The sequence below is a fragment of the Molossus molossus genome, unplaced genomic scaffold, assembly GCF_014108415.1.
Source record: "Molossus molossus isolate mMolMol1 unplaced genomic scaffold, mMolMol1.p scaffold_m16_p_15, whole genome shotgun sequence".
Lineage (NCBI taxonomy): Eukaryota > Metazoa > Chordata > Mammalia > Chiroptera > Molossidae > Molossus > Molossus molossus.
This window is the reverse complement of record NW_023425350.1, coordinates 70,777,285-70,846,171: the sequence shown is the minus strand read 5'-3', so window position 1 is coordinate 70,846,171 and position 68,887 is coordinate 70,777,285. Positions and strand designations below refer to the sequence as shown.

General features: G+C 55.5%; 3 protein-coding genes across 3 annotated transcripts; all 3 read left to right on the top strand.

The window, feature by feature from the left end:
* The first annotated feature begins 27,373 nt into the window (after positions 1-27,373).
* DUSP2 (dual specificity phosphatase 2) lies at positions 27,374-29,838 on the top strand. The gene is made up of 4 exons (XM_036262969.1): positions 27,374-27,761; positions 27,853-27,974; positions 28,223-28,442; positions 28,549-29,838. Exons 1-4 carry the CDS (start codon positions 27,374-27,376, stop codon positions 28,761-28,763), a joined length of 945 nt encoding a protein of 314 aa, XP_036118862.1. The 3' UTR covers positions 28,764-29,838.
* Positions 29,839-32,661: 2,823 nt separating this feature from the next.
* On the top strand, positions 32,662-42,044 carry ASTL (astacin like metalloendopeptidase). The gene is made up of 10 exons (XM_036262445.1): positions 32,662-32,722; positions 33,366-33,491; positions 35,109-35,170; positions 36,831-36,921; positions 37,596-37,713; positions 38,432-38,613; positions 40,875-40,956; positions 41,037-41,191; positions 41,570-41,719; positions 42,040-42,044. Exons 1-10 carry the CDS (start codon positions 32,662-32,664, stop codon positions 42,042-42,044), a joined length of 1,032 nt encoding a protein of 343 aa, XP_036118338.1.
* A 6,360-nt stretch (positions 42,045-48,404) lies between these two features.
* ADRA2B (adrenoceptor alpha 2B) lies at positions 48,405-49,889 on the top strand. Its single transcript, XM_036263109.1, has one exon. The coding sequence runs from the start codon at positions 48,420-48,422 to the stop codon at positions 49,764-49,766; it is 1,347 nt and encodes a 448-aa protein (XP_036119002.1). The 5' UTR covers positions 48,405-48,419; the 3' UTR covers positions 49,767-49,889.
* Positions 49,890-68,887: the final 18,998 nt, after the last annotated feature.

Here is a 68,887-nt window from a genome sequence, read left to right as displayed (position 1 = left end):
CTTAATATAAAATGCGCTGGTGTCTATGAACCCCAGTGTCACTTGATGGAGCATCACTCGGAAAGAACCTGCGGCACCGCTGCTCTAAGGGCCCCGAGGTTAATTTTGTTCCACAAATACACTTACCTTTTTTTCAACAAATAACTTATAAATGACCTAACTTTCTCATCTACTTTTAAAGAGCCTAACCATGCCTTAAAAGGTAGGGTGGATGTTTGAAAATAGTGATAGTTAGATGTTTTTATGGTTAGTGCATCTTTTCATATCTTAATACTCTGCTGTGTACATGAGTTGGGATTATGTCCTCCCAGACCCAGGCTCCTGCGGTCTTGCATCCCAACTCCATGACACGGGGTTGGCATTGTGTCATATTTCTGGATACACTATAGTTTGTCAATGCTTTTTCTAAAATTGGGAGCCCAGGACTGGCCCCGAGCTCCTGGTGGGTGAGGTGGGGGCTGTGGCTTGCATGGCCTGCTGGCTGAGTCTCAGTGCCCCGTGGGGTCTGCTCCACCAGTGGGAAGGAGCAAATGGCAAAAGAGAATGTCCCTCCTTTTGAGGACATGTCCCAAAGTAGCTGACCATGTCTGCTTATACCCAGTGGCCAGAACTTAGTCCAAAGGCCACACACACCCAGCTGCTGAGAAACAGTCCATACTTCGGGCAGCCGGGTGCCCAGTTACAATTCAGAGGTGATTCTGCTGAGGGAGAAGGACAGAGTGGAAATGAGGGCAACCGGCAGGCTTTGCCAAATGATAGCTAAACACACTCACCTACGACTGTAAAGGCATCATTTCAAAGACTCTGGACTTAGTTAGAAATGGCACTGGAAAGGGGCCGGGCAGGTCTGCCCAGCAAGGTCTGGGATGTGTCGGTTCTTGACTCATGCAGGAAAGATTTCAAGACAGGAATCCAGGTGAAAGTGCGAGTAAGTTTATTGAAATTTGGGACAGGCCCTGGCTGGTGTGGCTCAGTGGTTGGACTGTCAGCCTTTGCATCAAAGAGTTTTGGGTTCGATTCCCCACCAAGGGCATGTACCTGGGTTGCAGGTTTGATCCCTGCCCTGGTCAGAGGCAACCAATCAGTGTGACTCTCACATCAATATTCCTCTCTCTCTCCCTCCTCCCGCCTTCTCTTTCACTCTCTCTAAAAAAATAAATGGAAACAATATCCCCCAGTGAGGATTAATCAACCAACCAAACAAACAAAAAGCTTGGGACAAGGTAGAGGAAGCAAAATCACAGGAACAGGACTGAGCCAAGGTGGGGCTGCTTCAGCTCCGAGAGAAGTGGGGCAAGAGGAGGGTCCTTGGCGCTTAGGAGAAAGAAACAGGATTACGTGCCCAGGAAAGGGAGGCAGGCGTGCCCAAGGCAGAGCAGGGCAGTGCTGGGTCCTTGGTCCTGAGGGTTTTATCTATTTTCTCTAGACTGGAATTTTAGGGGAGGTTCCAGGGAGGATCTTAACATTTATTTAGCCTTCTTGGTGTGTCCTTGAGTAAGTGATACATCAAGATGAGCTCAGTCAGCTTCACTTCTATATTGGATTAGTCTGGCTCTAACTGGGTTTTTGTTCTTTTCCCCTGACTAGGTGAACCATCTGCTCCTAGGTGTCTGGTTAGGGAGGAGAGGGCCGTGTGGTCTATCAGCGGTTTCCTCATTCCACTTGCCAGGGAATTTTCCTGGTTTCTTCCTAACCTGCCTCAGAAAAGCAAAAGGTTCCCAGCAAATGTCCTGGAGCTGCTATGACAAAGCACCACAAACTGAATTGACTGCACAGAGGTCTGAGGTGGAAGCGAGGCAGGTGGGGGGGGGGGGTCTGTTCCAGGCACCTTGGTGGCCATCTCTGCACCCCAGCTTGTGGGGGCATCACCCTGCTCTCTGCCTTCATGTCCACACAGCCTTCTCCCTGCGTGCACGCCTGTGTCCACATGTCCCTTTTTTGTTAAGGGCACCAGCCATGTTGGATTAGAGGCCCACTCCATTCTGGTATCGTCGGAAGCTAACTAATTACATCTGCAAGGGCACTGTTTTCAGTAAGGTCTGTGGTCCCGGGGTTAGGACTTCAGCATATGAATTCTGAGGCGACACGATTCATAACAAGGCGGACTGCAGAGAATGTAACTGAAGAATAACTTTTCAAAAGAAATGGTCCCTTACAGAATCCAGAGAGACTTCCCTACCGGCAGGTCCCCCGTCCTGTAGTGTCTGTGTGGTGACAGCAGGGGGCAGCGCTGCACCTCCTGCTAGGAGCCTCTCCGAGGGCTGCCCTGGGCTGCTGGAAGGATCTCACAGCTCATAACAAGCCATGGTTCAGCACGAGTCTTCTTGGGCACCGCCACCCCACCCGCAAAGCCGGGACTGCCCTCGAGGCCTGTGAATAAATGAGAGGAAGTGGGTCAGACGACCACAGCCTGTTTGGGTACCGGGTAGGCCGAGGGGACAAGGAGGCAGAGGACAAGTGAGGGACTCCCAGCCTCCCAGCCCAGGACCAGGAATGTGCCTGTTCGTGGGGGCAGAGGTGGAGATAAGGAGACGGCAGCCCTGATTGGCTGCCCACCCCCCCCACCCCCACCCCCGTCGTCAACCTCCCTGTCCTGGTGGCCAGCCAGTTCTCAGTCTAGGGAGGTGGGTCACCCACAGGTCCAGGCAGGACTGGTAGGCCACGGACCCAGCTGTGTGAGGTTCTAATTCTCCTGTTATGTTTTGTTTGCCTGCTGCAGTCTGCGCCTGGGAAAGAAGGCTGACGTGATATTCAGCAAGGAGTTAATGAAGGCCCACTGTGTGCCTGATGGTTTTATACGCCCCAGGGAGCCCTGCCGGTTGGGCTTAGCGGTTAGAGCATCAGCCTGGAGGTTCGATTCCCAGTGAAGGGCACATGCCCGGCCCTGGTCGGGGAGCATTCAGGAGGCAACCGATCCATGTGTCTCCTCACATCAACGTTTCTCTCTCTCTCTCTTTCCTCCCTCCCTTCCACTCTCTCAAAAAATCAATAGAAAAATATCCTCGGGTGAGGACTAACAACAGCAAACAAACAAACCTGGGGAGAGGACCCTGAAGTAGACCTAATGGAGGGAGTATCCCTTCTCTGCGGGGAGGAGAGGGCAGGCCGTCAGGAGACCAACAGTCTGCAACATGCTGAGACCAGGGTCTGCTGACTCATCGCTGAGAACATTCTTGACACTCCTTTGGATTTTGCCTTCATAATATTTGTTTTTCAAAGTAATTGTGTGGTTCAAAGAGGAAAGCATTTATTTTATGCATAAAGAAATGAAGAAAAATGATCTGTAATCCTTACAAGCCAAATAATCGGCATCTTCTTCTGTGCTTTTATCTGTACATAACATTTTTGTAGTTTTTTTTGCATGTTTTTTAAAATTTAATTAACTTATTTATTTTTGTTACAGATGTTTCTCCCCCCCCCACTGACTCCCCCCTCCCTCCCTGCCCTGTTCCCAGCTTTGTTGTCCATGTCCATTGTTCATGCATGCATGCATATAAGTTCTGTGGTTTATCTCTCCCCCACCACCCCCTTTTCTGGGGATTGTCAGTCTGAACCCCACTTCCACGTCTCTGGGACTACCCCGTTCCTCAGACTGTTATGTTCATTATATTCCACAAATAAGAGAGATCATGTGATATTTGTCTTTCTCTGCTTGGCTTGTTTCACTTAGAATAATACTCTCCAGGTCCCTCCATGTCGTCTCAAAGGATAAGAGATCTTTGTTTCTTACAGCTGCATAGTACTCCATTGTGTATATGTACCACTGCTTTTTTATCCATTCATCTACTGATGCACACTTGAACTGTTTCCAGATCTTAGCTATGAACATGAGGGTACATATATTCTTTCTGATTGGTGCTTCAGGCTTCTCAGGGTATATTCCTAGAAGTGGGATCACTAGGTCAAATGGCAGTTCAATTTTTAATTTTTTGAGGTAACACCATAGTGTTTTCCATAGTGGCTGCACAGTCTGCATTCCCACCAGCAGTGCACTAGAGTCCCCTTTTCTCCACACCCTCGCCCACACTTGTTGTTTGATGATTTGTTGATGGCGGCCATTCTGACAGGTGTGAGATGATACCTCATTGTTGTTTTAATTTGCATCTCTCTGATGATTAGTGATGATGAGCATTTCTTCATATGTCTCTTAGCCATTTGTATGTCCTGTTTGGAGAGGTGTCTATTTAGTTCCTCTGCCCATTTTTTAATTGGATTCTTTGTCTTCCTTTTGTTGAGTTGTATGAGCACTCTATATATGTTGGAAATTAATCATTGGCAGTTATGCTCTCCCATAGAGTGGGTTGCCTTTCCATTTTGGTGGTTGTTTCTTTTGCTGTGCAGAAGCTTTTTAGTTTGATGTAGTCCCATGTGTTTGTTTTCTCTGTTGTTTCTGTTGCCTTAGGTGATGTATCAGTGAAAATTCTGCTGCATATGATGTCTGAAATTTTGTTGCCTACATTTTCTAGGATTTTTATGGATTCATGAGTCACATTTAAGTCTTTTATCTATTTTGAGTTTATTCTTGTGTATGGTGTCAGTTGATGGTCTAGTTTCTTTCTTTTTTTTTTGCATGTAGCTGTCCAATTTTCCCAGCACCATTTACTAAAGAGACTGTCTTTACTCCACTGTATGCTCTTGCCCCCTTTGTCAAATATTAATTGAGCATATTGCCTTGGGTCCATTTCTGGATTCTCTATTCCATTCCATTGATCTATCTGCCTGTTCTTGTGTCAGTACCAGGCTGTTTTGATTACAGTGGCTTTGTAGTGTAACCTGATATCTGGTAATGTGATCCCTCCAACTTTGTTCTTCTTTTTCAAGATTGCTGTGGCTATTCGGGGTCTTTTTGGTTCCATATGAAATTTTGAAGTATTTGTTCTAGTTTTGTGAAGTATGTCATTGATATTTTGATGGGGATTGCGTTGAATCTATAGATTGCTTTAGGTAGTATGGACATTTTAATTATGTTAATTCTTCCAATCCATGAACAAGGTATGTGCTCCCACTTTTTAATATCTTTCTCTGTTTCTTTTTTCAATGACCTGTAGTTTTCTGCGAATAGGTCTTTTATTTCTTTGGTTACGTTTATTCCTAGGTATCTTAATTTTTTTTTTTTTTTTTTTTTTGCCGTGATGGTAAATGGAATTGTTCTTTTAGTTTCTTTTTTCTGTGACTTCATCATTGGTGTATAAGAATGCTGTCAATTTCTTGACGTTAATTTTGTATCCTGCTACTTTGCCAAACTCATTTATTAAGTCTAGTAAATTTTTAATGGAGTCTTTGGAGTTTTCTACGTATAGTATCATGTCATCTGCGAACAATGACAGTTTCACTTCCTCCTTTCCAATTTGGATCCCTTTTATTTTTTTCTTCCTGTCTGATTGCTGTGGCTAAGACTTCCAGTACTATGTTAAATAAGAGTGGTGAAAGTGGGCATCCTTGTCTTGTTTCTGTTCTTAAGGGAAATGCTTTTAGTTTTTGCCCATTGAGTTTGATGTTGGCTGTAGGTCTTTCATATATGGCCTTTATTATGTCAAGATATGAACCCTCTATTCCCAGATAGCTAAGTGTTTTTATCAGAAATGGGTGCTGGATTTTGTCGAATGCTTTTTCAGCATCCATTGATATGATCGTATGATTTTTATCTTTCATTTTGTTTATGTGGTGTATCACATTTATTGATTTGCGAATATTGTACCAGCCTTGCATCCTTGGGATGAATCCCACTTGGTCATGGTGAATAATTTTTTGATATATTGCTGGATCCGATTTGCTAGTATTTCTGAGTCCTTCCCTGCACGACAGAGCTTTCCTTGGGTGGCTGAAAGCCATTGGCGGCTGGTTCATACCAAGAAGAAGGGACGGGGGGCTCCGCGCATGCGTGGTGGCTGTGACCTCCCTCGCTGGCAGGTGGGCTGGCTGCATATCACATGGACCTGCTGGTTCTTATTCCAGCCCCTCTTCACCCCACCTGGGACCCCACTTATCCTGAGCCTCTGTGGGGTTCTGTCGTGTAGACTGGATGGTCTCTCGTCCCCACACCGGTTAGGAATTCACTTTCTTGTTTCTTCCAAGCTATTTACCATTTTGTGCTTTCCAATTTCCAAACATTTTCCTGTTTCCCTCTCCGTGATCATGTGTGCTTTGCCTTACGTTCTGCCTTCTTTACTGCTGCTGAAAAGTAAACCTTTTCAACCTGACATCTTCACCTAGGTCTGTTTTTTTATTTGTTTCTTTACCTATTTTATTCCCCAAACTCTATTGATGTGTAATCAAAGTACAGTTAACCGCAAGTATTTACAATGAACGATCTGTTCAGGTTTGACATGTGTATATACCTGTGACATCATCATCACAATTAAGATGACTATTTCATCATCCGCAAAAGTTTCCTGAGCCCCTTTGTCATTCTCCCCCAACCCCCAGGCAACCACGGATCTGCTTTCTTCTTCTTTTTTGTAATCCTCTTCAGAGGATATTTTTCCATTTTATTTAGAGAAAGTGGAAGGGAGGGGGGTATGAGAGAGAGAAATATTGATGAGAGAGAGACACATTGATGGCCGTCTCCCGCACGACCCCGACCTGGGGCTGGGAATCAAACCTGCAACCCAGGTGTGTGCCCTTGACCGGGAATTGAACCTGTGATCCTTCAGTCTGCAGGCCACGCTGTAACTATTGAGCCAAACCAGCCTGGGCTCTTTTTAAAATTATTACTTTTTTTAAATCCTCACCCAAGGACACTTTTTTTCTTTTAATTCTCTTCTGAGGATATGTTATTTTATTGAATTGAAAGAGGGAGGAATAGGGGGAGGATGGGGGGAGAGAGAGAGAGAATACTTTGATGTGAGAGACAAACACTGACCAGTTGCCTCCCATTTGTACCTCAGCTGGGGATCAAATCTGCAACCCGATTATGTGCCCTGACCGGGAATTGGACTCACCACCTTCTGGTGTACAGGACAACACTCCAACCAACTGAAGCACCCAGCCAGGGCAATGCTTTTTTGTGATTATTTATTTTAGAGAAAGAGAGGAAGGGAGAGAGAAAGAGAAACCTCAGTTTGTTGTTCCACTTATTTATGCATTCATTGATTGATCCTTTTTAAAAATAATTTTATAATAGTTTATTTGAGCCAAACTTATGACACATGTGGGGGAACAAGATCGGAAATGTTCCTTAATGGTTGATTCTTGTGTGTGCCCTGTTGAACCCGAAACCTTGGCATATCTGGACAGCACTAGCCAACTGAGCCACCTGGCCAGGGCTACACTAAATTTTTTCTATGGCCTTTTCTCATTCAGCACAATCTTCTGAGATTTGCTCATGTTGCATTATCAATATTTCATTCCTTTGTCTTGCTAAGTATTATTCCATTGAATGGATGTACCACAATTTGTTTATTCATTCACTGTTGAGGGACATGTGGATTGTTTCCAGATTTGGCTATTACAAATAGAGCTGCCAGAAACATTTATGTACAAGTCTTTATGTAGATATGTTTTTGAGGGTTTTGGGTTATTTGTGTGGTAAATACCTATAAGTGGAATGGACAAGACATGTGTAGGTGTGTGTTAAAATGTTTTTCAGTAACCAACACAACTGATTTCCAAAGTGGTTGTAATATTTTATATTCCCACTAGCAGTGTATGAGAGTTTCAGTGGCTGCATCTTCTTGCCTAAACGTGCTATGACCAGTCTTCTTATTATGACTTTAATTTGTATTTTCCTAATGACTAATGATGTTTAGCATCTTTTTATGTGCTTATTGGCACCATAAATCTGTGAAGTGTCATTTTAAATCTTTGGCTCACTTTTAATGGGTTGTTTGTCTTATTATACTGTAAGAGTTTTTATAACATAAGAGTTTTATTTTTTCTCCTTTAAAAAATGAGTTACAGTTCACAACCATAAAATTCACCCTTTTAAAGAGTACAATTCAACCCGGCCAGTGTGGCTTAGTGGTTGAGCATCGATCCATGCACCATGTGGTCGCCAGTTCGATTCCCTGTCAGGACACATGCCCAGGTTGTGAGCCAGATCCCCAGTGTGGGGCATGCAGGAGGCGGCCAATTAATGTTCTCTCTCATCAATGTTTTTTATCTCTTTTCCTCTCTCTAAAATCAATAAAGAAAAATAAATAAATAAATAAATAAATAAATAAATAAATAGTACAATCCAGTGATTTTATTAGCATTTTCACAAAGCTGTGGAACCGGCACCACAATCTAATTCCAAACATTTTTATCCCCCAAATCTCCAGACCCTTAGCAATCACACCTGCGATCCTCTCCCCCTAGTCCTTGGCAGCCATGAATCTACTTTCTGTCTCTATGGAACAGTCGATATAAATGGAATTAATACAGTATGTGGTCTTTTGTGCCTGCCTTCTTTCACTTGGCATCATGTTTTCAAGGTTCGTCTGTGCTGTAGTATGCATCTGTATGCCATTCCTGTTCACGAACGAATAATATTTCACTATATTGATATACCACATCTGTTTATCCATTCATCAGGTGCTGGACATCTGAGTTTTTCTTATTTCAGCTATTATGAATAATACCATTGTAAAAATGTACGTACATGTGTTTGTATGGACATATGTTTGCAAGTCTTCTGAGTAAATACCTAGGAGTGGAATTGCTGGGTCATAGGTAAGTCTACGTTTAACTTTTTAGGAATTGCCAGACTGTTTTCCTAAGCAGCTGCACCATTTTACACCCCCACCAGCAGCTTATGAGGGTTCAGTTTCCGCAATTTTTCACCAACATTTGTTATTGTTTTTTCACTCTAGCCACTGAGTGGGCGTGAAGTGGTATCTCAGTGTGGTTTTGACTTGCATTTCCCTAATGACGAATGATGTCGAGCATGCGCTCATTGGTCATTTACACATCCACTCAAAACCTTTGTTCATTGTTAATTGGGTTGTCATTTTATTGTGGGGTTGTATGTTTATACATTTTAGATGCAAATCCTTTTTTTGCTATGTGTGCTGGGGATGTTTTCTCCCTGATTGTGGCTTGTCTTTTTTTTTTTTTAATTGGATCTTTCAAAGAGCACCAATTTGTAATTTTTATCAAGTCCAAGTTATCAATTTTTTCTTTTATGCTTTGTGTTCTATCTAAGAAACGTTTGCCTAACTCAAAGATGCAAAGATTTCCCCTATGTTTTCTTTTAGACATTTTATAGTTTTAGGTTTTACACTTAGGTTTGCAATCTGTTCAAGTTATTTCTGTATGTGATGTGAGGTGAGAGTCATGTTGGACACTGAGGATATTTCCAGTTATTTCTTGTTCTACATTATTACACATATGTTGGCACTACATATCATTTTATATTTCATGTGAGGCACAATGGGAGTGTTATTTTCCTTACCCTCTCCCGCCCATCCCACACCCTTATAGAAAAGGTTTTTGTTTTTTGTGCTTTTCTTTTCTTTTTCAATCCTCATCCGAGGACATTCTTCCATTTATCTTCAGAGTGGGAGGGAGGGAGAGAGAGAGAGAAAGAGAGAGAGAGAGAGAGAGAGACATTGATGTGAAAGAGACATCTGTTGGTTGCCTCCTGCATGACCCTGACCAGGGCCAGTGACCAAACTGCAACCGAGGTACATGCCCTTGATTGGAGTCGAGCCCTGGCTGGTTTTGCTCAGTGGTTAGAGCATCAGCCCACGGACCAAAGAGTCTTGGGGTTGATTCCCGTCAACAGCACGTACTTCGGTTGCAGTTCAGTCCCCGGCCCTGGTTGGGGTTGTGGGAAAGGCAACCCATCAATTTGTCTTTCTCACATCGATGTTTCTCTCTCACCCCTGCTCCCCTCTATCTGAAGATAAATAGAAAAATATCCTCGGATGAGGATAAAAAAAAATGATGCAGAGATATTTTGCCAATACAGAACATGCTTTTTTGATTCAATATTGCCATGTTTCTCTCCATTTTTGACAATACCTGGTATTATAGGACTTTGATTTTTTTGTGTTGTTTTTTTCTTTGCCAATTTAGATGGTATAAAGGGATATCTCACAGTTTTATTTTTCTCTAGTTGCTGGGAAGTTTAAATGTTTCTTCATATACTTGTTAACCATTCATATTTCTCTTATATGAATTGTCCATTATGGCTATATCCATTACTAATATTTTTATATAATTCCTTATTTTTCTTCTTGATTTGCAAAATTTCCTTGTATATGCTAAGTTAGAATTGCTTAATAGTTTATTTGTGAAGTTAAACATTATATACATGCACTAACCATGACCAGTTTTAGATGTTGCAAATGTTTTCGTTTATTCCATCACCCGTCTGTCAACTCCAACCACGGTGTTTATTAAACAGAGATCTTTCATTTTCATGTGGTCGAATCCATCACTTTTCAGCTCTACTCTGTGCCTTTCAAGTCTTTCCTCTCTCCAGGTATAAAGGATGTTCTCCTTCCTGCTCACCTCTTAGCTTCATGGTTTTACCTTTTAAGTTTACATATTGACTCAAATATGTATGTGTTGTGAGGTAGGGATCCAACTTTAGTTTTTCTATCCTGGTTTACCAGCTGTCTTCTCGTCATAGCACAGCCGCTAGACAGCCAAGGGGCAAAGAGGGGCCTGAGGATCGGGAGCAGAGACTGACCTGGTGGTGGTTTCCTCCAGTGGCCAGAGCTGAGAGCTGGTCTGAGACAGCATCCGGGTTTTTTCCAGGTGTCAGAGTCAGAGCAGCGAGGAGGGAGGGCGTCCAGGGTGGGGCAGAGGGTGGAAGGAGACAGGACAAGACAAGGGGTTTGGTTCCATGTGTGTGTAGGTGCTTGAGACACAGAAACGTGCTCACGTTACAGTAAATGACAATATGACCAGTGTGTGGCAGTAACGCTGGTGCCTCGGGGACAGGAGGTTTTCCTTTATGCCTTCCACCCTCCTTGTCGCACAGAGTGGTAGACCAGGTGGACTGATGGCAGAGGCTCAGGAACAGCGGTGACCAGAGTAGGCCCAGCGGCAGGCGCCCTTCCACATGGGAAAGGTTGGGTTATCTTGAAGGTGCTGGTCCTAAGGCCGGATAGGTGGCCCCCTCGCTGGGCAGGATCTGGGGGTGTACAAGCTGCATGTGACTAGCTGAAGGCTGAGGAGACTTCAGGGCCAGGATAGTGGTGGTGGCAGGAAGCAGAGGGATTTAATAGACCCAGATGTGAGAGGGGAGTTGGGGGGCAGGGAGCAGGGCCACAGGGAGTGCTTTGTCCCAGTGAAGCCAAGGTGGAGCTCTCCAGCTGGGCCCGGTGGTCAGGAGGCCTGGGTGACACAGGAGTCCCACTTGTCGGCTACTTGACACATCAACAGAGGTTCAGGGCGGGCTCCCAGCCGCACGGGGCAGAGGAAGAGTGAGAGTGGACCATCCCTCAGGGATGTCTAGGCCTCAGCTCAGAGGGACATGTCACTGGCTGGGACGAGCCTCACGGCTGTGCCTGCTGCAGGCGGGCAGGAAGGGCCAGCCTTGGTGCCTCTGGCCACCAGCACCCGTCCTCCGCAGGCTGTGCCAGGCCGTGTCCTTGGTCAGAACTGGCCTCTGCCTGGCCTGCTGGCTTCCAGCCCACCCCGGACTTGCTTCTGGGGGGATGTTGATGGCGGGGCACTGCAGGCCCAGGGAGGCCTGCCCTCCTCCAAGGGGCCGTGGGACCTGCTGGCAGGAAGGAAGGGGGTCCTCCCTGCGGGCAGGGCCCTTCCTGCCCCCTCTCTAAGTGCGCTGCAAGGGCTCACACCTGGGAGGAAGTGACTGACGCCAGGCTGAGCCAAGGGGGACTTAGGGGTGATGCTGTACTGTTCCCTCCCTCGCTTCGGTTCCAGTTTCCATAGTGTGGACACACTTCTAGGACAACTAGGGAAACAACAAATGTCGTGTGCAGTTGGGTGTGGTGGATGAGGCGTCTGTCCCGGGAAACGGACCGGGGCGCTCAAGGGCCTCCGGCCAGTCTGCAGTGCTCTGGTCCCTGGCTTTCACCAGAGAGCCCCCCGTGGGTCCCCACTCGGTAGCCAAGGAAGACGGGGCTCAGATCACGTAAAGGCCTTGACCAAGGTCATGCGGCATTTTGGGGGGAACCAGGCTGGGAGCTGACCGGGCCCTGACCTGACCTTCATCCTCACTCCTGGCCTTCACCTTGGCACTGGCCTAAGCTGAGCCTGCGCCTCAGACCACATGTGACACATCCCTTCAGGAGAGCACGATCGATCGAGTGTAAATTCCTTCCAACCCCCAAGCGTTGAAAACGAGAGGCCTGTGCCCCCGACACCGACCAGGAGAGGCGATGTGAAAACCCAGGGGGCGCGGGCGGGGGCGGGGGCGGGGCCGGGCAGTGGAAACAGGATGTGAGCGGGCAGCGTGAGAAGAGGGCGCTCCCAGCACAGGCGGCCACCTGCGCGCGGGTTCTGAGCCTCGGAAAAAGACCTGGGCTGCGTGGGAGGCGCCACATCCTGCTCCTGCCAGGCCTCCCCCAGCCTGCCTGGCGCCCGCCCGCACAATCTGACCCCTGGGAGGGTGGCGGGGGGTGGGTCAGACGACAGGAATGTGGCCTTTTGGAGAGATGGGGAGCTCCCAGCTCTCCTGGGGAGGCCTGGTACCCAAGACCGAAACCAAAAGTAGGGGAGGAGCAGGGCAAAGAGCTCACTTGTCCATCCAGCCAACGCTGATGGAGGGCACTTGGCCAGGCTGAGCCCAGAGCGGGGAAAATGAACGCGCCAAGGCCCACCCCGACTTCAGGGAGGCCCACATATCGGAGGGTCTCGTGATGAGGCCTGTGGAGGGCAGAGGTGAGCCTGTGCTGGGAGGCTTGAAGGAAGGTGGGCGAGGGGTGAGTAAAGGCACCCCAGGTAGCACCAGCATCACCGGGCACTTACAGGACACCTGCCTGAGGTGTGCGGGTCAGTGTCACTAAGGCCTTTTTTTGCCCACCTGGCCAGAGCCCACCCCTTGGCCTGCTCCAGGACCTGCAATCTCCCCTCTGGCCTGGCCGCTCACCCGCATTAACACCTGGCATTCTCCTTCCTTGCCCCATGTCCCCCCAGCAAACCTGCACGGGACATCTTTGTGCAGTTCTCTCTTTGCAGAATACCCAGAAGCAGGGTTGGGGGGTCAAAGGGCATGTGCTTTCAACATATGGATAGGTCCTGCCTAATTGCCCTCTAGAAAAAACTACCAGTGCCCTCTCCCAGCGAAAGTGCATGAGGTGACTCATTTACCTGTCCCTCCCACGCTGGCTGTTTGCCAACCCGATGGGGGAAAAAGCCATCACCTGCTCCAGTGGGAACGACATGAGTTCCACATGTCTGCGGATGCTTGCTTGCATTTCTTGATCTGCTGCTGTTCTTCTCCCCCGTTCCTGTGTGTGTTTCACTGTTTCTGCCTCATTCTGGAGGCCTCACACACTCTCTTCCCTCCTGCCCTGTTGCATTTTTGCCTTGACTGCCCCATGGGAATGTAAGAACCAGGAGGGCAGAGCTTTTGTCATTTGTTTATTTTATTGTTTCCTTCCCCTAGGACAGTGCCTGGCACATAGTAGGCATCTCCCCCTAACTAATTGTTCTATGAATGAGTGAGTGAGTGAGTGAGTGAATAATAGCCTTTCATTGTTATCTGGTTTTCAAATAGTTTCCCCATGTCTCTCACTTGCCTTTACCTTTGTTTATAGTGAGTTTGATCAGACAGAAAAAATAAATTTTTTTTGGTTAATCCTCACCCAAGGATATTTTTTCCAATTATTTTTAGAGACAGTAGGAGGGGAGGAGGGGTTAGGGATCCAACGTGAAACCCAGGAATTGAGCCCATGACCCTTCAGTGCGTGGGCTGAGCTGTAACCACTGAACCACACCAACCAGGGCTAGACAATTTTAGTTTATATGAGATCAAACCTGTTAGTTCTTTCACACATGCTTTTGTGTTCTGCATTTTGCTTAAGGCCTTTGTTACGTCAAAGTCATGAACATATTCTGGTATATATTTTCCCTAATACTTGTATATTTTGGTCATATTTTAAGTGATTTATTCCACATGGGGTGCATTTTGTGAATGTGTGTGAATGGATTGCCGACTGTCCTATCGTCGTGTATTGAGTCCAGTCTTTGCTCTGTTGCTTTTATTTATTTATTTATTTTCCTCACCCAAGGATATTTTTCCATTGATTTGGGGGGGGGGCGCGGAGAGAAACATTGATGTGAGAAAGACACATCGATTGGTTGCCTTCCATACAACCCTGATGAGAGCCAGGGATCAAACCCAAAACTTAGGTACGTGCCTTGATTGGAATTGAACCTGCGACCCTGTGGTCCTCGGGCTGACTCTAACCACTGAGCAAAACTGGCCAGGGCTGCTCTGTTGCTTTTATTTTTTTATTAAAAAATTTTTTTTCTTTATTGATTTTAGAGAGAGAGGGAGAGAGAGATAGAAACATCAATGAGAGAGAACATCGATTGGCCACCTCCTACATGCCCCCCACTGGGGATCAGGCCCACAACCTGGGCATGTGTCCTGACAGCAAATCAAACCAGTGACTTCTTGGTTCATAGATTGATGCTCAACCATTGAGTCACACCAGCCAGGCTGCTCTGTTGCTTTTAAATACCACCTTTATCATTAGCGAGGCTTTGGGACTATCTAATTGGTCCCACGGATGCATTTGCCCATTACTATGCCAGGGCCACACTTATAAAATCATTAGACTTTTGTAGTTCCTTTTTTTTTTAAATCCTCATTCGAGGACATTTTTGCATTCATCTTCAGATAGAGCGGGAGGGAGGGAGGGAGGGAGGGAGGGAGAGAGAAACATTGATGTGAGAGAGACACACCCATACAACCCCAACCCGGGCCAGGGATGAACTGCAACTGAGGTACATGCCCTTAGCGGGAACTGAACCCGGGTCTCTCTGGTCCGAGGGCTGTTGCTTTAACTGCTGAGCCAAACCAGCCAGGGCTCCTTTTGTTAATTTATTTTTTGTTGTAGTTCATTTTTATATCAAGTGGGACAGTTTCCCCTTCTTTGCTCTTAATTTGCAAAAAATGTCTTTGTTTTTTTGTACATTTTCTCTCTTAGATGAATATGAAAACCCAAGTGTCAGGTGCCATGGAAACATCTTGTGATGCTGTGGTACATGTACAGGTCAGTCAGCGGGGACTTGGCCTTTTATGTCCACCCTCCTGTTCCTGGGACAGACATCATTCTCTGCGTGTTTGCTCCATCCTGCCCTTCAGCCGAGTTCTATAGCCATCTTCCTGTGGCTATTTCTTGGTATAGGCCTATTCCCGTTAGGCCTATTTCTTGGTATTTTCCAGCTTTTGTCAATGTTTTGAATGGCATAATTTTATTACAGTCCCTCATTTTTCTCAGTGGGTGGACAAGCAATGATTGTTGTACGATGATCTTGGGTCTGGTTCCCTGGCTGACCTCTCTTTTTAGTTCTAATACTTGTCAGATGCTTCTTACAATATTGCTGGAGGGCAGTCCTATTTTCTGCAAATAACAATGTTGTAGGCTGTTCTTCCACATCCCCTCCTGGTCTTGGTGAGAGGCTAGGCCCCGCACGTGGCCCGCAGCCATCCCAGGGGCACGCTTGTCTTGGTCCTCCTTCAAGCAGAATGACGCTGGAGTTTCACCCTTAACATGACATCTGCTGGAATTAAGAAGGCTTCTGTTTTTCTGTTTCTGGTGTTCTAGGATTCCACTTTTCTACTGTCTTGAATGAGTGTGAAATTGTGTTCGTTTTTAGACACGCTTGCTTGGCGTGGCAGGGACTGTGGATTTTGGCTGGGCACATGGCTGCCCAGGATAATGAAAGCCTTTCTTGCAGTTGGGTGTGGCCAGGTGACTACATTCTGGCCATTGAGGTTTAAGCAGAAGTGGCTGCAACGTCCCAGCAGTGCCCTTAAAGTTTTTAAGGGGTCACATTTTTTTTTGCCCTTTCCTCCTCTGTGCTGTCTGGGATGTTGATGTGAAAGCAGGAGCTGGAGCAGCCAGCTGGGACTATGAGGTGACCTTGGAAATGGAGGCCGTTCACAGCAGAGCCACGGGATGGAAGGACCCAGATTTCTGGATGCTTAAAAGAGGAGAGCCTCCAGGCCAGCCTGAGTACCAACATCCCAGCTTATACCTGAGCTACTGTTCCATCAGCCCAGCCCAACCCGACTCACACACCTGAGTGCCGATGGGGCTGACAGTCAAACTTGCATTTTAGAAAGTTCACTCTGGCTGCTGTGGGGAGAACGCGCAGGCAGGAGCCGGGTTGGAGGTGGGTTCTGTCAATGCCCTTCAGCCGCAGGCCACCAGGAACACGCCTGTAGTTGAACAAGCGACTTGTTTGCAGCCAAGGAGAATCCCCACACCCCCTGCCCAACACAGGAAACTATTGGGCACGTCAGGGAGCAGATGTTACTAAAAACCTGTTACAGAGCCCATGTGTCCCTGTGACTTGCTTCCACAAAGTCGGAGAAGCAGAGTCCACCTCTTGATGGCAGAGCAGCAAAATGTGTTACCATGGCCCTCCCAGGCCAGTCCTGCCTCTGGGGCTGAGGAGGAAGGGTGTCCGCTGAGCCCCGGGAGCGCTGGGGCTGTGCAGAGGGGCCATCCCATGGGTCACAGCATGCCCCAGCCACTGCCCAGGCCTTGGTGTCCCGGCAATGGGGGGGAGGGAGCACCCAGACTCTCCTCCTGCACGCGCTCCCTTTGCCAGCTGGCACCTCTGATTGACCCTTAGGAGGCTGAGGGCCCAGGAGCCCGGGCGAGCTGTCCACACAGATTGGAGCAGGGAGGGCAAGCGGCCTGGCAGAGGGAGGGCCACAGAACACCCCACAGCCAGGCACCCCAGACCGCAGTGGCCCTAGCGTGTCAAAGACGCTCCACGAGCTGCTGAGTGAGCGTCACAGAGGTCCCTGGCCCGGGCTGGGCCCATCTCACATGTGCTTGGGGTCTGGCAGCCCTGGTTCCTCCAGGGACATTCCAGGGTGGGGCCAAAACAGAGTGGGGACCTCCTCAGGGTCCAGGGGCCTAGAAGGGCCAAGAGGTTGAGGGGTGGTGCCAGGAGAAGGGTCTGTCCTGGCTGTGGGAGAATGGCCACATGGGGCGGCCCGGTGCCTGGGGGGCGGGTGGGGAGGGGAAAAGGCCTTTTCTGAGGTCTCTGCATAGGTGGGGGCTGCCCGCATCCTAGGATGCCGGCCCACTTTCCCACACTTGTGAGTCTGTTGTTCCCTAATTATTTACATTATTAACAGGAGAGCAGCCCTTCACAGTTTCCAAACTGCCTTCCTGAACGATGGCTCATTCAATTCTCGCAACAGCTGGTGGGCCGCCCTGCTCTGGCCCCTTGCCCAGGGCGGCTGAGGCTGGTGACTCACGGCCGCCTGCTGCCCACACACAGGGCCTGCCCAGCAGGGCTCGCGGGGAAGGGAAGGCGCAGCCGCTGGTGTGTGAGCAGTTTCTGTTTCCCTTAGTTGCCCGGGCTGTGGGGGGCCTCTTCCCTACACGGGGCTCAGCCTGGGGGAGCGACCCTGGCTCCCTGCAGGGTGGGGCATGGGGTGTGCCCCTCCTGATCCCTCAGTGCGTCCAGGCTGCTGGATGCTGCTTTGCCCATGACCCTAGACTCATGTGGCCACCCCCCTGCTCGGACAGATTCCTCTCCTGCACCCCTGGGGCTCCTCTGTCACCTGCTTCACAGCCCCAAGGCCAGCTTGGCTCTGGCAGGGGCTACCTGCGGATGGGCATGGAGGCCATGCAGGGCTCTGCAAGGCGGTGGAGGGAGGGGTGATGCTCCTGGGCCTGAACAAGCCCCGTCCCTGCCCGCCCGCCCGCTGCCTGGCCGTGGCCTTGCCGGACCCACTTTCCATTTCTGGGCCCATTTCCTCCTATGAAAAGTAGGGCTGATGGAAGTGCCTGGGGCGAGGCCCTGGTGAAACAAAGCCAAGAAGGAGGGCAGGACGCACAGAGCCCTCCGTGCCTGGCACCGGGACAGCGCATCGCAGAGGGGCAGGCGGTCCGCGGCAGCCCCAGTGTGGAGGCTCCGGTGGGACAGGTGCCCTCCCAGCGGCCTGCCTTTCCAGCTGCTGCACAAGACGCCTCTCCTGGACACTGTCCCCTTGCCCTTCTGGGGTTCCTCCTGTGGCTCTGGGCACCCCTCCCTAACCCTCAGCACCCAGGCAGGGGGGAGGCTCCAGCTGTTAGTGTGTGTGTGTGTGTGTGTGTGTGTGTGTGTGTGTGTATTTTTTTAATAGCTTCACAGAGAACTGATAAGCCACTGCAGTTGTTTAAAAAAAATTTTTTTTTTCTATATTGATTTGAGAGAAAGAAAGGGAGAGGGAGAGAGAGAAACACTGATGAAAAAGAACATCAATTGGCTGCCTCCTGCATACCCCCCACTGGGGACTGGGCCCACAACCTGGGCATGTGCCCTGACCGGGAATCGAACCAGTGACCTCTTGGTGCAGGGTCGATGCTCAACCACTGAGCCACACCGGCCGGGCAATAGTTAGATATTAATAAAGGAAGGAAGCAAAGAAAATCAGATACTGTTGAGCCTAATGGGCTGGGGAGCTGAATCGGAGACAGCCTGCTTGCCTCCCTGGGAAGTTACAGCTTCACACCCTCCCCAGGGAACCACTGCCCATTCCCCACGGATCACTGGGGGAAGAGATAGAATAATAAAGGGGGAGGTCAGTCCACTCACAATAGGAGTCAAGATGGTGACCACAGAGGCCTGTCAGTCTAACCTGGCAAAGGGATCAATTGGATCAACTGGTTAGGGGGTGGACCCCTCAGAAGCCCAAAAGCTTGGGAAGTTGATTGGTTATTTTGAAAAAGTGTCTGGCCCTGGCCGGTTTGGCTCAGCAGTTGGAGAGTTGGCCTGTGGACCGGAGAGTCCTGGGTTTGGTTCCGCTAGGGGCACGTACCAAAAAACATGAAAAAGTGTCTGGTCATACCCAAGCCCAAGCCCAATATAATATAATCAGCTTAACAAAGAAGCCTCTCTCTCATTCTCTCTCTCTCTCTCCCTCCCCCTCTCCCTGGAGCATGCACTCACCCTGCTCATTTGCATGTTCCGTCTGCAGTAGCCACGTGGGACCAGCAGCCACCTGAGGCCCCAGCGCCAGCAGACCCCAGTGCAGGCCTAGCTGAGGAGACAAGCTAAGCCAGCTGGACGGTGAGAAAGGCTGTCCTGGACCAGCCTTGGCAAGGTGCAGCATGTCTGGACACTGGCCCTATTCCTGGGCCTGAAGAAGACAAGATTGGACTTTTTCTGTGAGGGGAGGGACAGAGATGGGACACTGGGAACGCAGGGGACTTCTTTGATTTTGCATCTGATGCCTCAGATAAACCTTATGGCCAGACTCCTCCTCATTCTGTGTCTCCTGAAATGTGTTCCTCACAACATCCCAAGAACCCCACCTCCCCAGGCAACAGTCACCTAGGTTTTCTTTGGCCTAAAGATTGTTGTCCCTGGGCTGCACCCTGGGGCCCTTGGCCTCATCCGGCCCCCTGCACTCTGTCACTCAGCCCATTGCAGCCCTCGCCAGCCTGCCCCGTGATGGCAGGAACACCAGGCATCTGGGCTTGCCTGGCCCCTGCAAGCTCTGGGAAGCTGGCGTCGTCACTACCACCCTGCCTGGCCTGCGCCTAATTCAGGCCCTGCCTCTGCCCTTGAGGAGACCGAGGCAGACGTTCCTGCCTCAGGCCCTGCGTGTGTGAGTCAAGCTGGGGACAGGGTCAGCAGCTACACCCCAGGAGGGAGCAGTGCCAGCGGGGATACCGGGGATACGCTTTTCTGGTTGGGGTGCTTAAGAAGGGCCCACTGAGAACGCGCCCTCCCCCGACTGCTCCAGCTGGGCACCCTGTCCCGGGGCAGCTTTCGAACTTGAGGCAGTGGGTGGGCTCCCAGCGGTTGTGTTAGTGGGATGACAGCAGAGCCCAGCTCACAGCGAGGTGCCCTGGAGGAACCCAGCCCAGGGCCTGGCACCCGTGGGACCCTCATCACCTCATTTGCAAACCAAAGACTAATATGGGCCGTCTTGTTTTAGCCTCAAGTCTCCCACCTAAAGACCCCTCCATAGAGCAGTAGTGACGGTGTGTGGGGGTGGGGGGTGTTTCTAGGAGGCCAGGCTCTGAGAATGTCCCTGCGTGGACCCCTGCAGTCTGAGTCAGTTTCCTGTGGGGCAGTGAGGGTGTGGTGGGGGATGTCACACCCGAGCTGTCTGAGTGGGCAGCTGTGCCCGGCTGGACTGTGTTCCCTGTTAGACGCAGGTGCGTGCTGGTGGGTGGGGCGAGTCTCAGGGCTGGTGGTCAGGTGTGCAGGTGTGTGAGCTGCACGAGCAAGAGTGGGGCGTGTGTGAGTCAGGGCTGGGCCTGCAGCTCTGTGGACACTGGAGTGGGGGGACTGCTCATAAAGGGGCTCCTGTGGGCTGTCCCGGAGCCTGGGAAGACATCCCAGTGTCCATGGGTGAGGAGAGGGTGCTTGAGTGTGGTTGTGTGTGGCACCAGGTGTACAAGGATGACACGGGGGTGTATGAGTCCGTGTGCATGTGTGTGTGCACAGCCTTCTCTGGACATCCAGGGCAGCTCCTGGAGCAGCGATGGCTTCAGCTGTCAGGAGCCGTGGTCTTCAAGGGCAGTGCCGTCCAATTTGGGGCCCTCTTCCTCCCGAGTCCTCTCCGGTTTTCTCTCTGGCATCTACCTTCCAGCCATCGGCGCTGTTAATCCAGCCTGGGCCCCAACCGAGGCTGCTGCTTGGTGCCTCCCCTCCCTCCCCTAACACCCTCTCCTCTGCTCTTTTCCCGCATGTGCTGAGTATGTGCCCCTCTTTCAGACTGTGAAACTGAGCACAGCAGCAGCCGGTGTCCCTCAGCTGGTCCCTGGGGCCCCACTGCAGGAGCAGGTGCCCAGGCAGGGCTCTGGGTTAGAGGGAAGGGGAGGGACCCTGTGCTTTGCCCTTCCTGTCAGCTGGCCCCCTTCAGCTCAGCCCAAACTGGAGCCTCCTCCATTGCTCTGTCCACAGTTCCTGTTGGTTTGCCCCATCGGATCCTGGATGCCTCCTCATTTTCATTGTCTTCCGGATCCATCACCATCCTCTAAACCATGGCCCAAGCCCTGACCTCTCCCTGCAGCTCCCACAGCCCGTTCTCCACCCGCAGCCGCTCTGGTCCTCAGATGGCCCGCTCCCTCTATCAGGGCCTTCCAAGGACTCCCAGTGTCCTTTCAATCAAATCAGAGCCTCTCGGTGCCCAGGCCCGACCGGGGCGCTCTGGCATGCCGCCTCTTCAGTGGCGGGCTCCTCCCTGGCCCGGGCTCTTGTGCCCGCCTCTTGACAGCACTGCCTTAGCCCTTCCTGCCGGCCCTCTCAGCCCTCAGGTCGCAGCTCCAAGGCCATTCCTCCAGAGGCCCTGCTGGACCTCATTGCCCTCCCTGGGTGCCCCCCAGCACACCTTCCGTGTTCGGCATCAGCTCAGTTTTTGTTTACTTGTCTATCTGTCCCGTCCCGGGAGGTCAGCCCATGAGGCTGGACCCTTCCGTCTTGTTGGTGCGCCCCGGGCACCAAGCACAGAGCCTGGCGCTCAGTACTTCCCCGGTGGCTGACCCATGGGCCGAGCCTGCCCTGGAACCCAGGGCCTCTAGCTCCACCCAAGTTACATGGGGCAAGTCCACTCGCACGCTGGTGTTTACTCTCCAATCCATCCTCTGCTCGGGGCACTCACGGGTACCTCTTCTGCCCTGGAGCTGGGGCAATCAGGGCCCGTCCTCACATGACCTCTGGACATGGTGGACGCTGACCTTCTGTGTACCCACCTCCCGTGAGGGCTTGCTGGGGACACAGAGATGAGTGGACACATCTCTGGAGGTACAGAGGGCAGCCCCAGTGCCCTGGGGCTTGTGGCCTCCTTGGAGTTTACAGCTGACCCAGGATATGGCACCGATGCCCTGAAATCAGCGAGGTGCTCATGGTGGATGGTGTGGCCAGAGCCCAGCCGAGAGACGGGGTGGGGGGGGGGAGGTGCCTATGGGCAAAGGGGAAGGCAGACAGGAAGAGCCTGGTGGGTGGGGTGGGAACCTGGATTTGGGGGGCAGAATGGAGGGCCTCAAAATTGTGAGTTCAAACTCTGGCTCCATCATCTACCAGTTGTGACAGTTTGGGTCACTTAGTTGGCCTCTTGGTGTCTTGGTTCCTCATTTGTATTTGGGGTACCAATTTCCCACCTCTTGGGGTTCTTTGGGGTTTTAGAAGAGGGGAGACACATGACAAGCATGTCAGTATGAATTGTTATAGTGTCTTCTTGGAGAGAAATGGGACCTGGCAGGAGGGGTGTGCTGGGAAGGAAGCAGACGCAGGACCCGGGGAGGCTGGCAGACCCTGCCCAGAGGCTGGCACCCGAGCACTTAACACCCAGGTTCCAGCCTCAGTCCTCCCACTACTGGTGTGGCCTTGGCTCAGCCCCTGCAAAGGGAGGGTGCTGAGGCTGCCCCTTAGTCCTGATGCTTGGATGCAGTAGCGCCTAGAAGGCACCTAGCACAGTGCTGGTCATCGCTATTGGTTTTTTTTAAATATTCAAGTTTATACTTTATTTATTTATTTGTTTATTTATTATTTATTTATTTATTCCTCACCCAGGGGATATTTTTCCATTTATTTTCAGACAGAGTAGGAGGGAGGGAGAGACAGATAGACAGATAGAGAGAAACCTCAATGTGATAGAGCCACATCGACTGGTTGCCTCCCCCACAACCTGACCAGGGCCAGGGACGAACCGCAACCGAGATACGTGTCCTTGACCGTAATCAACCTCGCGACTCGCTGGTCTGCAGGCCACCACTCTAACCGCTGAGCCAAACCGGCCAGGGCTGTCATCGCTATTATTTAATGAAGGCACAGAGAGGTTAAATCACTTGTCCAGGGACACATACCAAGGAAGCAGCCCTGCTGTGCCTGAGCCAAAGTGACATGGCTCCTGTACCCTGCAGCCCCTGACGCGTTCTATTGCTGTCTTGGCCCTCTGGCTGCTGGTGTCACTGGTCTTTGTGGGAGTAGCCCGGCCAAATCTGGGGTGGTGGTAACAGTGTCAGAGGTGACGAGGAGGGAAGAGCAGTCTCCTCCTCTGGGCCTCGAAGTCCCCGTGCCCCTTCACGCTGCACCTGGCTTGGGCCGCGGGGAAGCCCGGGGAGTTCTTCGGACACAGCCATGCACCCTCTGACCACAGTGGTCACATTTCTGAGAATCTCTCACCTCTTGCCCAACCATTATGTTGGAAACAGAGCTTTTCCTTAGCAATGACCTCTTCCTCCTCGGCCACCTGAACCTAAGCCAGGGGCACCTGGTTGACGGGAGGAACGGACTGGTCCACTGTTGCCATGGGTTGGGAGCCACAGGTGTGCGGGGGATGGGTGCACACCAAGGGAAAAGACGAGGGAGGAGGTCTCCTCTGTCCCAAGCTCAGGCAAATCCAGGGGTGCTGCCAAGCCCAGGTCCCTTTGATGGACATGCAGAGCAGGAAGGGGCACAGACCAGGGGGCCCGCTCTGGCTTGGCCACAAGACTGGGGCAACAAGCTTGCCCAGCCCCCTTCCTCAGGGTCGCTGCTGCCTCTCCCCTCCGCTCCTGATGGGAGCCCACAGCAGGAGGCGGGACCGGAGCCGCAGCATGGCGCCATGCCAAGGCTGGGAAGGGCTGCAGGGACCCTCTCCTTGGCAAGTCCTGACTCCACTGTCTCCTACCTTATCACGCTTAGTAACATCTTTGGGTACCATCTGTACCATTCAACTTAGTTGTTATAAACCTAACATTTATTTTAAAAGGAAACTATATCATTATTCTTGGTGGATAACTAGTCTCACTTGTCATGAACACAACGTAATCACAAAAATAAATATTATTGAAACAATGAGGTCAGCTCTCAAGGGCAGTGGCTTGTGATTTGCTGTCGTATCCCCAGCTCCCACAACAATGCCTGGCACCTCATTGTGAATGAGGGCTGAGTGAATGAAGACATGAATTAACGCAGAGAGGAATGCACGGTCTGGAATGCACGCCTGGGGAAGACACTGAGTCTGTTTGTTAAAATGAGGAAAAGCAAATATTCAAGAGGTGTCAAAGCCATGCCAATCTCCCATGGAGACTTTCTCCTTGTTGTATTCCCCGTGTCCATCGGGGCTGTCCAAGTGTGTTCCTGCCTACGTATACACACACACCATGACATGTGTGTGCAGACGACTCCAGCCCCTCAGCCATGTGCGGGGCTGCTCTGAGCCATCCTTGCTGGGGCTGGGACTCCAGTCATAGCTCTCCTTTGTCTGTCCTCCCCGCTGTGGACAGGGCCATCTTCATAGAGCATGAAGTCACTGTCCTCGCCAGGCTGGAGCCTGTGGAGGTGGCTGAGCCTGTGGGGGTGGCTGAGCCTGTGGGGGTGGCCACTGCATTGCTTTGGTAGAAGCCTGGCACAGGAAACCTGACGTCACCCTGACTCACTCCTCAAGCTGAGCTGGGGGTGGCCTCACTCGGCACTCTTACCTTCATACCTGCCCTGGCCTATGCATCGTAGCCACATGGTCCATTTACTCCTTCGTCCCTGGGGGCATATGCTTGGCATGTGGGTTTGGAAGGAGGAGGAAGGGAAATGCACGGGAGGCAACCTCAGTACAGAGCTTTGTGCTTGGTGATTGCGGACAGGACACTGCAGAGAAGCTGGGAGGAGCTGTGGGGCAGGGAAAGACCAGGGATTCGAAAGGCGGAAAGGGGGGCAGTGATGCTGAGCCAGCCGGTTACAAAGAAAAACAACATCCAATAATCATGTGTTCCAGTTGGGTATTTTAATTAAAAAAAAAAAAAGCTGAGCCCCAAATTTACTCGATGGCATCTGCTCTGTAACAGCCAGGCCAGGAAAACAAACATCCAGAAAACCTCTTGGGTCTGGCACACACCTGCAGCCGTCCCTCACGACCTAGTGATGGGAGCAGGAGCCTCCTTCGGGACCTGCAGCCTGTGAGCATCAGGTCTAGCGAGCCCCCTCCTCACCCTGTCCTCCACCACGTGCTCAGAGCCCTGCCTCCCCTCTCCAGGGCAAGTGGTGGTCCTTGAGGAGGTAGCAAAGGGGACAAGACAACTGTACCATGACTCACCAAGGGTCGCAGGATCGTCAGAGCAGAAGGAGGGTGGGATGTGGGCTGTACTCTGTTCCCCTCTCTTTTCCCCTGGCGTCAGGCTTCACCAGTTATGGGGGTGGGGGTTCACCCAGTTTGGGAATGGGGGTAGGGGAGCCCCTCCTTCATCCTTCATGGCCTCCTTGAGCCTGTGTTCCGGAGCTGAAAAAGGACAGGCCCAAAGCAAGGGGCACTGCATACACGCAGCCACCACAGGCAGAACCCACTGCTTTTGGCCGGATGGTGGGTAGGGCCCTAAGGCCTGCGACACCGGAGCAAAGCCAGCTCCCACAGGGAACTTCTGGAAAGGTCACCCCGCTCTCCCCAGGAGGGGAAGAGGCTCAGCCCAGCAGGGGTTGCAGGGGCTGGAGCCCCACACTGCCAAGCTGATTCAGGATCCCAGCCGGCCAGTCCTCACTCCTCCCCAAGGAGCTGAAAGGCCAGGGCTCCCAGCACAGCAGGTGATACCAGCCCCATGGCCAGCAAGCCTGGGCCTGACTATCCTTTCACGTGCTCTGTAATTTGCCCCTGGAATCAGCCATTAAGTCATCTGCCGGCTGATGCCAAGGATAAGGTCCATATCGGACTCCGGGATCTGTGGTCCAGACTCCCCGGCTCTGCTGTGGCTTTGCCGAATCAGCCTCCAGACTGGCCCGACGGGGATGGACAGAGGGCTGCAGATGCTCAGACAATGGCGAGGCCTCACAGCCTTGGAATCAGTGTGGGCTAGTAGCTGGTCTATTATGAGCTCCCATCTTACTGATGGGGACACTGAGGCACAAGACAGTGACGTAACCCCAGGTATTTTGGGTGTCCTTGGGGTATCTCACCTGTGTCCCCTCCCCTGCAGCACACAGAAGCAGCAAGCTGTGTCAAACATCGTGGAATTGCATACAGATCTCCAGCACCGACACACCAAGCCCAGTGGAGAGCTGGGGAGTACAGGGGTCCTAGCTGTAGTCCTCCGAGGTCTGTACCAGGAGCCTGCAGGGGCGCTGGAGGGGTCTCACAAAGGGCACAGGTTAGTGACTCAGGGCAGGGGGACTGGAGTTGGGGGTGGGGACAGCTCCAGCTCTAGGACACTGTCCCCACCCACCTAAACTTCTCTGCTTTGGAGTTCAGATTCCCCCACACACACCTGGGGCTCACCACATCCGGCCCCAGGGCTTTGGGCTGGGTGGGGGTGGGCAGGAGGGGTGTGATCGCTGAGAGCTTCCGCTTCCTACTGCTCAGGGCCTTGCTGGAGTGCCAACCCTGGGTCCCTGCCAGCCAGGGGTCTGCTGTAGGCCTAAGGAGGCTGAGGGAGGGGAGGGTTGGGGGATGGAGGAGGCAGTTTCTGGTAGTTCTTCTCTCCCTTCCCCTCGGGGCTGCGCCTGAAATTCCCTTGAGGTCCCAGGGAGAGCCCAGGATCGTCAGCAGAGTTCCCCTTCAGAGCTGGCCTGTGACTTGGGGAAGTGCTTTGTCTTGGGGCCCATGGGGTTTCCCTGGGCTCCTGGGGAAGAAGCCTTGCCCGCTCATAACTGGAAACTTATCATGGGCCCTGCCTTTCCCACCCCTCCCAGGCTGGGGTCCTCCTCACCCCCATGCCCAGGTTGTTGGCCTCAGAGGACCCTGTTCTGGCCCAGTTTGGCCACTAACCTGCTGTGCAACCCTGGGTGTTGTTCTCAGCCGTGAAATGGGGGAGGGGGAAGGGAAACCAAGCCCCTCTGGCCCTAGGTCTAGTAGAAGACACAGTTCACCCTCCAGTGTAGAAACTACCAGTGGCATCAGGCACACACCAGCCTCTGTTGTAACAGATTCCCGGGGGAACATCCTGGGAGGGGCAAAGCAAAGGGAAAGGAGCAGGGCAGGGGCACCAGGGCCCGAAGTCTCTGGGAGGGGGATGTGCAGGAGAAGCCACTGCCGGAGGACTGAGCAGTGCGGGGCAGATCAAAAGGTGGGCGCGAACGTCCAGGCTGCCCAAACAGGAGGTGTTTGGGGCTCACTGCCCCGGCACACACCTTCCCTCCGGAGGTGGTCCCCATCCTCCTCCAGCGCACCCCGCCCCCAGTCCCGGCTGAACCCGCGTGAGGCCGCGGGGGCGTCGCCGGCGCCTTCCTGCTCTGCCCTTGTATGGTGACCCGGGGGCTGGGCCAGGCTACTTAAGGGCCGGCTGCCAAGGGCGCCAGGACAGACGGCGGGCCTCGCGGAGAGCAGGGGTAGTGGCAGCAGTGGGGAAGCAGAGAAGCGCTGGAAGAGGCCGGCGCCATGGGGCTGGAGGAGGCGCGCGAGCTGGAGTGCGCGGCGCTGGGCGCGTTGCTGCGGGAGCCGCGGGAGGCCGAGCGCACACTGCTGCTCGACTGCCGCCCCTTCCTGGCCTTCTGCCGGCGCCACGTGCGCACCGCGCGGCCCGTGCCCTGGAACGCGATGCTGCGGCGCCGCGCGCGCGGTGCTCCCGCCGCCGCCCTGGCCTGTCTGCTGCCCGACCGCGCGCTGCGGGCGCGCCTGGCCCGCGGGGAGCTGGCGCGCGCTGTGGTGCTGGACCAGGCCGGCGCCTCGCTGGCCGCGTTGCCACCCGACTGCCCGGCCCGTGTGCTGCTGGCCGCGCTGTTGCACGAGACCCACGGGGGGCCCACCTCCGTGTGCTTCCTTCGAGGTGAGAGGACGGCCCGATCCCTCCTGCCCGGCCCTCCCGTGCCCGGCGCCTCCTGGCCCTCCCGCTGACTGTGCCCCTGACCTCCCCGCAGGAGGCTTCGATGCCTTCCAGGCCTGCTGTCCCGACCTGTGCTCTGAGTCTCCTGCCCCAGCAACGGCCCCCGCTGGGGCAGAAAACAGCCGCTCAGACCCCAGGGCTCCCTTCTATGACCAGGTGAGTTGAGATCTGGGCTTCTTGTCACTGTTCCCCTCTGTGTGCCTGGCGTAGGTGCTCCTGTGCCTCTGTGGGTGTCTGCAGCCAATTTTGGGGCTCGAGGGGGATGTGTGTATCTGTGAGTGTATATCTCTGTTTGCCTCTTGGTGTCCTCAGACCCTGGAACCTGGTCCTGGTCAGGACTGGCCCAGGGCTCCTCCAGGCCTGGGCAGAGTAGACCTCACCCGCCCCTCCCTCTCTCCCTCCAGGGTGGCCCGGTGGAGATCTTGCCCTACCTGTTCCTGGGCAGCTGCAGCCACTCATCGGACCTGCAGGGGCTGCAGGCCTGTGGCATTACCGCTGTGCTCAATGTCTCCGCCAGCTGCCCCAACCACTTTGAGGGCCTCCTTCGCTACAAGAGCATCCCGGTGGAGGACAACCAGATGGTGGAGATCAGTGCCTGGTTCCAGGAGGCCATAGGCTTCATTGGTAGGAGGGGGCTCCACCCCTGGAGATGGAGGGGTCTGGGGAGGAACTGGGACATGGTCTCCTCCCTGCCCAACTTCCCATCTGACTCTCACCATTTCCCTTGCAGACTCTGTGAAGAACAGTGGGGGCCGGGTGCTGGTGCACTGCCAAGCTGGCATCTCCCGCTCTGCCACCATCTGCCTGGCATACCTCATACAGAGCCATCGTGTGCGGCTGGATGAGGCCTTTGACTTTGTTAAGCAACGCCGGGGGGTCATCTCCCCCAATTTCAGTTTCATGGGGCAGCTGCTACAGTTTGAGACTCAGGTGCTGTGTCACTGAGGCAGGGCTGAGGTGCATACAATCTTGGGTTCCAGGGGAGCCGACCTGGGACAGCTGTGCTCCCTTCAGGGCCTCACCGTCCCCCCTTGGAGTTTGGAAAGCCCCCAGGAGGGGGCGCTGGAAATACAGGAATGCTGGACTCTCACCTGGTGCTCTTTTGCTAGGGGTCTGAGGGCTGGCCTTCATTTGGGGACAAGAGTGAGGGTTTTTGTCTACTCCTTGCTCCCCCACCCTCTGGCAGAAACTAATTGGACTCTACACCCATGGATCCAGTGGGCCCACCACTGTGTTGAAGCCCTTGGCGCCTGAGAGCCCAAGGAACAAGCTGTGACAACCAGGAGCCCCACCTGGGGACGGTGCACCCCGGAGCCTGGAGCCCGAGCCCTGTGCTCCTAAGGCAGGGCTCCAGGAACTGCTGCCTCCTTGTGTGTGTATTTGAGCATTTCACGCCACTGTTGGTGCTGGAAAGTTATTTGTGTTTAACTGACATTTAACACTCCCTCCCCTACTTCCTCCCAGCCCTGTGGGCGGTGGCTGGAAAGTTAGCACTTTATATTTATACAGAACCTTGAGGATGTGTCAATAAAATATTGTTTTGTTTAAAAAAACAACTTTTCAAGCATCTGGTCTCAAGTCAATGTCCAGGGAAATGCTCAAAAGCCGTTTCTTAATCAGAGCTCACCTTTCCTTGTGCCTCGGGGCCTGGGAAACAGAAGGAGGAAGGGGCATGTGTACCCTCCCTGGCAGGAGGTGCCCTCTGGGCCTCAGCTCGCCCGTGCTGGTGGCTTTTCCGTGTCATTCTGTCTCAGCTGAAAGAGTTGGTTTCTGAGAGACAGGCTCCAACCTTATTCCTGTCATAGGCATTGGTTCTGTGGGGAAAAGGCTGTGTCCATGATTCAGAATAGGCCCCGTGCTGCCCTGGTCAGACCCCACTTCCTTTCTGGAGCATGTGGACAGGTGTGTGTGTACGCACACCCATGTATGTGGCTGCCCTATGGGTGTGGGTGTCTTGGCCTGCGTGCACCTACATGTCACATGCTTGGGTGTTCATCCCTGTGTGTGTTTGTGTGTGGCTCTCCCGGAGGCTGTGTGTGTGCCAGGCCTCTCCCTCTACACCCCTGGGCTGGGCCCCAGGCCTCAGAAAGCCTGTCCATGCTGGAGCTCATGATAGCCCCTTCTAGAGCTCCTGTCCCCAGAAGGCATGTGGCATGGTGTCTGGTACTGAGAACATGTCACCAGGGATGGCTTTGCTCTTCACACCGACCCAGCGAGTGTGACTTCGTTGAACATTGACTACAAGCCCAGGGTGACTAGGGGAACGAGGTGTCTGGGGAGATGTGAGGCAGGGCCAGTCCAGCCCGAGTGGAGGGCGCCTTCGAGGTGCCGAGTGGGGGTGGAGGATGTGAGGAAAGCTCTCTGAGAGGCCATCTGCTTCAGCTTCCCTCTGACTCCTGGCCACTCAGACACTCAGGGTGTCATCTCACTGACCACTTTGTCCTCCCAAACGCCGTCCAAGGGTCGCCCTGCAGAACACCGCCTATCACTCGGGGCATTTGGAGTGCTTGGCAAGGCACAGTGGGCAGTGGGTGTTCTTTCCTTTCTTTGCGATTTGGGCTGTTTGATTATTTGTATTTATACATTAAATTGGCAGTGTAGTTGGACGGCTAGGGGCCAGTTTTGCGTCACCAGACTGTATTTCAGTCTCCCTGTCTGTCGAAGGGGTTCCTTGTTGGCCCCACCTGTTAGGGTGGCGTTGAGAATGACGCAGGCGGATTGAGTAAGGCTCCTGCACCTGCCGTAGCGGGCTCTCAGGAGGCGTCAGCTCCCGATGGCCCGGCAGGCAAAGGTTTTCAGGTGTGTGTGTGGCAGGTGTGTGTGCCTCTCAGCCCAGCCTGGTGCTTGCAAGGGCAGGAACTATGGTTTGATCAGCCCTGTGCCCAGAGTCTGGCACAGATGGGCACGTGCTCCGTGAGGAGGGCTGGGGGATGGACAGCCTGTCCCCGCTGCCTTGTTCCCTCTGCGCCCTGGTGTGGACAGCAGAGCCGGGATGGCCGTCGGGGCTTCCTCAGGCCCTGAGGGGGCTGCTCTTTGGACCGGCCCACCACATCATGCCCGGCTGGAATGGTGGGGGCATCGGGGGCCCCGAGTCATCAGGCCTTCCCATCACACAGCAGGACTGGTGGCTGAGGCCCTGCCCAGCCCATCCAGTCCTTCTCCCTCACGCCACCCCACCCCACCGCACGCCTCCATTCCACCTTCCTCTCCCCAGCTTTTAAGTTTGTCTTCCAAACTGTATTTCTTCCTTCCTTCCTTCTTCTTCCCTCTCTCTCTTTCCTTCCTTCCTCTTTATTTATTTTTTAAAGTTTTAACTGTGGTAAGAAGTATATGACAGAATTTACTATTTTTGCTATTTTTAAGTGTACAGTTCAGTGATATTAAGCATATCTGCATTGTTGTGCGGTGGATTTCTAGAACTTTTCCATCTTGCAAAACTAAAACTCTGTCCCCACTAAACAGCAACTCCCCACTGTCCTCCGGGCCCCTGGCGACCCCCATTCCACACCTGCCTAGGAAGCTGTACCCCTCCTCCCAGAGGGATCACGGTCTTGTCCTGTTGTGACTGGCTTATTTCACTCAACATAACGTCCTCAGGACAAACTGCATTTCTTAACAAAGAATCTGTTTCTCTGCCCGAGCAGGGTGACTATGGATTATTAGGATGATTTTACCAAGCGCTGTCATTGAAGGGTCAGCTGTCCGAGTTAATATCCTGCCTGGCGGCGGGGGGGCATCTATCTTCACTTCTCCCTGTGATCCAGGTGCTATCTTTTGAGAAATACGGGGTTCCAGGCACAGCAGGGTGCTGAGAGGTGCTTGAGGACAACAGTTGGCATCTTTGGTTTGTGGCTTCCCTTCACTGGAGCCCCCAAATCCTGTGCCTCCAGGACTTCAATCCAGGCAGGCTCGCAGTGACCACGCCCTGACCTCTGGGAAGGCTCAGGGAGTTCAGAGGAGCAGGAAGGGAAACAAGGAGCTCTAGTCTCTGGACCTGTGGGATGGGATCAACGGCGATCTTGCAAGGCTGTGGTGGGATGAGAGGGCAGCGTCCATGCCAGGGCCTAGGCACCCAAGAGTTTCCCTTCCCCACCGCAGGCTTCTCTGGGTGCTGCTTATAAGAGGCGGTCAGCCTGCGAACTTTCTCTGATTCCCGCGCTTGTGATTGCCCCCTTTTCTGTATATATGTGAAAATAAAAGCTTATAAAAATGTAGCGAACTTTCCCTTCTCCCACAGATAGACACGGGGAGCCTCTGGGTCTCAGGCACTCACATCTGAGCACAGACAAGAGCAGGAAGAGGGTTTCTCTGGCTTGGAGGATGAGGTACTTCCCAGCTCTGGGCCTCAGCACCTTTCTTCGATGTCTCTCTGCCCCCTGGTGGTGGGAGAGGCACAGCCCCCAGTGGGATGCCTTTCCCCATGGTGCCTTGTACCTGGCTTCTCCCCACGCTCTTGCCCACTTCAGCCAGGCCAGGAAGGATCTGACCAGGGTCCAGAGGCTGGTGGTGGGGACCACAGGCCGAGTGGGAGGAGCTGCAGGTGGAATTGGTTGGGGAGGGGCTGCAGGTGGAGTTGGTTGGGGAGGGGTTGCAGGTGGAGTTGGTTGGGGAGGGGCTGCAGGTGGAGTTGGTTGGGGAGGGGCTGCAGGTGGAGTTGGTTGGGGAGGGGCTGCAGGTGGAGTTGGTTGGGGAGGGGCTGCAGGTGGAATTGATTGGGGAGAAGCTGCAGGTGGGGGCCTGAGCAGCTGCTATTTAAGGGGGGGGGGGCTCTAAGTCTGTAATTAGGTTGCCTCTTCCTGCCTGGATTCCAGCTCCTGCTTGCTGCGGGGTCAGCAGGCCCGCCATGGACAGCCCCAGCATGGGGAGCCTCTGGCCTTGGGTGCTGGGTGTGCTCTCTTTGCCAGGTAAGGGGCTGCCTCACTCCCGCTCTGCTCCAGTTTGCAGAGTGCTGGGGAGAGGCCAGAGGACGTGTGGCTGGAGCCTGCCTGGCTCTGCAGGGATATTCCTGGAGTCAGCTCCTGGGGCCCCGAGGGGAGGCCTCCTGAAGACCCTGGAGCAGAGGGCGTGCCTGGCAGGTGTGGCATTGCAGACGCCCAGTTCTGCTGGCTGGGCTAGGCTTACCCAGGCTGTGCCCATTTCCAGAGGCCTAGGCTCAGAAGGGAGCCCTAGGGCAGGGTCTGAGGCTGGCCTGCCCCCTGCCACCAGTGCTTCCGCCTGAGCTTTGTCCCTGACCCTCCTTCCTGCTGCCCCCCGCCCCACACACACACCCAGTGCTCAGAGCACAGGGCTGCCTTCGGAGCCAGTGTTGGTCCTGCGCAGGGAGCTCCTTCCTCTTCCTGGAGTTGTCTGAGCCTGGGCACCAGCGGGGCCGAGGGGAGGCCAGGCAGGCTCCCAGGACTCCTTGCTGGAGCCTCCCTTAGTGAGGGGGCTCTGCATACACATAGCCACCACTTAGCGAAGGGAGGGCCCACAGGGAGGGCCCACCCCACGTCCTGACACCCTCTCCTGTGATGGGGGCACTTTGGGCCCTGTGTGTGTCTGGGCCAGGTTTGATCCTAGGAGCGCCCCCAGCCTCCAGCTGCCCAGGAGCCTGTGGGAGCAGCTTCTCAGACAGCTTCACCCCTGAGGGGACCCAGACATCCTGGGACAAGGACATCCCTGCGATTAACCAAGGTGAGGGCGTCGGTCTTGTCAAGGTCTTGTGGAGGACGGAGGGAATGTTCGGGGAGTGGTGAGAACATGAGAACTGCGTGGACCTGCAGGAGAGCGGAGGAGGGGTGCCCGCTCCCTCCCGGGCTCTAGAGGAGACAGGCCTGCCTGTGACTTCTTCCCAGTCTGCCTGCTGTGCCCTCTGCTGGTCACGACTTTCACAGAGGGGGAAAGTGGAGGTTTTTATAAACGGCCTAATAGAAGTATGGTGCTCTCCCGTCTGGGGTCGGCTCGGTCATTAGTGGATGCTCGGAATCATGTTGGCCACCTGGTGAGCACGGCCACGGGTGTGAGGGACGAGCTGGGGCACAGAGCGAAGCAGCAGGCCGGGCCTTCCTGGCTGGGGTCTCTGGTGGAGAATGAGAACCTGCTGTCCTGGGACCAAGCTGAGCGGAGCACAGGCTGGGGTTCAGATGTTGGAAGCTGTCTTTGGGAGGGTGGGGTGACCTAGCCCTGGAGGGATGGGACTGCGCAGATGTGGCGGTCACTGTGTGTCTGGCCCCTCTTCCCTATGACCCCAGCACTGCTGAGCTGGAGCAGGGCAGGACACCACCTGTTAGTGACTTTGACCTGTCTGGAGGAGCCAGACCAAACCGGGCTTTCCCTGGCATCGGTGTTTAGGTGCCATGGAGAAGGCTTCTAGCCGCTGTGCTGGCAGCCAGACAACTATACCCGAGCCTCTGGTAGCAACTGGGAAGCGCTCCGTCCCAGCTGCTGGGAATGCTGACTGCTGAGGCCTTGCAGCTGACGGCCTTCGGCCAGGGAAGCTGCTTCCTCCTCTGCCCAAGGTGGGACAAGTCTGTGGTGCCACGGAGGCCCCAGCTCCCTGGGACCAGGCGGAGGCTGCCCTCCTGCTGAGCACAGTTCTCCCAGAGCTGGCCAGCATTCCTTAGTCCCTCCAAGCCCTTCCCCATGCTCCCGCTCCGGCTCTGTTTCTAGGGACCCCAACCTCAGGCACCTCCAGGGTGCCAGGCCCTCTTTCAGGAGTCCCCATGGAGCTCAGATGTTGGGCAAGAGACTGGAAAAGGAGGAAGAGAGGAGAGACAGGCTGAAATGGGGAGGGAAGGGGGGAGAGGGAGAGAGCTGGAGCTCACCCTACTCCTATGTGGTTTGGCTGGAATTTCTGTCACTTACCATCACCATCACCAGGGTCCTGAAGACCACACAGGGGCAGGGGATTAGATGGGGCATGAGGGGGGACAGAGAGCCCAGGGCGTGTTCTGAGGATTCGTATAACTTGGGCTGGGGGTTGGAGACAGCTGGAGAAAGGCTGCCTCCTGACAGCCTCCAACACAGACGCAGGAGTGGGTACTGGATCGGAGCTGGAGGGGCTGTGGACTGCCCTGGAGCAGCAGAGGGTGTGGTCAGGCTGAGAAGCCCCGCACTGCTATAGACTGGGGCTGAGACGTGGGCCTTGCCTGAGGCCCCACAGCCTCAGTGCCAGGGGAGCTCTGCTCCAGAGTCGGAGGAAGGACAGACCCGGGGCTGCTTGGTCAGGCATCAAGGCCTCTGCGAGGCTGTCACTGGAGCCATGTGCTCTTGGGGGGCCTGGGCCCACACACCTCTCTCCTTCCTTCCCAGGGCTCATCCCTGAGGAGACACCAGAGAGCAGCTTCCTCCTAGAGGGGGACATCCTGCGGCCGGTGAGTGGGTGTGAACAACCTCACAGGGAGTGATAGATCTCTTTGAGCCTCCTCCACTCCCGCTGTCTTGGGGTGTGTCATGGGAGAGGTCTCTGTTGCTCATAGGTTGGTAGATACCCCTCTTATAAAATCAGAGTGACGGTTCTTTTAGGAATAGCCAGCCTGAATGTGAAGGAAGGGTGGTAGCCTGGGAGGGCTTCCTGAAGGAGGGGGTTTGAGCCCTCTAGATCCAGCTTGGTACCCTGCCTAGGAGAGATGCTCAGGAAGTATTGGGATGAAGGTAGAGCTGAGCACAGGTTTGCAGAGTAGCTGATGGGGCTGTAGGGAGGTGCTGGTGGTCTGGGGAAGACAGAACAGGAATAATGCGGACAGCATCATGCCAGGGGCTAGCAGGCGGAGTCAGAAAGGGAGCAGGCTGCCCGGCTGGTATGGCTCAGTGGTTGAGCATCGACCCATGCACTAAGAGGTTGCTGGCTTGATTCCTGGTCAGGACAAATGCCCAGGTTTCAGGCTTGATCCCTAGCACAGGGCATGCAGGAGGCAGCCAATTAATGTTGATGTTTCTCTCTCATCAATGTTTTTATCTCTCTCCCTCTCTCTCTAAAGTCAATAATAAAACATTAAAAAAAGAAAGGGAGCCTGGCTGGTGTGGCTCAGTGGTTGAGCATTGACCCATGCACTGAGGTCACCGGTTTGATTCCCAGTCAGGGCACGTGCCCAGGTTGTGGGCCCAATCCCCAGTGCAGGGCATGCAGGAGGCAGCCAGTCGATGTTCTCTCATTGATGTTTCTCTCTCTTCCCCTCTCCCTTCCTCTCTCTAAAATCAATTAAAAATTTTTTTTTAAATCTCTCTAAAAAAAAGGGAGCAGGCTGGATGGGAATTGGGGTGACCAGCCAGTGGAATAGGGACACTCTGTGTTCAGGAGAGCAATGCCATCTCTTAGGACACGGGGTGGCAGAGGCTCCAGAATAGGACGGTGACCCGATGAGAGCAAGGCTGCTCAGTGGTTTGGAGGCTGCCTGTGGATGGCATAGTGTGGGGCTGGGGCAGCTGGCTGGGCAGGGCGAGGCAGACAGGCCAGGGGAGGCCCCCGAGGCCCCTGTTCCCCATTTCCCAGTGAGTGCAGAATCCCGTAAACCTTTGGCCTGCGGGGCTGGGCATGCTGGGTGCTGTGTGGCCCGTGCCTCACAGGTTTTGGTTGGCGGAAGGAAAAGAGGAGCTGCCAAGGGTAGTGCCTTAGAGTCAGGCCAGGGAGAACCCGGCCCCCTTTTCAACCACACAGTTAGGGTGCTCGGGAGCGGCTGTGCTCCAGGGAGGGGCTGCTGGTGAAACTCCGAGCACCTCTGAACTAGACCACCCTGGGGTGCTGGGACTCCTAGCCAACCTCTTCGGGGACCAGTGTTCTGTTTTAACAGCTTGATAAAATCAGTGGCAAGTTCTGTTTTATAGAATAAAGGCTTGTGTTGAGCACCACAAATCACATGGCTGACTTCCCAGCTTATATCCCATCTCTAACGGCCTCCCCACCCTCACGTGCCTGTGTCCTGCTGCTCACATCTTCTAGGGCTCTTGTGGCCTGAGGTGTGGCGCCCTGGATGGCAGAAAGCTTGGCTGGTCTATGTCCCCCAGGGGTCCCTGAGCTCTGCCTTCTTTCCTCAGAGTCCCTTCCGCCTGTTGTCATCTACAAACAACAAGTGGCCCAAAAACGGGGGTGTGGTGGAGGTCCCCTTTCTGCTCTCCAGCAAGTATGGTAAGTGAGCACCGGGAGCCCAGTGCTGCCCCTTCCTGGCCCTGCCCCATTCCCAGTGCAGCCTCTGTTCCTGAGTTTTCTCCTCCTCCTCTACATCCCCACAGCCCCTCTAGCAGCACCACCCGGAGAGCCCTTCCCCCAGGAAACCCTCTTTTTAAAATAAAGATGTGGCACATATATACCATGGAATACTACTCAGCTATGAAAAATATGAAATCTTGCATTTGCAACAACATGGATGAATCCTGAGAGTATCATGCTAAGTGAAAAAAGTTATACCAAAAAAACATGATTTCACTCTTATGTGTAATATAAAACAAAAAGCAAACTAACAAAATAAACAGAAAAACCTCATAGATGCAGAACCCCTTTTATTCCTAGGGCCTCCTGAGCTGGGGGAGGGGGTGAGTTAAGATCCTGAAAGAGCCGATGGGAAGGTACATCTAGGGACTATCTGCTCCATTCTGAGACTAAGTGGCTCAGGGACAGTGGTCACACAGCCAAGGTCTGTCTGGAGCCCAGCCTTCTTCCTCCTCCACAATCACGTTGCCTTTTCTTGATACTCCATTTGGAAGTAATTTGAAACTCGGCTCCCTGCCCTGCATACAGACTTCCAGGGGGTATGAGGGCTCTGGGGGCTTGACTGGGGGTTCAGCCAGGTGTCCCCTCCCCAGATGAGCCCAGCCGCAAGGTCATTCTACAGGCATTTGCCGAGTTTGAACGCTTCACGTGTGTCAGGTTTGTTGCCTACCATGGCCAGAGAGACTTCATCTCCGTCATCCCCATGTCTGGGTAAGTGTTCGCGCACGTGTGTGTGTGTGTGTGTGGGGGGGGGGGGTGAGTTCCTCAGCTTGCTTCTTCGTTCAGACTTGAATGAACTAAGCCGTTGTCTAAAACCTATGTCTGGGCCCATTGCCCAGGTCCAAATACCCCTCCTCACTCTGAATGACTTGTCTGTTGTAAGCTGGACCTACAGTACTCACTGCAGAAAGTGGGGAGGGAGGGAGCTGGTGCTCAATCCTCCTTCATGAAGCCCTCCTCCCCGGGACACCTCATGGTCTGGCGAGTGAGTGCAGGTTTGCCTCAGGTCCAGGTTCCACAATGTAGGAGCTGCCTGCCTCCAGGCAAGTCCCCTGACGTGGAGCCTCTTCTGTCTTCTCTGTGAAATGAGGGGGATGCTCTTTCCTGGCTCATCAGCGGCCTGAGCTGCTGAGTGTGGTAGCTTAGCTTCGGGCTCCCTGTGTGGGCACGTCCACTCAGTGAGCTGCTTCTGTTACCCTGTCACAATCAGTTCCTACCTCCTCTGCAACCCAGGCTGGTAATGGGGTTCAGTGCACCCATTTCACAGAAGGCCAGGCAGTGAAGGGACTTGGGAACAGTGAGCCTGGAGCTAGAGGCCAGGACGCTGACCCCACGTTGGTCTTCATCCCGGGACTAGGGAGGAGGGAGGGGCTGGGTCTGCTCCAGCTCTGGATGGGCACCTACCCAGCTCCCTCTCATGGCGCTGCAGGTGCTTCTCCAGCGTGGGGCGCAGTGGAGGGATGCAGGTGGTGTCCCTGGCACCCGCCTGTCTCCAGAGGGGCCCGGGCATTGTCCTGCATGAGCTCATGCATGTGCTGGGCTTCTGGCATGAACATTCACGGGCCGACCGGGACCGTTATATCCGTGTCAACTGGAACGAGGTCCTCCCAGGTAAGCCCGGTGGCGCACAAGCCAGGCTGGGTCTGGGAGTCCACGGAGAGAGCTGCAGGTGTAGTCCAGGGTCTGAGGACTTGCCTGGCTATTGGGAACAGGTTGTCCATCTCCCCGACCATTTGCCTGTCTGCCTGTCTTCATGGGGAGGGCAGGGTGCCCCTTCTTTCTGGGACCTGGGAAGCAACCCAGATGCTGCTGCTCTGTGTTCAAGCCTTCACCTACCCACCCGGGGTTGGGGCATCACTATTTCTACTCATGAGCACTGTTGGTTACCTGAGGATGGGTTGCTGGTATCCTAGGAACCTTGTTCATTGGATCAACTAGCAGTCCCTGATGTGCGCAGCCATGTGGGTGGGGGCGGGGCCGAGTTCTGGCTGCAGGGGCCCAGCCAAGCAGCGGCCTAGAGGGAGTGGGCTGCGTATGTCCAGATGCAGGTGGCCGAGGGCAGTGATGTAGGGGTTCAGTGCCTGTGAGGGGGCACTGGCGGGCATGTGGGACCGAGGCAGCATGGGGAGTGGGCCACTGCACCAGATGCCTGTGTGCTGGGCGCCAGGCGTTCGATCCTGGTCCTGGGGGAGACCCTGACCTTGTGGGGGATAGCCCGATTCAGGAGGTGAGAGGAGCGACTACTGCTTCATGGGGAAGGAGAGCAGAGGAGATGGAAGCAGAAGGGAGGAGTCAGAAGGCTCCCTGCAAGCAGAGGGCTTCTGAAGGGAGCGCCCCCGCTGCTGCGGTGGGGTTAGGCTTGTGGGTGCCTCCGAGTCCCAGAGAAGGGTGCCCTTGGGGGCATGGAGATTGGACATCAGAATTAGTCTAGGGAAGTGGCGGTGATGGTGACTCTACCCTGAAAACAGACTATAACCCTCCCAAGTGTTCATGGAAGATTTGTGAACACTTACCACATGACAACGATAAAACTTCCAATTCGAAAAAGTAGAGGAATACAAATGTTTTGATCAGGAGATAAAGTAAAAAATAGAAACTAATAACAAATCAGACCAAAAACATCTTTCACTTGGAAATTGTTACACACACACACCCCCCAATTCTCTCTTATCTCTGGGGTTAAATAAAGAAATTCTAAGGAAAAAAATCGTGTAGATGGATTGGAACCAATGGTTCACAGCTCAAGCAAGGCTCAGGGAAAGTGTGTTGACTAAATACTTCTATCAATAAGGAAGAGAACAAAGGAAGCATTTCAGTCCAAGTTAAGAAAAAATAAAGGCAGGCAGGGGGGAATTAATGAAGGTAAAAGCAGAAATCAATGAGTTAGGAAACCAACAGCACTAATGAACTCGAGCTGTTTCTTAACAATAAAACAGGTGGAAACACGTGCTACCCTAATGGGGAAAATTGCTTAAGAATTTTGAAAAATGAGAATATTTGTATTTAGGTAATATGGACAGAACGAACTCTGCTGGGATATGCAAACTACTGACAATAATTAACTGTGGGGGTGGGGGTGTAGGGGTTCAGAAGGGAGATGGAGTGGGAGATATTGTATATCTTAAGCTTTTTATTTTTGAACCAGATGACTATGTTGCCTATTCAAAATTGTTTAATAACTGAAGGGCTTTTTAAAAGGAAGGAACGCACTCTCTAGGGGCAAGTATTTCAGGCAGGTGATGGGATGCCATTTAATTCTGGTGAGAGGGCTGCTGGTGACCGGGGAGGGCGTGGAAGTGGCTGGGCCTGGGGGGCTGGGGAGCAGAGACAGAGGGTGCAGCTCTTCCTGTGGAGGCTGTGAAGGACAGGAGAGAAGTCAGGGAAGGGAACCCTGCCCCTCCCAGGCCCGGAGCACCCAGGTGACAGGAAGAAGTGGGTGCTCTCACCAAGGGGGAGTGCTGGACTCTGAACCTGGGGGTTGGGTGCTGCTGGCCCAAGGCAAGAACAGTTGGGTTTGCTGTGGGGAATGAGGGTTCACCCCAGCAGACGCTGAGCTGTGCAAGTGGCTAAGGAGTAGGCACCTCCCCTGGTGGGTAGGGACGTCCAAGGCACTCGGAGCAAGTGGCTTCGCAGAAGCTGTAGGTCCCACGAAGACTGGTCTTATACCAGGTGAGCTTGAGATGAGGAGGCCTGGGGGTCTGGACCCCTCCCAGGACAGAGCATGATGGGATGGGGCCCAGCAGCGGGAGGGGCCGAAAGAAGCGCCTTTGGCTCTTGCCTTGAACCCTCAGTGTAGGTAGCTGACACCTTCCCAGAAGTTCCCAGTCCACCCTACCCCGCCTGTTCTTCCCCTATTGATAAATATTTTTCAGGCTTTGAAATCAATTTCATTAAATCTCGGAGCAACAACATGCTGGTGCCCTATGACTACTCATCCGTGATGCACTATGGGAGGTGAGGCCCCCGCCCCCACCCCTGCGCCGCCTGGCCAGCCCGCTGGGATCTAGACTCAGTCCCCTGCCTCTGGCTTCCAGGCTTGCCTTCAGCCGGCGTGGGCTGCCCACCATCACGCCGCTCTGGGCCCCCAATGCCCACATAGGTCAGCGATGGAACCTGAGCACCTCCGACATCACGCGGGTCCTCCGGCTTTATGACTGCAGCCAGAGTGGCCCTGGCTCCCATGGGAGAGGTGAGTGACCGGCAGAGGGATCTGAGGAACCCGGACAGGGTTCCATACTGAAGTAATACAATGAGGGTCATGTGGTGGGGCATGAGGTTGCAGGGCTGAGCTGGGAGAGACAACCAGGGCTAAGACAACTAGTGTCCATTTTAAAAAATGGTCTCAAATCATGTCATGGACAAATAAATTCCAGATGTATGTAAGACTTACATGTAAACAGAACTTGAACCTCCAGAAGGTATTGGGCTCAGCAGGGGCGTGGTGGGCTGGCATATCTGAGGGGTGGCATCCCTGTGGGCACAGCCGAAGGCGGCTCTGGCTCTCGGCTGCGGGTCACACACTTGCCTCCTGATGCTGGGACATGCCTTCCTGCCTTTCCTGCTCCAGGGGCCCAGGCCCATGGCAACGCTGGGAGCCCCACCCCTGCCTCGGGACCACACCTGCAGCGGCTTCTAGAGGCACTGTTGGCAGAGTCCAGGAACCCCAAAGCTGCAGAGAGCCCACTGGAGTGGGAGCCCCCCGCCCTGGGAAAGCTCGGTATGGAGGCCCCTGCAGGGTGGCCTCAGATCTCGGCTTCCTCCACACGCTCAAAGCCAGGTGCTCCTGGTGGTGCCCTGCAGCGGGCCCGGTAGGCCCAGGTGCCCACTGTCCCCCTAGCGCGGTCTCTAGATGCAGAAGACCAGTCAGCACCTATCCAGGCTGCTTTGGGGAACCCAGGTCTGGGTCACTTCAGGGGGACACCCAAAGGTCAAGCCTGTGGCTTCTGTCCCCAGGTGTAGAGAGCATCCTCTGCCTAGAGCAGCTGGGTCAAGAAACACTTGGCCCCTCTCAGTGACACCCCTGTCTTCCTACCCTAGTCTGACCATCCTGTCTGAGGCCCGGGCCTCTGCCTCCCCCCACCGTCCCCCAAAGGTTCCTGGGGACAACGGGGCCCTCTGGGCCTGTCGGGGACACCTGGCCTGACCTGCTTTCATGTCTCCCTCAGCCCTGGAAGATGCTGGGACTGGGAGGTGACATTCTGCAGGGTTCCAGGGACAGGGTCTGGAGGGGTGAGGAAGATTCTAGCTTGCAAGGCTGTGGAAGTTCTGTGCCAAATCCCAGCCCCAAGCATGGACTAATGGTACTGCCCCCACCTATCGGGCCAGGCCTTGAGGGGAGCCCCAGGGCTGGGACCCTAGGAGCAGTCTCCTGTCCCTGATGCCTGGTGCTGGGATGCTGGCCTGTACCGGCAGCTCCCAGACCTGAGCTCCGGGAGGCCTTCAGAGCCTCCCTCCCTCCCTGCAGCTCAGGAAGTCTCCAGAGTCATAGGATGTCACCCATAGCGAGATAAGGAAGAGGTTGGGGCCCTCTAGGACTGCACAGTGGGAAAGTCAGCAAGAATGTGAAGACCTTGAACACAGGACTCAAAGCTCCTTTCCACCCTGCATTGCTATTTCCAGGAGTCCTGTCTCCCCTGGTGGCCAGAGACCACCATGAAAGGTTGAAAGAGGCTGGACAGTCACCCTGTGTGTCCTCCTCCAGACAAGCCCACTGCTCCCTCAGCTCCTGGCCTCCCTGGTGAGGGCAATTCCAGGAGCAAAGGACACCTCCGGGATGCCTGAGAGCAGGCCAGGAGCCCTCTGGTGGCACTCTGCTGTGGCCTGGGGTGGGAGGGGGCAGGAGCCCATGCCCTGTCCCAGTAGGGCCAGGCACCTCAGATGTTTGGGGGAGGCAGAAATAAAGTTGGATACTTGCTCCAGGAGTTGGGCTGTGCTGAATAACACATGCACGCCTCTGACACCCCCACGCCCTGAGAGGGCCCTCGGGGTCATTCCCACTCTCCAGAGGGGGGTGCAGGCGGAGGCTCAGCCTTTGCCTCCTGCCGGACACCTGTGGGCACACCAGGACGCTGCAGACTCTGCCTTCAGCCTCTCTTGGGGAAAGGATTTTTCTGGGACTGAACAGGAGTCTGACCTCCAGCATTAGCTTCAGGGAAGGATCACCGGGGGGAAGTCTGTCCTCTGCTGCTCCCAGACATGGAGCGTGTGTCTGAGTGAATGCAGAGTGTGAGTGGGGACTCTGGCCACGTGCCTCGCAGAGTGACAGCTCCCCTGGGAGCATCCTAAGCAAAGTCTTCGGGCCACCCTAAGATAGACACATCACCTGTAGTACCGCATTTGTCAGAAATGAGTGTGACTGCCTCACAGCCTCTCGGTCTTGGAGTGGCCAAGCCAAGGCTCTGGGCTGGGTTTTTCCAATGGCCACCTAAGTCGGAGGAGGTCCTCCCAACTCTGAGGCCTCCCAACATGCACCTCCATTAGTATGTGGCTTTGGTCTTGGAATCTGTACTCCAGCGAGTGAGGGGAGCTGGCTGAACCTGGTGGTATAAAGGGAAGAGTGCCCCTCCTCTTTGGGGGTGATCAGGGACAAGGCTGTCCTTGTCATGTCCTTCCCTAGGAAGTCCCCATTACAGAGCTCATTCCCAGGCCAGCTCTGGACCCAGGCCTGTTCCCCAAGCCCCTGGGGCCCCAGTATGTGGTTGTGGTATGCGTGGGGCCCTGGGGTGTTAACAAGAGCCCAGGTGGCTAGCCACTCCATCCCAGGGTCTGTGGCTTGTTCCCCAATCCCCAACCACACAGCTATGTGGGCTCATCAATTTATTCACTCCGTCCACAGGCATCTATTATGGATTAGATGCCGGGCAGGCTGTTACAGCCACTGGGAATAGCATGGTAAACAAGGCAGGGTTTTCATTCTCATGGAGAGTACTCAGGAGTAGGGAGAGGGATGGAAGGGACACAGGCTGGTAGGAAAGCACCTGGGATTGGTGAGTGCTGGGGCAGAGGAGCATTCCTTCAGGGTGTTGGCATTTCAACTGAGACCTAATTGACTGGATGAGGCATCCGGTGAGAATCTGGGAAAGAGCAGCCAGTGCAAAGGCCCTGATCCAGGAAGAGGACGATGTCAGGCCAGTGTGAAGGGGGTGATGAAGAGCAGGGCACAGGCAGGGCCAGGCCACGGGGGGTGGGGGGCGGGGGGTGTTATTCTAAGGGCAGCAGGGAGCAGCTGCTGAAGGGTTCTGAGGAGGGGACTGATAGATCTGATTTAATACTTAGAAAGCCATTCTGCATGCATTGTGGAAAGTGGATGGGACAGGGAGAGCAGTCAGAAGCACTGCAGCTGTGCAGGCGGGAGCGACCCGGGCAGTGGAAATGGGCAGAAGCGGGTGGTTTGGGGTGTGTTTTGGAGGTTGAGGAAATCGCACCCGTGACTGGATGCACGGGGGAGGGCACCCCACCCGTTACTGCCCACAGGACCAAGGAGGGAGGCAGGGCTCAGGGCAATGAGCATGTTAAGTCTGAGGCTGTTAGACCTGGAATGATGGGCCAAGGAGCCGACTGCTAGGAGCTCCCATCTGCTGGCTTCACTTTCTCCTGAGCGCAAGGCAGGCACGGCCCAGGAGGTGGGGGAGGACAGTGAAAGCACAGCCAACTCCGAAGCGGGGACTGAGCTCTAGGAACGTCTGGAGATTTGTGGTCATGAACTGAAAGCCAGGCCAGTCGATGCAGAGAGTGTTCTGCTCCGGAAAAGGCAGCCGCTTGGTCAAAGGCAGAAGGTGGATGATTTACTTCTGACCAGGGCTGGGGTTTTGTTCGGTGAGTGTGATGGAGGGAGAAGATGACTGACATTAGAGGGCACTGCTCAAGGGTCTGGGAAGGGGTGAGGTTGGGTCATACAGTGTGGTCTGGGGAGAAGGGTCCCAGGGACTTGAATGGTTGGGGCTTTGAGACAGCCTGGGGGTAAAGCCTGGTTGGGGATCATCTTGGTGGGCCCTGAGCTGCTTGAACCCTGGCCTGGGAGGATGTGGGGACAGTCTCACCTCTCAGGCCTGCAGAAGAAGTGGCTCTGGGGCTTCCAGCTAAGATGGCACGACTCTGGCTGCGTTCTCACAGCCAAGGACGGAACAACTGTCTTCCTTCTTTGGGAAAGATGGTACTAGGTCACCCTTCCCCCACGGCCCCCTCCCAAGGACAGCCCTCGAGGGCACCTTCTTTTGGGCACACTACCTGTCTGAGAAAGGCTCGTGTGTATGTCATCCATTGATCCATGTGCCACTTCCCGTCACCGTTCCCTAAGCTTGGCCATATACTGGGGACAGAAGAGATGTCTGCGCGGATGGAGGGAGCGATGCCGTAAACCTGTTGGACACCATCAGTACTGTGTCTGAGCATGGCGTGCTGTGTGCACGAATCAAGGACCTTGGAGAATAGGGTGCTTCTTTCTGCCTGAGAGGGCAGTGACAGGTGAGTGTGCCTTGAAGAGAGCTAGGGCCCGCCGAGCACAGAGGAAGAGTGAGGAGTTTCTGGCAGAGCAAACGGAACCCAGAAAGGACTAGAGATGCGGGAGCTCAGGGCGTGTCCAGGGACCAACACGTAGCCTGGTGGGGTCAGGAAGCTGGGCCAGTGCCTGCTCCTGCTGCTGGCTGGCTGTGGGTCTGGGACTGAACTCTGCCTGGTGGGAGAGGCTGACAATGGAAAGTCAGATCTACTTGAAGGAAGCCCTGCTGTGGCCCGAGGCTCTGCTTCATGCAGGGCTGGGTGGAACAGGCAGCTGGAAGATGTGTGTGGGAGATGGAGAGCTGCAGAGAGGAGCAGGGATCCAGTTACATAACGGCCCCCACTGCCCCCAAAGCCAGAGGCATATCTGGGAGGTGGGGCTGAAAGGTGGCAGCAGGTGACGAGCCTGGAGTGGTGGCTGAGCTTCATGGGTGCTTGTACACCATCCCTGGCTGTCTTCACCTGGGCTGGCACCCAGCAGGGCCTGGTGCTGGGTAGACCCGGATCTGCCCCTCCAGGAAGGCCCAGGTGAGAACCCCTCAGTGGGGACTTGCATAGGGCAGGGGAGGGAGTAGAGCAGCTCTGGCCACAGTTCCTGAAGGGTCCTGGAGGCCTAGCGTCTAAGAAAAAGGGTGGGAGACAAAGGCTGATAGTGGTATGGTTGGAGAGGGTGAAAAGTGGCCCTTCCCAAGCCTGTTTGGGCTCCCAGGGTGCTCAGACTGCACGGCCACAGAACAGAGCCATGGCGGCAAGCAGCAACTTAAGTGGCTGCACCCTAGGCTCCAGTGGTCACCCTTTGTCCTTCTTCATGGAAGGGGTTACTGAGACTGCTCCATCCCTGGCAATTGTGGGTCCAGACTCTGCCTAGTCCAGCCAGTGGGGAGGATGCCTCTGGGTAGGGCCAGAGAGGCTGGCAGCCCTCTTGGAATACAGCCTAGACAACACGACCCATTTGGCTGTGGGCACTCCACCTAACAGAGAGGCTGGTTAGGCTGATAGTCCAGGATCAAGGAGGAATACACCTCCCCACCCCTACCACGTGCTAGGGGATCTGGGATACCGCCCACCTGAGCCTGGGTAGGGATGAGCCATTGTTTGTGGGCACCCAGAGGGTGGAGCAGAAAGGTCCAGTGGGCGCTCTGGCTCAAGGTGGGTCCTGTGGCACAGCCATACTGCCCTAGGCGGACAGATACTTATACAGAGGGTGGCATGCCGTGCTGTGCACTAGAAATGCGAGGCCAGGCGCTAGGCTGGGTGATTCACGAGGGGTTCCGGAAGGGGAGAAAAGGCCCCGGAGGCTGCCCAGGCTGGCCCTGGTGGTGGCCGTTGGAGAGTGGGTAGGGACATGGTGCCTGAGGAAGATCCCTGCTCCAGAGCTCTTCGAGGCCAAGATGGGGGTGGGCAGGGTGTGTGCTGTCAGAAGTTTCTTCTTACCCCAACTCCTCTTCCTACGGCCACCACCGAAGAGGGGCGCACAGAGTGCACGTGCGCAGTCAGCGGGACCGGACAAGGAGCAAGGGCAGCTCCCTTCACAGCTGCCCCTGAGACCCGCTTTTCCTTGAGACCCCCTCTAAGTCTCCTTGCTCGGCACCAGGGGACATCCTCTTCCTATTGGTCAAGAGATTGCCTAGAGACCCCTCATACCCCGCCCCCAACAGACCCGTGTCAGCGTCCGGGTTGCTGCTGAGATTTGAGTCCAAGCCAGTTTTCATCTTTGCCCTTAGTGGAGGAAACCGACGCAGCCAGGAGAAAAAGGGCAGCTGAAGCCATAAATCTCTGAATACTCGCTTGCTCCACCGGCTTCGAGCGTTTCTGGGTCCCCGGGCGCGGCGGTGCTGTGTGGGCCGGCCAGCCGCAGACGGCGGCAGGGGGCGCTCGCCACCCGGCCACGCGCGCCTTCCCGGGCTCCGCAGGCCCGACGGAGCCCAGTCGGGGCGGGAACGCATCAGGAAACGGGGTTCCGGCAGCCTCCCGGTTCCCCCACCTCCTCCGCTCGGCTTCATATTTCTTGGGCGCCAGTGTGGTTGCGGTTTATTGTGCTCCAGCGCCCACCCTCTCCTTGGGGATCTTGGGCTACGGGAGCAGAGATCAACTCGCGCCCACCGTCCTAGCCTCCCAGGCTCGGCCCCAGCCCCGCAGTCCTTAGGAGAGAGGTCCTTTCAGTGCTCGCGGTCGCGCCCGCGCAGCGTCCCTGCTCCCTGCGCGCACGGACCCTTCCACTCCTGTAAGCATCCTTCCCAGCGTCCCGAAGACCCCAGATGCGGAGCCCCTCGGACCCCGGCTCTGGGAGGCCCGGGAAAGGGGGGACGCGCCGGGTGGGAAAGACGCGGGAAGGCTGCAGACCCCAGTCCTCGGAGTGGCGCCCCTCCACCCAGCCGCAGCCCGAAGCCCGCCACCGCCCCGCGCCTGCCCCGCCTCCTGCCTCCGCCTCCAGTCTCCTCCCTCCTGCAGCCGCGGCTCGGCTCCCCACTCCCCTGCCGCCGGGCTGCCTGCAGGCGCGGCTCCGGCTTGAGCGAGCGAGCGGGCGCCGCAGCCACCGCGCCTCTTCCGAGAACAGGCGGCGCGCGCCCCCGCAGCCCGTGGGACCCCGCGCCACCTGCGTCCAGCAGCCTCGAGGTGGGAGGACACAACTTTTCCCCGGTCCCTGGTGGGGCGGGGTCGGCAAGGCAACGGGACAACTTGGAAAACTTCTCCGGGTGGACGGCAGGCACGCCAGGCGCTGGTGGAAGAGGATGTAGGAGGGCAGTGCCTGGCCCCAGTATTCCCCACCTCCTAGGTCCCGCTTGGCCTGGCCATGGGGCTCCAGCACCCTCAGCGCCGCCAGAGGGGTGACCCCCTTGTCTAGACGCGCTGGGTGGGCCAACACTGTCGCTTGCTGTGCTCGCGCTGGGCAAGCAACGTCCCCTCTGGCCCGCTCTGCCATGGACCACCAGGAGCCCTACTCGGTGCAAGCCACCGCGGCCATCGCGGCGGTCATCACCTTCCTCATTCTCTTCACCATCTTCGGCAACGCGCTAGTCATCCTGGCGGTGCTGACCAGCCGCTCCCTGCGCGCTCCGCAGAACCTGTTCCTGGTGTCGTTGGCCGCTGCTGACATCCTGGTGGCCACGCTCATCATCCCTTTTTCGCTGGCCAACGAGCTGCTGGGCTACTGGTACTTCCGGCGAATGTGGTGCGAGGTGTACCTGGCTCTCGATGTGCTCTTCTGTACTTCGTCCATCGTGCACCTGTGCGCCATCAGCCTGGACCGCTACTGGGCGGTAAGCCGCGCTCTGGAGTACAACTCCAAGCGTACCCCACGCCGCATCAAGTGCATCATCCTCACCGTGTGGCTCATCGCCGCTGTCATCTCGTTGCCGCCCCTCGTCTACAAGGGCGACCCAGGTCCTCAGCCCCGCGGGCGCCCACAGTGCAAGCTCAACCAAGAGGCCTGGTACATCTTGGCCTCCAGCATCGGGTCCTTCTTCGCACCCTGCCTCATCATGATCCTCGTCTACCTGCGCATCTACGTGATTGCTAAACGCAGCCACCGCAGAGGTCCCAGGGCCAAGAGGGGACCCAGGGATGGTGAACCTAGACAGCCCCGCTTTGTCCCTGGGGAAGCCTCTGCCAAACTGCCAAGCCTGGCCTCCCATTCGGCTGCTTCTGGAGAGGCCAATGGACACTCTAAGCCAACTGGGGAAAAAGAGCATGGAGGGACCCCCGAAGATCCTGAGAACCCAGTCTTGCCACCCAATTGGCCTGCCCTTCCCCATGCAGGCCAGGGGCTGAAGGAAGGCGTTTGTGAGGCATTTCCAGAGGAGGATGTTGGAGAGGAGGAGGAAGAGGAGGAGGACGACCAGTGTGAGCCTCAGGCCTTGCCAGCGTCCCCTGCCTCAGCTTGCAGTCCACCCCTGCAGCAGCCACAGGGCTCCCAAGTGCTGGCCACCCTCCGTGGCCAGGTGCTCCTGAGCAGGGGAGTGGGTGCTGCAGGTGGACGGTGGTGGCGTAAGCGGGCTCAGCTGACCCGGGAGAAACGGTTCACCTTTGTGCTGGCCGTGGTCATAGGCGTCTTTGTGCTCTGCTGGTTCCCTTTCTTCTTCAGCTACAGTCTGGGTGCCATCTGCCCACAGCACTGCAAGGTGCCCCATGGCCTTTTCCAGTTCTTCTTCTGGATTGGCTACTGCAACAGCTCGCTGAATCCTGTCATCTACACCATCTTCAACCAGGACTTCCGCCGTGCCTTCCGAAGGATCCTTTGCCGCCAGTGGACCCAGACGGCCTGGTGAGCCGCCTGCCTGCTGCCCTGGTGGGGTTGGTGCCAGGTAGCACCAGGGCCACACTGATTCCTACCCTGTTTTATGTGGCCACTTCCCTGGGGCTGTTTGGTCTCTGCCCAGGTACTACAGGCCTTATCTTGGGAGCACCCTGGGAGGGGCAAGGGCAGGGGTACTGTTCACAGGGGTCTATCCTAAGCTTTCCCTTGCTGGTTTGGCTCTGGGGCACATCTCCTCCACGCCCTGCCTGAGTGCAGGCAGATGGAGGAGGCCTGGGCCTTCCTGAGTGTGGCTGAGGCCAGGCTGGGATAGAGCACCACCCTCTCGGAACCTCAGGACCCTGCAAACTTCCTCGAGGACCTTGTGGTTCCTGGCAAGCCACTTGCTGGTGGTGTTTTGTTTCTTTTCCATCTTGCCCAGTAAAGAGCAGGAAGCTAGCCTTCCACTCTCTCCAGGAGGCTGAGGAGGAGGCACAAACGATGGCCTTGCATTTGTGTTGAGTGCCCGTGGTCCCCATCAGGCACTGGGTGAGGGTTTATAGACTGGCACTGTCCCTGGGCCCTTCTTCCCCTTCCCCCTACTTTGAAAGCCAGAACTGTGATCCGTGTCCCACCTGGAGCCCCTCTGGAGGCCTGGCCTCTGCCTCAACAGGACATCCCTGATCACTAGCATTCACCCCCTGCAAAATCCAGGGCAACAATAGCTTGCCGCCTACTTGCTGCAGGGAGATGAAAGGCATTGCACAAAGCTTTGAGCTCCATGGGGGAACCTAGAGAACCAGAAAATGTGACTATTTGGTGATATGAAAATTCCCTTTCTCTGTGTTTACCACCGCCTGTCTTCCTATAGACTTTTGTTCTGGCCTGGGGTGTGAATTCCTGCCCCAAACTGGAAGTGAGGAGTGGCAGACAGAACCCTATTCCAGTTAAAGGATTTCTTTGAAAATGCGTTCTTGTGCCTGCAAAGGTTTGAGTTATTATGCTGCATGACAACTTCTTGACATTTTACCTGCAACACCAAGAGGGTTTTCTGTGGCTTGGGCCCCCCAGTGGGGGATAAGTCTTTTGTCATCAAGAAGGCAAATTGTTTCCCCAAGATAGCTAAAAATACCCATACCCTGGGAAGAGTCTGACATGAGAGCCTGTGGTGCGTGACAGCCCCCAAGCAGGGTTCTGGGCTGGAGCAGGTGAGCGAGGGCCCCCAGGACCCCTGGGGGAGCCTCGCACCAGGAAGGGCTCTGAGCCCCAATGGGTCCCTGTGATGCACAGCTGATCCCACCCCAGAAGGATGTTGGCTGGCCACCTCCCACCCAGCCGTATGGCTGTACCCCACTGATGGGGCTCCAGGGGCCTCTTCTTTCTTGTTCTCAGCCACCACCCAGACCCTTGAACCCAGAGCAGTTTGAAGCACATGAAGGATGTTTCCCATAGAAGGGGGGACCTTATGCCAGTGGGATCTTCACTGGGGGTGGAGCCAAGCCACAGGGCACTGTTGGCACTCTAATGGACCTGGCCAGATTGGGAGGGGTGCTGAAGGTGTTTTCTGGGTTAGAGAGAATGGAAGGGACCGAAGAGAATCCCTCAATTTGTTCCTTAGTGTGAGGCCAGGGCATTGCCCTGGGGTGGCGCTGGGTAGGTAGGTGGGCCTGAGGGAGGGGCTGACGTGTGACATCTGCTGACTGATCTCTGTGCCCTAGGGCACCCCTGATATTGTTGCCTGTGGCCCCCTTATTGTGATATGCAGTTGTTTTTTTAAAGGTCTGAGCTATTTTATCAATAAAAGATATTTTGTAATAAGCACGCTGTGTCGTCGTTGCCGAAGGGCTGCCGGCTGCAGTTGCTCCTCGGCTGTGGCAGACTGGCAGGGGCCAGCCGGTGCCCACCCAGCCGCCTGCACTTTGTCCACACATCATCCCTTTTCCTCGTTAGGAGACGGTGGGGGTGGCCGTGGCCAGCGGAGCCTGAGGCTGGCTGCTTGGAGAGGGGAAGGGAGAAGAGCGGGCATACACCCAGAGGCAGGAGAGGCAGGGGTCCGGGCAGGGGCCAGCACGTGCGAAGGGCGCTGTGTGGGGGATCTGACAGTCGGCGTCACCGGAAGCTGGCCTCGCAGGGCAGTCAGATGCGGGAGGGGCCAGCAGAGGTGAGGGGACGGAAGAACAGGCACTCTGGAACGGAAGCTGCGCCTTCAGTGAGGGCAGGAGGTGAGTGGAGGCGATTTGCTTCAGGCTGTCTCACCCTGAGAGGGTCAGTGTCTGCGCTCGAGTCTCCTCATTTCCAGACAAAGCATCGCAGGCCGCAAAGCTACTGTGTGCGCAGGAGCCCAGTCCAGCAGGCCTGCTGGCCCACCTCAGAGAGGGCAGCCTTGGGCCAGATGCAGCAGGTTGGCTGCGTTGGTGAGGGTGGTGCCAGAGAGGGAGAAGCCTGGGAGGGGAGGTGGGGAGCAGCAGTGAGGCCCCGGGGTCTGGGAGTGTGAGGCCACCTTCACCTCTCCGGTGACCCAGCATTCACACTTCCCAAGGCCACGGCCTTTGCCAGGGGAGACTCCATGTGTCCACCAACATTGGTGGACTTAGGGACCTGGAGCTTCGCTGAGGACTTATCCAGAAAGCCAGGCGCTGCCCTGAGGAGCTCCCAGTCCTTCCCACCAGCCTGCACCACCGCCAGGCCCTGAGCCTGACCAGGGCAGAGCAGAGTAGTTCATCTGTTCCGCTGAGCTGACGACTCTTCTGGAACTCTGTCTGATTACCTTGCTGGTCATCCAGACCCAGGCTCTTTCCACGGACCATGCAGTCCTGTGTAGCCTGAGGGCCTACAAGGGGCAGGCCCATGGGCTGGGGGGAGGAGCTCCCTCCCAGTCTCTGGGGGTGGTGGCAGAAAATTTCCCTGCTGGAGCTGGACTGTGGGCATTTCATTCTGAATATATTATCTCATTTGTGGCAACTTTACAGAGGAGCAAACTGAGGTTGGGTCCCCAAATCCCAATGCTATGAATTTCAGATGCAGAAAAATTGTGGTCCCACCTCGGGTACCAGCGTTCATTCAGTGACCTGGCTGTGTGGGGTCTGAGCCTCATCTGGGCTGGAGTCGGTAGCTGCAGTGCTGGGGTTGACAGCTGTCTGATCACTGCATTTTACTGAAGGAGAGACTCAGGCCTAGAGGCAGAGGACCCTTCTTGGACCCCCAGGCACATGCTGGTGAGGCCGGGTCTGGAACCCAGGTTGCCCACTCTGTCCCCAACATCACACCTCCCTACCGAGGGGTTGCAGCCAGACTGGGGAATGACAGGCCCACGTTGAGGAAACGCCTGCTGACACTCTGCGGGCCAGGTCCTGAGCTTGGCTTGTCCCTGCTGCCTGGCTCAGTCCTCAGACCGGAAGAGCAGAGGCGCATGCACGGCCCAGCTCTGCGTGCGGCTGAGCCGGATCCCAGGACCGCTGGCTCCGGGTTGGACCGGACCTCCTCTCACACCCCTTCCTGCTGTTCTGTGTGAGCAGCACCTACTTTTGATTGTACCCCAAGCCCATTTTAGGGTTAGTGGGTTGACAAAGTGGGTTCAGAGCAACATATATGGGCGTGGGGGCCCTGCTCCTCCCTAGAATAGTCCCGGCAGGTGAGGGCGGGCCGCAGGGGCGTGGCAGTAGACTGGGCTGGCAGCCGTGAGCAGTCTTGGCCGGGCACTTCTACCTCTGGGGACATCCCTGACCGAGGGGAGGCACGGTGGAGGAGACAGAGAAGAGGTTGGGAGACATCCCTGACCGAGGGGAGGCACAGTGGAGGAGACAGAGAAGAGGTTGGGAGACATCCCTGACCGAGGGGAGGCACGGTGGAGGAGACAGAGAAGAGGTTGGGAGACATCCCTGACCGAGGGGAGGCACAGTGGAGGAGACAGAGAAGAGGTTGGGGGACATCCCTGACCGAGGGGAGGCAGGGTGGAGTAGACAGAGAAGAGGTTGGGAGACTTCCCTGACCGAGGGGAGGCACGGTGGAGGAGACAGAGAAGAGGTTGGGTGGGAATGCTTAGGAAGACCTCTCCCCACTGCTGCCCTCACTCTGTATAAATTTGGGTCCTTGGGTCACTAGGGACACCCTTGAAAGGGCGTCGAGACCCTGCCCCTGTCCCTGACCAGCTGCTGAACAATTCCAGGTGCTGGGAATTCCTCTTTGGAGTGTTCTTGCTGGAGGCACCCTGACCTGTCTGTTCAGAAGGTGCTGTGGCAGGAGGGCCAGCTGACCTGCTGTCAGGACGCAAGGTGGAGGGAACTTGCGGGTTCCTCAGGCCCTGGTCCCCTCTCAGTCCTTTGCACGACTCCATCCTGTGTGTCTGGGGAGTGCTGGGAAGGGGTTTGCGACCTTGCCTTTTACCACCTGCAGATGGGATCGCTGCTGACTGGGGGCAGGCATCTGACCCTCTGGGACTGGTATTGGGCAACCTTCTGCTGCCCCGGTGCTGGCCGGGACTTCTGCTCCGGGACCTGGTCCCTGTGGGCAGCGGAGCTGGTGTGGGACTTCCGTGCCACTGAAAATCTTGGTGGGGAGGTGGTGGGGAGGCTAGAGTCACGTCTGCTTCCGCCACCACCTGTCTGGCTGCCCCTGGGCAGGGCTAGGTCCCTCTTGAGGCCTCAATGTCCCGTCCTGTCCACAAGAGATTGCCCCTGTGGTCCCTAGAAATCCCCAGCCTGAGGCTCCATCTCTGCCCCACCCTACACCCAGCTCCGGAAGGTCCAGATGCTGAGGTCCTGGCAGTTCATGAATTGTTCTTGAGTTGGGCTCCTGGACAGGATCGGGCAGTTTTCTTCACCTTTGTACCTCGGTGCCGAGGGAGCGAGTCTGGGGTGACTAGTCAGTGTGGGGCCCTGGAGATGGGCAGTGGCGAGAGGGAGGCTGGCAGCGCTGGGTCGGGGGGCCGCGCCTGCCGTGCGTCACTCGAGGTCCGAGCCATCACTACTCGTTTCCCGGGCGAGGAAACTGAGGCTGGGGGAAGTTGAGGATCTTGTCTGAGGTCATCCAGAGCCAGGATTACAAATCCACCCAATCTAATCTCCACTGTGTCACTAACTGGCCTTGGCGTCTGCCCGTCAATGTGGGGAGCAGGCGAGGGGCCCTCCCAGCCCAGCAAAGCCTCTGACCTACAGAGACTCCGGCTTGGGGGTGATCTCCCTGCCTGTTGCACCTCCGTTAGTGCAGGGCCCAGGCAGGGGTAGGAGGTTCCCACCCTCCCGGGCTCTGCTCACTATTAGCAGGGGAGGCTGGGAGCACACGGCTAAAATTAGACGCGGATCCTTCAGCTCCCGCATCCGTCCGGCTTGTGGGGAAGCTGCTGCCAGAAGGCCGGGGCTGGAGGAGCCTGGTTGTCAGCTCGCACCTCCCCAGGGCTCGCCGCTCTGATCTTCTCACACCCTCCCCAGCCCTTGGCCAAAGGCTCCGCCCTTGGCTTGGCCTTGTGGCCATCTATTGATTAGCAGTGATTTCAGAGGGAGAGTCACCCCCCTTTTAATACCCACCCTTTACCCCTGGGATTCCACTGCCCCTTTGTTCCTCTCTTCCCTTCCTCCCTTCCCCTCTTCTGGCCCTTTCCACTTCCGAGTCCTCAGAGACTTGCCCCCTCCTCTGAGACGCCCCTCTGCCTGCTGCTCTGGGATGCCTGGCTCTTCACCGGCCCGCCAGCTTCACGGACCATTGTGGCTGCAAGCGGACTGGAACAGACTGAGACTGAACACGAGGCTTTGTCCCTGGCAAGTGGGGGCTATTTGTGACCCGATGCGCCCTTTAGGGTCTCGGCCCTTCAACAGGCTAGGTGGGGGAGGTGCTGAGCCTGGCCGAGGGTGTCAGGGTCCTGCCCTTGATTTCCCTGGGGAGGGGCAGGCCCCTCTGGGGCTGGGGGTTAAGCCTGTCCAATCTCAGTCCACCCAGAACTCAGTGGGAATGCCGCTACCTCCAACCCCAGGGGGACCTGGGCGGCTCCGAGAGGAGGCCGGGCTGGGCCGGGCAGTGTGGGGCCCGTCCCTGCGTCGTCCCGTTCCCACCCCAGCTCGGCTGCAGCTGTGCAGCAGGGAGCGTGAGAGCTGCCTGTGCCTGCTGCTGGGAGTCCCTGGACACTGGGGGTCAGCAAGGGTTAAACCCAGCCCTCCCCTCCGAGTTCGGGAGAGGGCTGGGCGGGGGTGGCCACAGGCTGCAGGCTGCACCAGGCCCCTGGGTACTCTTTGACAGGTGCCATTTTGACACAGCTATTCCAGCTGCAAATCCTCTCCAGCCCTGCAGCCTGGCAGCTGGGATTAGAAAGGGCACACGGCTGGCAACCGTTTGAAGGATGTTCTCAGTTGTTTCAGAAGCACTGGCGGGGGTCCAGGGGCTGGGGTCACGGTCCCAGCAGGGCCGCCAAATTTCTGGGTGACCTTGGGCAAACCCTTCCACCCCTGCACTTCAAATTCCTCATTGTCAGATGGAGGGGTTGGGCTGGACGGTTTCAGTGGTGTCCTGGTGCTGCTGCAGGAACCACTGCGCAGGGACAGAGAGATGTGGAACCGGGTCACTCTCCTGCCCCCACCTCACCCCTCCTTTCTCTGCTCATCTGTTGTTCAGGAAGCAGCTCCCCGTTGCCCACCAGGGTTCCTCCTCTGCCCGCCCCAGGCTCCAGTAACATCCTTAGCCACCTCCCTGTCCTGCCCAGGACACCTGTGTCCCAGGGAAATCTCGGTGGTGGAAACCTTAGAAGTGTCATCTTGAAAGACATTCATTCATCCCCCAAGGCAGGCTGGGAGCTGATGGGACAGGGAGGGGGTGTCTGGCAGGAGCCAGCCTGTGCTTGACACTGTCTAACAGGCTGGACAGGGAACTCAAGCTGGAGCAGCAGTGGTGGAAGTGGGTGAGGTTCTCCTGGACAGCAAGCAGCGTGGGGGGGCTCCTGGGCAAACCCTGCCCCCATTGGGTCAGGGCCTAGCATGACATGGGGAGGAGCTGCAACTCCTGAAAGTCAAACAGCGTTAACCCCAGTCGGGGTCGGCCCCCCCCCCCCGGGGAGGGCGGGGCTCTGCCTGGCTGGTGCCCCTCGCCCGCCCGCCCGCCCGGAGCGCAGCCTGGCCCAGAGCAGGCGCGTGGGAAGCATCTGTGGAACGAGTGACGTTCCCCAGCAATCGGGGCAGCCGTGGCCTCAGTCACCCAAGGCTGGGGACCCTTGCCCTCCAGGAATGCATCTCTGGTTTGGTGTTTAAATTTTCTGTTTCGTTTTTCCCATAGTTTCCTAGAGAAATTCTGTTGGAAGATTCCATCCTGACCTTGGCCGAGCCAGAGTTAGGAGAACTCTCCCTCAGAGATGGGGGAACACCAGGGCATCTCCGGGTAGGGGGTCAGGGACCCGTCCTGGAGTGTGGTAGAGTAGATGGGACTGGACAGAAAGGGGACAGGCAGAGAGGGTGTGGCTGGGTCATCCGGTGGCAGCATGAGGAAGTACTGGCTTTGCCATCAGACTTGGCTTCATAGTTCACTGGTGTGTGGCCTCAGGCAAACCATGAACCCTCCCCCAGCCTCAGTGTCCTCATATTTAAAATGGAATGACATTGGCTCCTTTAAGATTGGAGTGGTCTACTGAGAGAGAGAGAGATGATATAGGTGTCCTGATGGAGCGTGGGAGCGCAGAGTTAGCACCTGTGGATGGCAGAGACATTCTGATTACTCTCTGGACATCCAGGTCCTCTCCAAGGTGTCCCCCGACTCACTGCTCAGGGGCCTGCCAGAGGAGGAGGGACTCTGCGTCCTGGAAGATGGCCCCGCCCTGTGTATAGAATCTGCTGTAGTCCCTGCCCGCACCCATGCTCCCACGGGACCGCACCCTCTCCCACCCAGGGCTCTGCCAGGTGTGTAGCTGGGAGAGAAGGTGCTCAGGCAGACAGGTCAAACTCGGCTCACCTGCGCTCGCAGCCTCACCACTGCGATCACGACACACCGGGCAATGGACCTGAACCCGCCAGGAGCTGCGGCGAGGCTGCGGGAAGCGCTGGGCGGGCATTCCCCAACAAGGCAGCTCACATGCAAGGTGAAGCCTTCGTGCCCCTCGGTTCTGGGCAGTCCTGGCCTTGCCTCCCAGCGGGTGTGGGGGAAAGGGCTGCCAGCCCGCTGTGAGGGGCTGTCAGGGTGGAAAGAGGGCCGTCTCTGCAGACCCCCAGGATTCCTGCACGGCTGCTGTGGAGGGGCACCCAGGTGTCGAATGTCAGCGTTTGGACATTTGGAGATGCTGAGAAAATTGCATGTGGATGCAGTTGTCATCAGAGGGGTTCTGGGCGCCAGCAGAGGGCGAGGCCAGGCCACATGGCAGGGCTGGGTGGGTGTGGGGCTTCTCGGGACAGCACCTTGACCGGGGCCAGAACCAGGAAAGGTAGGAAGGGCTGCAGGGCAGTAGAGGTCTTATGCCCTCAGGAGTGTGGAAAGCAGGTGAGGATGGTTCAAGGTCGCCTGCCCACATGCTGATCTACCGCTTGGGAGTCTGATCCCCTGCCTGAGCAGATGCTGTGGCTCCCTGGGTTCCAGGAGTAGAATCTGAGCCCAGACTCTGTCCACCTGCTCAGCTCCCCACAGCGGTGGGGCCGCCCCTGCAGCCCATCCACCAATGAACTCACAACATGCACCTGATGTGGCCCTGCCCCAGCCAACCCCGTTTCCCTTCTCCGCAGTGAGTTTTCTCCTGGGCACTCATCACCAGTTAGCGGGCTAGATATCTTACTTAGGGGCCTGTCCCCTAACAGGCTGCGAGCACCCCGAGGGCTGGCATGGTCACCTGTTCTGTTCACTGTGTAGCCCAGGACTTGTGCCTGGCAGGCAGTAAAAGTGTAAGGGCTGACCTGGCCCGCCTGCTGCCCTGACCCCTGTCTCCAGGGCTGCTAACCTCCGGGAAATGTGGTGAGGGGAGAAAGCCATATGGATTTGAACTCCTTCTTGGGAGGGAGGGAGAGTGGACGCGGGGGGGGGGGGGGCAGTTAGAGCTTCAAGAAGCAGCTTGAACAACAACAGGGGTTGGCTGTTGGCTGAGCCAACTTAGGGCAGCTGGCCGGAGTCTGAGTCCCCACGGAACAGCTTCGGTTGGGTGAGTGGATTGTGCAAGTCTGGGGCCTGAGGGGAATTGCTGGGCACGGTGGAGGTGGGCAGACGCTGCGGAGAGCCACCACCACCTGTGCTCTGGGAGCCAGGCGGGCCAGGGAGAGGCCTCCAGCACCGAGGCTGCAGTGCACTGAGGGATGGGCTCGGTGATGCGACTCGACCCTGGGGAAGCAGGACTGGTGGACTGGAAAGGAGGGCACTCTGCAGAGGACTGGTGGCTGGTGTCTCAGGCAGGAGGGGGTGGAGGGGTTGCAGGGGTCCATGCTGTCCAGGCTATGGCTCGGGTGTGTCCTCCTTCATGTTCTGAGGGGCCCTCTGGCCCCAGGCTATCCCCAGGGGCAGGGGACAGGGCGGGTGAGGCCTGGGGCCAGCAGCTCTGCTCCAGAGGAGCTGACTAAAAATAAGTTGGGATGTCAGGGTCTCCTGGCTGCAGGAAGTGGAGAACAGGACTGAGTGTCAGGAGGAGGAGGAGGCAAAGGGGAGGAGACAGCTACAGCTGAGGGAGCCCAGCAAACTTGCTTGTTTGTCTTCTTCTCCCTGGCTCTGGGTGAGTGGCTCTGGTCTGCAGGGACCTGCGGGTGTCTGCAGACCCCTCACTACTTGCCCAGCCAGCCATTCCCCGAGGACTCCTCTGAGGCCCTGCGGGTGGTGTGCAGGAGTCGGGAGCTCTGTGGGTGAAGGCAAGAGGGACCAGGGTACTGAGACTCTGTTTGGAGGCAGAGAGAGAACCTGATGTTCCAAATTTCATTACTACCCCAATATTCTGCAGATGCAGAAATGGGCCTAGATGGTCTAGACTCTAGGGACTTGTCCCAGGTCACATAGCTGGCAATGCCCAGAGCCACAACAGACACTCAGGGCACTCTTGTAGGACCTCAGCTCAGACAGGGCACAGCCACCGCCACCTCGCCCTCTGAGGAAAGGGCAAGAGCGAAAGGTCCTCTGCAGTGTGGTCACAGGCTTGTGCAAGGGGGAGGGAGGTGGAGGCAGACAGGAACCAGTACTCCACAAGTCCTCAGGGTCCATATGATACCCACCTCAGCCCACCTACCCAAATTCCAGGCTCCTTAAGGGTTTGGCATGTTGATGACATGCCTCCCCTCTCTGCCCTGCACTCCAGGGGTTGGGAGTGGCTTTGCCCAGGCCGAGGGATAAATGTGGTGTGCCCTCTAGCCCCCGGCACTGGGGCAAGGCCAGTGAGGAGCCCACCTTCCAACCTGGCTGCAGAGCTCATTAGGGTGATATGCACACAGCCCTGCTCCCAACCACTGGCCTGGGTGGGGACTCAGGAGACATAGGCCTCTCTCCCTCTGCCCAGGCCACCCTGTCCCCCGACTCAGCACACCAGCTCCCTTAGGCTCAACCGGATCCAGCCTGTGACCAGTGCACCCCCTTCTCCTCCGCCCTCCGTTTCATGCTCCTCTCCCAGCTCACTCAGAAGAGCTCCCCAAATGCCTGTCACTGCATCTGCACCCCTCTGGCACCGGTTGGCTTGCGCAGAATGAGAGTGCAGTGAGCTCCCAGGCTGGGGCCAGCCCGGGACAAGCCTACCTCCAGGGGCACAGGAGGGGGTCCAGTGCTGACTAGCAGCTTGCATGGTCTTCATCCTTCATCCTCTCTTCTTAATTCCCAGCCTCCTTCTCTTCCTTTCCTTTGTTTTTATTATTTATTTATTTATTCATTTATTTAATCCTCACCCGAGGATATTTTTACATTAATCTTCAGATAGAGCTGGAGGAAGAGAGGGAGGAAGAGAGAAAGAGAGAGAGAGAGAGAGAAACATCGATGTGAGAGAGACAAATCAACTGGTTGCCACCCGCACAACCCCAACCAGGGCCGGGGACGAACCGTAACTGAGGTACATGCCCTTGGCTGGAATCAAACCCACCACTCTTTGGTCTGCAGGTGACGCTCTTACTGCTGAGCCATACTGGCCAGAGCTATTTTTTATTTATTTTATTATTTTTTAATCCTCACCCAAGGATATGTTTCATGGATTTTAGAGAGAAGGGAGAGAGACAGAGACAGAGGGAAACATCTCTGAGAGACAGAAATATTGGTCCCCTCCCCCTGACTAGGGATTGAACCTGCGACCTAGGTATGTGCACTGATGCCTTGACCTGGAATCAAACCTGCCAACTTTTGGTGGACCAGATGATGCTCCAGCCAATGGAGCCACACCCGCCAGGTTGCTTTGTTTTTTCAGGTCTATCGATAAATTCTCTAGGACCCGGAATCCTCAGCCCTGCCTCACCAACTCAGCTCTGTCAGGGGCAGTGAGAATGGCACCAGGTGTTAGACTAGTGGGGTCAGACCTCAGATCAGACTCGGTTCAGCAACCTCCGTACTGGAGTCTGGCTAGGAAAGAATTCAGAATCCAGAACCACCTGACATCGAGCTGAATGGAAGGCCTACAACTACCGAATTAAAGCAGCTGCATCGAGACTGGTAGGAGGGGCGGAGGCGGACGGGCTGGTCCCACACCCATGTGTGGCGGATAAACATCAGGAGGACACCTCCTGGGAAGGTCCTCCCTGAGGACTGAGGGGTTCCCGTCCCACACCAGGTGCCCCGCCCAGGGTTCCAGTGCCAGGAAGAGAATCCCCATAACTTCTGGCTGGAAGGGCCAGCAGGAACTGAGGCTCAGGGAGGCTGAGGTGGCTGGAGCCCCAGGCAGCTCCTCTTAAAGGGCCCACACACAGACTTACTTGGATTGCTCCCTTTAAGATTCCAGCTCGAGGGGCGCTGGAGACATACAGGAAAGAACTGAGCTATTTGGCACTGGAGCGAGGGCTGGAGAGGTGGCTTTCTTCAGGACAGATGCGCTGTCAGAGGCCTTTGTTCCTTTGGTGAGCCCTTCCCTGAGCCGCCATATCTGGGACTCCAGCAACCTGGCTCACACTGGTTGCCCCACCCCGGTGATTCCCTGAGGCCCCGCCCCACCCAACTTTCAGGCCCACCCAAGCTGTTGCCAGTTGCTTAACCATAGAATTGGCCTGTCTTGGATTCTGCTTCAGGTTTTTCTAAATTCTTTCAAACAAGCAGCATCTGGTCTCAGATAGCCCCATACCTCTTGTTAAGTAATATACAGAAACAAACACAGAGAGGCAACCAAAATGAGGAGACAAAGACACAGGTCCCAAATGAAAGAACAGAACAAAACTCCAGGAAAAGAACTAAGCGAAATGGAGATAAGCAACCCAACAGATGCTGAGTTCAAAATACTGCTTATAAGGATGCTCAATAAACTTGGTGAGGGCCTCAAGAGCATTAAAAAAGACCAGTCAGAAATGAAGGAGGCACAGTCAGAAACGAAGGAGGCACTAACTGAAATAAAGAATAATTTACACAGATTCAATAGTAGAGTAGGTAAAGCCAAGAAGCAAACCATTGATTTGGAATACAAGGAAGCAAAAAACACCTGATCAGAACAGCAAAAAGAAAACAGAATCCAAAAAATGAGGAGAGTGTAAGGAGCCTCTGGGACAACTTCAAGCGTGCCAACATTCGCATCTTGGGGGTGCCAGAAGGAAAAGAGAGAGAACAAGAAGTTGAAAACCTATTTGAAACAATAATGGCAGAAAACTTCCCTAACTTGGTGAAGGAAACAGACATACAAGTCCAGGAAGCACAGAGAGTCCCAAACAAGATGAACCCCAAGAGGCCCACACCAAGACACATCATCATCAAAATGCAAAAGGTTTAAGACAGAGAGAATCTTAAAAGCAGCAAGAGAAAAGCAGTTAGTTACCTACAAGGTAGTTCCCATAAGGCTGTCAGCTGATTTCTCAAAAGAAACTTTGCAGGCCAGAAGAGAGTGACAAGAGATATTCAGAGTGATGAAAAGCAAGAACCTACAACCAAGATTACTCTATCCTGCAAAGCTGTCATTTAGAATCAATGGCCATATAAAGACTTTCCCAGACAAGAAAAAGTTAAAGGAGTTCATCACCACCAAACCGTTATTATATGAAATGTTGAAGGGTCTTTTTGAAGAAAAAGATAAAATATATGAACAAACAAAATGGCAATGAATACATAGCTATCGGCAATGGAATCTACAAACAAAATGAACAGGCAGAACAGAAACATTCTCATAGATACAGAGAACATTTTGTTGGTTGCCAGATGGGAGGGGGGTTGGGGGAATGGGTGAAAAAGGTGAAGGGATTAAGAAGAACAAATTGGTTGCTAGACTGACAAACCTCAAAGAGAAGGGGGTTGGGGGTGGAAAGAAATAAACCAAAAAACTTATATGCATAACCAATGGACACAGACAACAGTGTGAGAAAAGGCGGGAGGGAGTGGGGAGGAGGGGGTCAATGGTGGAAAAATGAGGAACATCTGTAATACACTCAAAAATAAAGATTAAAAAAAATAATAACTTTCTCAAAAAAAAGAGTTCAGAGCCAAGACTCAGACTATAAGAGAACATTTATTTAGAAAATCATAGAGGTAGAAGAAGTAATTCGTGGAAGAAATGGGCTAAGGAAACAAGTTATAGGTAAAGGTAGGTAAAGGTGACATCCCTGGGGGGATGCAGAGTTAGGGGGGAAGAGAGGGAGAGTCCTGGGTCCTCTGTCCTAAGGGTTTTAAGTGCAGAGATTTTAGGGGAGGTCCCAGCAGAAGATCCCAACAGAATACTCAGCAGCCCTCCAGGTATGTCCCTTCAGGGCTGGGGTCTTCACTGATTGATTGGCTTGCGGCAGGGCAAGGGGTCATTATCCACTGCAGCTGGTCCTGAGGCCAGCCGTGGGGTCACTTGTCCGGTTTGGCTGCTTTTTCTGGGCCTGGAGCTGAAATACAACGGAAGCCTAGATGTTATCTCTAAGGAGAAAGGTGAGGGGTTCAAACCGAATGACCAAGATATGCTAGAGGAGGAAAGGTCACCCTGGGGACGTGATCCTTCCCTACAATTGTCCTTTGCTAGGTACCCAGGGCTTTCTGCCCTGGTGATCTTCGTACCTGGCCCATCCTTGCTCGGCTCATGTCTGCCTAGCTGCCTGCCAGAGCTCCATCCCATTAGTACCCCCCCACCACACACACGTTTTCTCCCTCAGTAGCCCACTCTCAGTGGCGCGGCTCAGAGCCTCTGGAAGCCCCCAGCTCCGTACTCTCCCTCCCGGTTGGGTCGTGCCCACCCACACCAGCTTTTCCAGTTCTGGGGGTTTGTCTCAGGGAAGAAGCTGCCTCAAGATGGAATGGGAGTGAGGCAGGACAGCAAGAAGCTAGGGAAATACCTTGACAAGTGAAATAAAGGAAACAGACAAAAGTAATTAAACAAGGCCAAACAATGTGAGCGATTTACAGCCTGCTAATGAATCACAAGGTTTTCTTTTCCTTACCCGAGGACACTTAGGAGCAAATGGTTGACCCATTCCAGACCCTGCCAGGGCTTCGGTCCTGGTCCCTCTTTCATGACATTCTTTGAAGATAAAAATAACCAGAAAACAACCCCTTACCCTCTCTATGCACATTTTGATGAATCGACATATTGAAGGACACTCCTGGAAAGCTGGTGACTATGCTGTTAAGACCCTCTCCTGAAAGCTCTTCTGGGACCTGCCTGCGAAAGAGAAAACGCCTCAAGACAGAGGGCCCATAGCACGCTCTCGCTTGAGCACGTCCACAACTTCTATCTCTGTTCCCTTTCTCCTAAACTCTAAGGGACCCCAGAAGACGTGCAACCAGGGGAGCAGTGGGCAGTGGCAGCTCACCCCAGGCTCACCCCCTGAACCTGTCTCCAAGGCCCCCTTTTTCTCTGACTTCCCAGTGAGCTAACAGCAGCACCCCCAGGCTCCCTTCTTTTACTGACTTCCAGGTCTCAGTGAGCCAAAGCAGCCCACCTGGCTCTCTCCTGTTGCTTCTTCTCTTCTAAGCCCTTACTTCATTTCACTGCCTCTGGATTTAAGAAACGTTCTCTCAAAATCACCTGGACTCACTTGTGAAATCTTTCCTGCACCAAGTCAAGAACCCACACACTACCTACCAGCCTGAGACAAACTCTGGGCTCTGGGCTTGGTCCCCTTCCAGGAACAGGGGCTATTCACAGGGCCCTGCTGTCACACTGATACCAGCCAGGCAATGCTGTAGGCCCAGAACACAGGCCCTGAGGCGTGTGAAAAGCCAGAGAGGAGGTCACTGGGGCTGAGCACGCACTTTCTGGCTGCCCTTTCACGGCCTTGCCAGGCCACTCCTGCCCCTGCCCTGGACACTCTGGAGTTGGGATGTCCCACCACCCCCAACCCTGGAGGTCCCGAGGTGGAGATCTGTCTGGAGGATCTGTGGCTATGAGGCTGATGGCCCAGAGGACAGAGACAGAGGGACAGCTATGGGCCACAGGTTTTACAGCGAAGCAGCCTTTCACTGCAGGGACCTGGATGGGAGCCTTGGCCTCTCCTCCGAGGTCCCCAAGCGCCAGACTCAGGACCCTAACAAACAGAGCCCAGGCCCTGCTGTCGCCCTGCAGAAGCTCCCTGAGTTCCAACATACTGTGGTGTCCATTGAATTGCTCTGTCCCTGCCACCACCCGGCCAGGCCTGGAGCAGCCCTAGAGCTGATGGCTACTCATCAACAGTGCGCTGGGGCAGCATCTGCTCTCACCCAGTGGGCTCCTGGGGCAAGTCACTTCTTGCAAAGCTGTTTTCTCATTTATATAATAGAAAGTGCTCTCAAGACAAAATGGGATGATATCTGCTGAGAGCCAGGTACATTGAACATTTTGTTCCTCCTCTCTTCTCAGCCACGAATGCTGTCTCTGACCCTTCCCAGCAGGTGCTCAGGGTGAGAGGTCAAGGAGAGCCCTCTGTAGGCCTGCCCAGATCAGCCTAGGCCCAGGGAGTCATCTGGGAAGGGGCTGTGCAGAGTACCAGGGTTGCCTTCAGATTCTGGCACATTTGCTGTGGGACCTCAGAGGTTACTACCTTCCCTGACCAGTACTGTCATCTGTAAAATGAGGTCCCCGCTATGCCTTGCTCAGAGGGCTGTGCGCAGAGTTATGTTGTGATACTTGTTACAGAGACAGGGCCTGTGTGTGCTGTAGGCCCAGGAGGATGGGGAGGAGGGCAGGGTCTGGGGGTGGATGGGGCACAGACGGTCGGCCCAAGGGCAGAAAGGCTCTGGCGAGGCTGAGGCCCAGGGAAGAGGCTGGGGTGGGACAGGGACACATGGAGAACTGGAGCTGCCTCCAAGATCTCCCTCTCTGGGTGCAGCACCAGCCAGAGCTGCCACCTCTTCTCCATTCTTCACAGTAATTACCCTAAATGCTACATCTGTTGTCATGACAACATATTACCCATCCTTAGGTAAAGCCCTGTTTGCAGGGGAGTCAGGCTGTCTCCAGCTCTATCACTGGTCCCCACCTTGGGGCCCCCAGCTGGTGCCCCTCCCTCCCTCCCTCCCTCCCTCTTTCTCTCCCTCTCTTACTCCCTCCATTTGGCCTTTCAGAGAGGACACTCCTATTTTCTAAATGTCCAGAATGTTTCTGCGACTTGTTTTCTCTGTCTCACTTTGTGTTCGTGGGTCTCCCTCTCATTCCTCCTTCCTTCCCTCACTTTCTTCCATCTCTCCCTCCTTCTTCCTCTTTCTTTCCTCTTCCCTGGATCCCAGGCCTCTTCCCTCTGTCTCCTTCTCTCTGCCTGTCTCTGTATCTCCCTCCCTCCTTCTCCCCACACCCTTGGGTGCGGCAGGATAGCAGGAAAGTGGATGGGGACAAGCAGGGCCTGCTGACTGGCACAGGTCGCTGTGCAGGGGCCTCAAGGAGCCTGTGGGGCTTCGAGGGGAGCCCAAGGCAGGCACGCCCCGAGAGCCTCAGGCCTGTGTGGTGTGTGGCCAGGAAGGCCTTCAACGGCTCCTAAAGAAGCATGGGCCAAAGGATGTGCCTTTCTGCCTCCACCCAGTCCTCTGCTCTGCCTGTTCTCTGGGGCTCCAGCTCCAATGCTGTCTTGTCTGGGGCCTTGCATACTCACCGGGTGATCCCTCCACACTCAGCACCAGCCTCAGGGCACCCGCCTAAGAAGACTTACAGCAGCTCCAGGCGGCGAGTGGAATCAGTCCATGTTACAGGCCAGGAAATGAAAGGTTAGAGGCTCAAGCAACTTGCTCAAGGCCACACAGCTGGTCGGTAGAGGAGGCAGGATTGGAGATCACTGCACAGCCAGGGCTCCGACCGCGGTTCTCTAAGGTACTGTCTCCAGCGCTCACTGCCAGGCCCGGTGCATTTAGCAACACCTGGAGCTCATTTAGCCTCTCAGAAACCCTGCAGGTTGGGACCACTAACATCTGTAGTACCCGTGAGGGAATCAGGGCACAGAGAGGTTAGGTACCTTTCTCAAGGTCACACTGTCCTCAGGGGTGTCTCAGGATTCAAGCCAGGTCTTTCTGTCTCCAGAGCCTGGTCTCTTGGCCCTGAGAGCAGTTGCTACTTTCTTCCTCTCCGTGGGGAGGGAGCCACAGCACACAGGGACAGGGCATGGGCTCACATGCGTCCGAGCCCCTCCTTCTCCTCCCTGATCCCCTGTAAGGTCCCCTCTGGGCCCAGCCAGTCATGTTTTGGGGAATCAGAGGAGGAAGCCACATGGCAGTAGGTGGGCACAGCATCCTCTTCTTTGCTGGGTTCCAGGCACGGGGGAGGGAGTTCCAGGTCACCGGAAAGGCCCACACATCTTACAGTGCCTTGCAGGCCTCTGAGGCAACCCCAGCACCCCATGAACACCTCAGACTCTCATCACTGGACCTAACCCCGCAGCATCTTGGGGGACAGGAGTGCTGACGTGTGGCTGGAGAGCCTGACTGATTCGCAGGCCCGTGGGGCCCTGGCCTCCGTGCACGCTCGCCTGGCCAGGGGCAGCCAGGAACATCCACAGCCCTTCTTGCCTCGTTGCTCTAGTCCCCAGAGAGCAGCTTGGGCCTTGGAACACACTGTCCCCGAGTGTGGCTGACGGAATGATGGAGAGGCAGGTTATTTTTAACAGCTGAGACTCATTGACAGAGCCTCTTCCAGGCCAGGGAAGAGACATGGAGAGAGGGTGGGGACCACAGCCCCAGGTCCTCCCACCCCTCCCCTCTCTCCGTGACCCTAGGCTGGAGAGCCCACAGGCTTGTGGAGGCCCTGGGGCTGACCCGTGGCTGCCTCTTGGCTGTGAACCTTGAGGAAGGCCTGACAGCCAGCACCCGGATATGTGCCCCCCTCCCCGAAGCTGCAGGCCTGGGGGCTGTCGAGGCCATGTGCCACGCGGGGCCGCACGGAACTCAGGCCTGCTTGGCCCAGCTGGTGCCAGCCTGGGCCCCTGCTCATTCTGCACCTCTGAGGGAAGCAGTTCATTCTCCAAGCTCCCCAGGCCCTTCTCAGCTTGGGCTGGGACCACTGCATGACCAAGTGTGGGCCCCGTCGAGGCCCCAGCTCCCCAGGCCCTTCTCAGCTTGGGCTGGGACCACTGCATGACCGAGTGTGGGCCCCGTCGAGGCCCCAGCTCCCCAGGCCCTTCAGAGTCCACTCCCACAGGCCCTGGAGGACCCGGTCCACTGGGTCCGACAGGAAGTGTGCTGAGTACCTGGCCTGTCTTCCTTCCTCCCGGTGAGCCCCTCGCCGCTCTGAGGAGGGAGGGATGCCTCACCCACCCCCATCTGGGTGCTGAATCTCAGTTCTGGCAGTGACCCTCTTCGGCCCTCCTGCGTCCCTGTGTAGGCGGGTCCTTTTAGGACTGTCAAAGGGCACAGCATCACTTGTCATGGAGCATCATGTGGGAGCAGCCTGCTGCTGGGAGTGAGCACTGTCCTCCTCCTGAGCTCCTTCCAGCCTTTCCTGTGCCCCCGCCCCCCGCATGGGCAGAGCGCCCTCGGAGCCCCTGCAGGTGAGCCTCTCATGGCCGGCCGGCTCTTCCTGCTTCCCTTTGGGGAGCCTCTCGGGCTGCTTCTCTCAGTAGAAGGCAGACCTCTGGTTTCCCAGTGCTCCCGGGCCATCAAGGAGGGGTGTGTGTGTGTGTGTGTGTGTCTATGACACCCTTGGCCTCATGGGGACCAGCCCACAGTGGGCAGCTCTCTTATCCA

Coding starts and splice junctions, on each gene's coding strand:
- DUSP2 (XM_036262969.1), top strand. CDS start 27,374: ATGGGGCTGGAGGAGGCGCGCGAGCTGGAGTGCGCGGCGCTGGGCGCG. Junction 27,975..28,222: donor GGGCTCCCTTCTATGACCAG/GTGAGTTGAGAT, acceptor CTCTCCCTCCAG/GGTGGCCCGGTGGAGATCTT. Junction 28,443..28,548: donor GGAGGCCATAGGCTTCATTG/GTAGGAGGGGGC, acceptor TTTCCCTTGCAG/ACTCTGTGAAGAACAGTGGG.
- ADRA2B (XM_036263109.1), top strand. CDS start 48,420: ATGGACCACCAGGAGCCCTACTCGGTGCAAGCCACCGCGGCCATCGCG.
- ASTL (XM_036262445.1), top strand. CDS start 32,662: ATGGACAGCCCCAGCATGGGGAGCCTCTGGCCTTGGGTGCTGGGTGTG. Junction 36,922..37,595: donor TCTGCTCTCCAGCAAGTATG/GTAAGTGAGCAC, acceptor TCCCCTCCCCAG/ATGAGCCCAGCCGCAAGGTC. Junction 41,192..41,569: donor CCCTGGCTCCCATGGGAGAG/GTGAGTGACCGG, acceptor TTCCTGCTCCAG/GGGCCCAGGCCCATGGCAAC.